The sequence below is a fragment of the Brachyistius frenatus genome, unplaced genomic scaffold (assembly GCF_029030835.1).
Source record: "Brachyistius frenatus isolate BFR_SWC_R1_liver_20210118 unplaced genomic scaffold, ASM2903083v1 Contig_1, whole genome shotgun sequence".
NCBI lineage: Eukaryota > Metazoa > Chordata > Actinopteri > Embiotocidae > Brachyistius > Brachyistius frenatus.
In genome coordinates this window covers 5,963,890-6,035,978 of record NW_027210600.1, presented here as the reverse complement: position 1 = coordinate 6,035,978, position 72,089 = coordinate 5,963,890, and the positions used below count along the sequence as shown (strand labels likewise).

General features: G+C 40.8%; 1 protein-coding gene across 1 annotated transcript; it reads right to left on the bottom strand.

Moving 5' to 3' along the window:
* Positions 1-44,476: 44,476 nt before the first annotated feature.
* smtla (somatolactin alpha) lies at positions 44,477-48,996 on the bottom strand. The gene is made up of 5 exons (XM_069691220.1): positions 48,981-48,996; positions 48,584-48,774; positions 47,391-47,504; positions 46,284-46,463; positions 44,477-45,500 (listed from the first exon to the last, which is right to left on the bottom strand). Exons 1-5 carry the CDS (start codon positions 48,994-48,996, stop codon positions 45,306-45,308), a joined length of 696 nt encoding a protein of 231 aa, XP_069547321.1. The 3' UTR covers positions 44,477-45,305.
* Between the last annotated feature and the right edge of the window lie 23,093 nt (positions 48,997-72,089).

Sequence of the window (72,089 nt, the reverse complement as noted above, 5' to 3'; positions counted from 1 at the left end):
GACCAAGAGGATAGACTACTGATTTGACAATCTCTATTTTCTGTTTAGCTGAAACTGCTCTCCTCAATAATTCTCTTTCTTTCGCTTTCTCACACGCACACACACACACACACACACACACACACACACACACACACACACACGCACACACACTCTCGCTAACAGAAGCATATGCAGGAAACCACCTTTTATCAGAAACTCCACCCCAGAGTTTTTTTTTTTTTTGCTGCAACCGCAATGCAGAGTACCTTCAACCAACTTGAACTGAAATATCAGCACTCTGACGGCCCTGCACCACAATCTTTCTCTAAACAACACAAGCCTTTGTTTTGATTGAACTTATCTGACTGGCATACGTTGTCTTATTTCAAGTTGGTCATGTGTTGAAGAAAAGGGTTCTAATTTGGGAGCACTAAAGTTTAAAGAGCTAAATATACTCATTGAGTTCAACTGCCTGGTACTTTGCTCACTACGTGTCTGAAGAGGTTGGTTCACACCGACAGGTCCTTCATCAGCAGTGACAGCTTGGTCCCAGTGACAACACTGAGGGTATTTATTAAGTCATAATGTTACTGTTTACTTTGATCAAGACGGTCGAGAAGCAGTGCGGGGCAAGTTACCGAAAAAACGTACTACAAATTTAAAATAGTAATTAACATACAATACGTATTACATTACTTTTCTTTTCTCAGCTGAGTGGTGTCATACGGAACTTACAAATCCAGACTCTCCATCGCCGCATGTCACATTTTCTCTACTTTCAGTCTGATCTCGGAGAAATAATATTAACTGATTTGAATTGGCAAATTTGCACTGGGGATTATTTTCATGTTCTGCAAACACGTTGTGTTTTTGTGCTGCTCAGAAGTCCTGTGAGGACTTCAACAGCGGAGACGGGTTTTTATCCCCCAGCCTCTGGAGTTAAAATACTCTGGTTGAGGTTCGGCAAAGATTTTAGTTCTGTCTTAACATGTTGAAAAAGTAAACTTGTTCAGTATCAGGTCATCTTTTAGTTTTTCCGTGTTGAAAATATAACAATATATACATATATATATATATATATATACTCTATATAACAGTAAAAATACAATATGGTTTAGTTTCTATGAGCACATACTGTATCAAAACAGATAAAATACCTTGTGAACATTTTCGGACTTACAAATACTTTATTTCACCACATATCTTTATTATTTTAATACACCATTAATGCCGGAGGCATTCATTCCAATTTTACTGCACGCCAGGAGAGATCTGTTCTGCAAAGCTGCAGGGTTTATACAATACTGTTTACGTGAAGAATAGCTATGCACATGTACCGCTTTATTGTTGTTAGTTGTTGTAGTTGTAGTAGTAGTAGTAGTAGTAGTAGTAGTAGTAGTAGTAGTAGTTGTTGTTGTTGTTGTTGTTGTTGTTGTTGTTGTTGTTGTTGATGACATTGTTGATAAAGCAGGATAAACACATGCCGAGTGATTTAACATAGAATGGGATTACGTGACATCACACACATACTGTAAATTATACGATACTACAGTGGGACAATATTCTTCTACTCCACTACATTTCTGAGGTTTTATTACGCTACATTTATTGAATATCTTAAATCTGTAGTTACTTTTCAGATTAAGATCAACAATGAAAATATAAATTAAAAAAACCTAAACCAAACACGATGTTGCATTATGTTAAGATATAATTTGACTTTCAGAGGGGAAATTGCAAGTTAGCCTTCAGTATATAAAACATTTAAAATGATCTTCCTCTACCAGCCGGGTTGATCAAGTAAATAGATGAATAGATATATATAATATAGATTTTTCTAATGTGGGAGTTTCTGTATAAAAAGTATTTTTATTTTGGTGATGAGTCAGCTTTAAGGCTCAAGACAACTTTGGAGTTATCAGAAGTCATATTTCTATAAAGCTAGCTGCCTCCCCCCCTCGAAGCTAACCCATCCAGACCAGCCTCTTCACAGAGTTCACAGAAATTACATTTATATAAACATCCCACCCGACTTCTGGTAAGACAGCAAAAACAAGTCAGGCTTCCAAAATGTACAAGTAGCAAGAAAACGTCAAATTGTTTCTATTGGATAACATGATACGGAATACAAATTATAACATGAGGACCGAACATTGAAAATGAGACGAAACCACCTTGTCAGGCAACTATGTCCAGTTTACATAAATTCCTGTTCAGTGTGTGTGCATGTGTACATATTTGTGTGAGAGAATGAGGAGAGAGCAGCATTTCTCGAAAGGAAACTTAAAAACCCCACCTGGGGTTTTTAAGTGAACTGACACAACACGGTTCTCACATTGTTGCATATTTCATACCTTGTTAAAATAATTAGAACAACGTTTACAGGAAGAAAACTGCACAAAACACATTCATTACACTCAAAGTTAATGTTTACAAAAAGGTGATGACTAATAATTACAGTGTTGACGGGAGATGTGAAAAAGAGTTTTAGTGTTGGAGAGAGTGTGGAGCTTGTGCAGCTGGGTCTGGAGCTGTGTGAGCACTCCAAAAAGTTTAGTTTTAAACATGATTAGATGTCAACAGATTGGATTTGGCACATAGAGTACTACATCTATGTCAATGTTAGTGTTGAGACAGACCTTTGTTGCACGGGGGAGGATGTAGATGAAAGACAAATATGTGTTTTAAATCCGAGAGATATAATATTCCTATTGCTTTTAAGTAGGAGTAAATATATCTGATGATTGTCTAAGAATAATATCCGACTCTGTAGAGCTGTGTGGTCGCGTACCAAATCATTTATACGAATCACAACTGTTTTAGAATTAGATGATGGTCTTGGTGCATATGCAGGCAATCCTCGGAACAGCGAGACACGTGCAGCAGCGGCAGAGCTAAGAGTCATCCCTGGGGTCTTCATGTAGAAGCAGTTTATAAATTATTGTGTTACACTGAGGCCAGGAAGACATTAATGCAGAGCATCTGTGGATGTCAGGGGGGTAGATCTATGTTTTTCTGAGCACAGTCATGTTTTTTTATTTACCTATGGATGAATAAAGCGATGATTTATCAATTCACCTCTTGTGTTCCCCACTCTCTCATGCCGCTCCTCTCCTCTGGAGAATTAATCATTCGTCTGACACATGCATCGAGGTAGACAGGGAGGCAGACACAGCCAGGGAGTTAGGAAGAAAGATGATGGGGGGGGGAGATAAGGGTGGCACGAGTCAAATTGGAAACATATCCTTTCAACATGTCCTATCTGAGCATTTTATCTGTGAAAAGAGGCACAAGGGGGTTGACCCCATTGGTTCAAAGGCCTAACTTAATTCAGCGATGAAACCATGGCCAACTCCTCACCAGCCGACAAAACGAAACAGCTGCTGAGAAATTGGAGGGCGGCACATAACTCCTCTTCCAACACCTGCAGGCCATCCAATAATGAACATAGATCTTATTGAAATTAAGAGAAGGGTGTGGGTTAGTATCAAGGACATACATGGACCCACATATCACTCCTCCCCCTTTGAAGAAAAAGGGCTGGTGAGCCCATGGCCCATCACCCGACAGCTATTTTTATCTGGGCCCAGGTGGGATTGGATCCAGATGGGGCACCTGATCACCTCTCCCTCTCTCTCTCTCTCTCTCTCTCTCTCTCTCTCTCTCTCTCTCTCTCTCTCTCTCTCTCTCTCTCTCTCTCTCTACTCTGAGATGGAGTTTTCTGTGCTCACATCTAACCCTCTCACTGCCAGCCACACTTCATCCCTTAGAAATGCGTCGAGGCCGAGCCGAGAATTGAATCAAGCAGTGAAAAAGTGTTTGCATGTGTGCATCTGAACAAGCCTAATACCTATAACGATATGGAAATCCAATAACTGGGTGACAAGTGTGATTTCGGGATCCTTCTTTATCATGCAAACAAAATGTTCACTGTTAACACAACCTCATACATCATCTGCTCTTTATGTTTGACAACAGTGGTAAACACAACGTTAAAATTGCTTGGGCCCTGGTGGCTTATGTTTCCATAAAAGTCTTAAAATACATTGTTGTACAAAAATAACTTGTGACCGTGCAGCTTGACTGCATTATGGACCTATTCACTTTAAGTGTTAGGGCAACAGGGGGTCATGTCTTATGATCCACTGGTAGGTTAGAATACCCCAGACCCAATGGGTTAACCTAACAGGAAACCTGGAGGATACACCCTATTAGGCCTCTACTTCCTGCTACTTTGAGGCATGTACAATTTATGAGCCCAGAGGTACGGTGCACCGCTGCAGATCTGATGGATTTCCTCTTTCGTTCTCCAAAAACGACCGAGCCAGAGCATTTTTATGAAAGAAAAATGAGAAAAAAATAGAAAAAAAAAGAAAAGCCAGATAAGGTGAATAAAAGAACCATCTGCAGGGCACTCGGCAAAGCCATGTGCCAAACAGTCTGGAAAGAATCATACAGCTTGGCAATACACCCTATAAATAAGCTCTGATCCTTATAATTCAAATGAAATGTTGGAGGATATTAAATAGATCCTACTGCCTGAAAGCTAGTGTATATCAGTGCCAATGATGTGAGTACAGTAACACACCAGGAATAGTTGCTTACCGGAAATAACTCAAAATTGATTACAGATTGACATAAAGGGTTTCAGAATGGCTAGATTTTCTTTGCCACATTAATACAGTAGATTATCTCATATTGAACTGACAGACAATTTTGTTCATACAGGACACCTCTATTTGTTGTTGAGGGTCACATTTCTCTGGAAATAGTTTTAAATGAACAAGCAGGAAAAAAAAATTATGTAACGTCAGCATCACGGATGCAATAATGAAAAACAGCAGCAGAACAATAAAACTTTTGTCACAGTGGATTCTTACTATAAAAATCCTTCGCATGAATCGGCTGAGTGTTGTATCCCAGCAAGAGGACAACTAGCCATCATTCGTCTCTTTAAGTTCTTCTTTTAAAGATTGTATAATCTACAGTGGGAACACTTGGCATCAAGCAATGTCTCTGCAATCTGTCTGCAGGCTTCAGACACTTTGATGATGTATTATTTGCTTCTTCTTTTGAGACAACTTGTGCTGTGATCCAATAGAGGTTCAGTAGAGTTATATTTCAGTTATAGAAGTGAAGTGCATGCTGTTTTACCTGAAAACGCACCATGGTTCAAGGAATGTGTGAAGAGTTGTATGGTTAAATAACCTGCAAGGAAATTCTAATAATAATAGTATGTATTTAATAAAACGATTAGTATAAATCTTAAATAATAAACTTAATTACAGCATATTCCATTGCTACACCAGTGTTGGTTTAGGGAAGATGAGGATGAGAACAGACAGAGAAAAGAGGCATGAAGGGAAATAGGAAGTAGAGGAGGAATGACGTTAGGATGACTTCGAGGGGGATTTTACAGGGAGGACGGCTGGCTTGAGAGTTGTGAGAAGAAGTATATCAGGAAGAGGAGTATGAGACTTGAGATAGAGGCATGAAGTCTCCACTGCTGTCAAAGATGATAGAGCAACTCAGCGTCTTGTAAGAGTCTGTCTCCGACTATTACCTCGCCGCAGTAAAGCACTGATCCCTGCATTGCTCAGATACAAGCCCTGTAGATTTTGTTCCCTCTTGTTACTGAAGTGAAATATCAGAGCCTGGGTCAGTCCATGGGGACACTTTAAACAGTAACTAATTCACCATTTATAGTGAGATACTGTAGAGTGGAGATACAACGACCAATTTGTCCTTGAGCAATGCTGGGCATTCAAATAATAATTAATACATGAAAATGTAATGGTAAACCATGAAGTCAGCCACTAATAATAGTAGAACCTGAAGTAAACAAGCTTACTGCATGAGTGAAAGTGTTGGATGTTTTTATTACAAAAGCTATGCAATTTATAAAATGTGTGAAATATGGTTCAGATTCTTGGCTTGATTAGGTGAAGAAGCTGCTCATTTAGAAGGCAACAGTTTGTTCAAAGCCAAACTACTTTTATTTTAAGCAAAACTACTCTCAACATATTTTGTAATTCTTTTTGGTTATAAGGCCATTTGAATAAAAATAGAAATTATCTATTTTTCCATAAACTACGTAGCAAAATAGTTATATTAAATGTATGGTTATAGTTGCAGCTCTCACGCACCTGTTTTTACTTGCAAATGATCATTATAATTAACACCTGAAGACCGGAGGCATTAAAACTGCTGCATTCTTAGGGTGTACTGAAGGAAAAATATGTTCGACAAGCCACCTCTCATGCACAAAATTATTTGACATTAGGTTATCACCTGGTAAATGTAAGAACAACATATATTGTCCTCATAGCTTTGTTTTTGGTCTCCACCAAGTCTTAAGAAAAATAACTGGAAAGATACATTACATTTTCCACTGTGTTCACTGTAGTTGCTAATTCTGTCTTTGTCGTGATGGTATGAGTCAACCAAAACGGTAACGGTACGGTTTGTAAAACCAAAACGATGAGCTGAAAAAAAAAACCTCAAAGGTCCATTTAGAGCAGGCGGGCTGCTGCAGGTCTTTGTGATAACTCCCTACAACTCATAATCTTCACAAATGCAGATTTTTAGCTGCCTTAACAAGTACCTTTACAAATGTATTCATTTTTTTTCTATTTATAATTAGTTGGCCACGTCCACTTCCTCTCCAACCACCACTCAAAATACTTCATTGAATCACAATTAACAAGGCTGTGTACGTGTCTAGCCTCTATAGTGTTTATCACATATTACATAAGATATAACAGTATAATGATGAGGTCATTTTCCATGTTTCAGTCTGGATTTGCACTTAGAAGAAAGGTGACTTTGGCTGTCATCCAAACTATCTCTTAAACAAAGCAAAGGACAATATTAGTCACTGAAAAAGGGAGTGAATGAAGTCACGTAGGCCTGCATGACTAAACTGCAGTTGGTTGATTATCACCTTTGATTGACTATTTTAGCTGCACCTAAATACAGCAGATACATACAGTACAAATACATAATGTCCTTTGGATAAGAAAGTTGTCATTTAGAAATCCTCCCATTTTCACCTTTCGAAGGCCAAAGCACTTGCCCTGTATCAAAAAATAACTCGCCTCTCCCAGTAACAGATGATGACATTTGGAGTACGATTTAGCCTTGTCGCCAAATTACTATCAGCGCGGGGCCTTAGGTAAACACATTTGATGGGACCCAAAGGTCTAGCACCAGCACTAGGCTGGGAGGACAGGCAAGTGCGCAGGCCCTTGGCCCTGCTAAGAATCAGCAGAAGCCAAGCAGGAAACATCTGGAAGACCCAGTCCAAACAGATGTCGGAATGAGATAAGAGCCCATGAGTTAGAGTTCAGCCTCCCATCTCTGTATGATGAGGCTTTGTAAGATCCAGGTGGGCCGTAGCCGAGGCTCCGACAGCTCTAAAGGTCCAAATAATCAAACTGCAGGTTTTTTTTTCTCACACTAGCATCTGGTGGAGGCTGTGAATGTTGTCAATAACTTCTATTCCATTGTTCCTCGTTTCATTTTGATCCATTGTCAGCCAGACTCTCAAGAGACTCCCTTCATACAATGTTTTTGCCTCTCCAGGTCACCATTTACATCATTTCCTGCCATAGTTTGAACATCGGCTGGGCAACAAAGTGAAGTATGCATGAATAGTTAGCCATTCACTTGTAATGCCCACACTTCAGCTCATTGTTGTGCTGGAGATTGTTTGATACTGAGTTGCAGTGTCAACTGTATTGTTGATTTTCAATTGCTCATCTAAACACTCCAGGCCATAGTTTGTGCAGACAAAAAAACTGGCACCCAACTGGCAGAGCCGTGCGATTGTAAAATGGAGTTTAAGATGTAATGTATCATCGTGTTCCAGTTTTTAACCCTTTGCCTCACCATCCCCACAAAAATATACTCCCTCCTCTCTTATGACTGGTGATTACTTTGCGTGAGGAACATAAAACAGAAAGGAGAAAACAACAGAGATAAATTATGAAGAAAACTATGTCATTCGCACAGATGAGTAGAAGCCACAGGGGACGGTTGGTTCCTGTTAAACTATAAAAAGGTCTCTCTTGGGACATGAGATCTGAAGTGGAACTCACAGATTGTTCTGCAATCAGAGGCGACTGCACACCACCAGCCTGGATCTTCATAAACTGATAAATAATGGGTCCTTGGTGGCTGGAAAAGTTCTAGAAAAGTAACTCAGAGAAAAAAAATGTGAGCAGATAATTTCATATGGATGGTGATTAAAAAGTTAGCATCAATCTTTTTCAAAATGCCAAACAACACTGATAAAGTTAAAGCTAAAAGTATTAAAAAAAAAGAGAGAAGGTAATATTGCAAAACTGAGTTTGAGTTTTCCAAATGACCATTTATTAATAGATAAAAACTTAAAGTTAATGGAGAGATGGGCTGATGTCAATGGTAGATTAACTTGGACACATGTACGAGCTGTGTGGAAATGCAAAAATATGTTAATTGAACTTCTTTGGATTTCATTGAAGAGATTATAAAATGTTGACTTCCATTTCTTGTAATATGTATTGCTTTTTTGACTTATTGGTGAATTGTGTATAAGGAAATCAACCTCCAGTAAAACCTTGTTTTCTAGGATTTTGTTAAAATGATCACGTTAATTGTCAATTTGTGGGCTATTAAGGGTGAGTTTAAACTTCTTATTGCATATGTCATTTTTAGATTAGATTTCTACCAACAGATGCAGCTCAGTTGTTACCTTCATTTTTCACTTATGATGATTTGTGGTTTGATCCTGAGCTAATATTGGCCAGATCCACGATCCCTTCAGCAAGACACTGAATCCCAAATTGTTACCTATACACGGTATATGACAAGTCAAAGGCACATTGGACAAAAGCACCTTCCAAATTAATGAAATCTAATGTCCATTCAGGCCTGATGGGACCATATAGGACACAGACATGACTCAGATTTTCTCCCCTCTGTGCTGCCTCAAACACACCCTTACAGCCGCAGTGATTAAGACGATTTACTAAACTACCCCTGGGATGACCACTGGTCCGCCGCACAAACAGGAAGTAGAGAAGAGGTCAGTGAATGAAAGGAGGAAGTGATGGCAAACAGCAACAATACAAGAGGAGGAAACCCCCCCCATTATAAATAGGAACAGACCCCTGCAGTGTGTTGTTCGGGGTCACGACTAGAGGGATGGGAGACAATGGGGGAACAAGGCCGCTGGCTGACCAGTGTAGGTGTGATGTGTCTGTGTGGCTGAGATAGTAGAGACTGGGAGTCATGAGACACGCAAGCAAACGGTGGCAAAACAAGACCGAAGTGCAGTATGATTACACCTCGAGGACAAACAGTCAGGGGTCAGAAGTGGCCTTATCAAAAGTATCCAGTGCTTGTGTTGTATCTGAAACCCACCGTCTGCGAGAAGGAATATCTTTTTTTTTTTGCAAGTGTGCATATGAAAACATGAAAAATATACAGCGTATTAAAAAAATAAAAAATAGTTGATGAATTTACACCCAGTTTGATCAGTTTATCAGTTTGTTGATTAGGCGGTTATCATCACACATAGGTACCACATGTACAGGCTAATAGGGGCAGACTTTTGCAAAAAACAAAAACAGACAGACATAAATCAACGTATAAAACATAAATAGACATATATACAGCTAAGAAACAATTATATACATATATACACCTAAACAATGGTGCAATTGCACCTAGTGTGCTGATGTGGTTGGGTGTAGTGCAAAACATCCAGTGATGTTGAAGATGTTAAGCAGAGTTAAGCAGTGATTAGCAGAGTGACGGCCTGCGGGTAAAAACTGTTCTCGTTCCTGGTGGTTACCTGGTGGTTAACCCTTCCAGAGGGGAGGAGCTGAAACAGAGGGTGTCCAGGGTGGGATGAATCTGCAGAGATGCTACCGGCCCGTTTCCTGACTCTCTATGTGTATAAGTCCCGAATGGAGGGAAGGTCGGCACCGATGATTTTCTCTGCAGTCCCGACTGTCCGTTGTGGTCTCTTCCTGTCCTGTTTGGTGGCCGAGCCAAACCAGACGGTGATGGAGGTCCAGAGAACAGACTGGATTATGATGCTGTAGAAGTGGACCAGCAGCTCCTGGGGCAGGTTGAGTTTCCTTAGCTGCCGCCGGAAGTACATTCTCTGCTGGGCTTTCTTGATGATGGAGTTGATGTTGGACTCCCACTTCAGGTTCTGGGAGATTGTGCATCCCAGAAACCTGAAGGTTTCCGCAGCAGACACGGTGTTGTTGAGGATGGTGATAGGGGGCAGTGTTGTGGGGGGCCCCTCCTGAAGTCCACTGTCATCACAGTCTTGAACGGGTTCAGCTCCGTTTGTTCTGACTACACCAGAGAACCAGCTGTTCAACCTCCTGTTTGAGATTAGATCAATGAAATACACAACAGCTTCCTCAAGCTACTGGTAGGTTTAGTAGGACCCAACTAGTGCATACATTTGGGCCCTTTGTGTGATAATAAGCACCTTTTCATAAGACTGATAACGATCAAATCAAGGTGGTACAGTAGTTAAAATGAAGACAAGAGTTTAGACATGGACTTAGTAAAACACATTAGAAGGATCACTGGTCAAATGTACAGGACAATACATCCTGCGCTTGAATAACAGTTGCACACATGAGGGGATATCAGTCACCCAGTTGGCTCCTCACTCTGTTTGTGTGTATGTGTGTGTGTGTGTGTGTGTGTGTGTGTGTGTGTGTGTGTGTGTGTGTGTGTGTGTGTGTGTGTGTGTGTGTGTGTGTGTGTGTGTGTGTGTGTGTGTGTGTGTGTGTGTGTGTGTGTGTGTGTGTGTGTGTGTGTGTGTGTGTGTGTGTGTGTGTGTGTGTGTGTGTGTTTGTGTTTGTGTGTGCGCGCCACTTGTGTATGTCTCAAAGGGAAGAGGGTCATTCTGCTCTTCACCTAAAGCAGCCTGTTAAGCTGTTAAGCGGTGGACCTCCACCCAGTTTCAATGAAGCATCATCACGACTGCAGCCAGACACTTCCCAGAGGAAATCCTCTGCCAGGCCAGACACAACAGGATCATTATTATCACGATGTAACATCTGCCTGGGTTTTTTTTTGTACAGGTTGAGTCAGACTGAGTCTTTATTGAGAAGAAGAAAAAAAACAACAGAATTTTGTGGTCATACTTGTGACATCAATGAGAGCAATTTGTAACTTCTAGCTTTGCTGACTACAGGCTCTGTCAGCTCAACCATGTCTACATTTTCCTTGCTGACAAGTCAACATGAAAGTGATTGTAATTCTGTTTGCTTCTTAACTTTCTATTTGACTAAACACACTCAGTTATTGGTCAGGATAATGGATGTTAATCTCCTCTTTCTTTCAACTTTGAAACAGTGATTTGGACAAGTGCAAAGTGGTTTTAGGCACTTTAGATGTTAAGACTCTCCACTATCCATCAGGGAAGTCTCTTTTTGTTAAGACTTGGTCTCATTCACAAATCTTAGGTTATCGATACCTTGTCTGTAATACCGTTTTCTGAATGAGAGAAAGAAAATGACATTACACATGATAAGAAAATCTTTACTTTTCATGCAGTTTATGGTGCGATTGCTCACCCAGGTTGTTTTCAGTCCCCTAAACATCTCACATGTAAGTTATCACTGGACGCTACAATTTACTGATGTTCCCTAAACACTTTACATGCCATACATCACACCAGAAAGTAGAAGCTTGTAAATCTTGTGGCTCACTCATGCTGATGAGATTAATCTTGTCTAAATGGAGCAAACGTTTTAAAATGAACATGCATTAATATGCATATACTCTCGGTATAGAAATTTGGAATCGAATGACAAGATGTTTTTTTTGTTTTTTTTTGCTCAATACCTGCTGTGCCATAAAAGTATCAAAGTTTGGTAGCCAGCCCTACTGATTGGTCCCAAATCCATTCTGCAGCATGACAATGACCCAGGGTGGTCACATCAATTTATAAATAAAACTATTTAAAGCATTATATTTGAGCGCATCCTCACTTGCTCTTAATGCTTAACTGTGAGGCACAGTACTGTAAGTAAATGCAACACTTTGTTTAAAACAAGTGTAATTAACAGAGGGGGAGCTGAAGAGTCAAATGGAACTGACAGAGCAGACAAATCACACCTGTGGGAGAAGAACAACTGTTATCATGAGAGGCAAGTCCTCAGATAGAAAATGACAAGTGTAATTTTGACAAAAAGAGCAGAGGTTCTTAAGGCCTGCAATGGATCACACATCAATTACCACGTTTGGATTGATTTTGACAGGTTTAAATTTGGTACACAAGCAGATAATGGTTTGAGAGATAATGGAAATTTCCCCGAGCCAAACACTGCCACACTGTCAAAAAGATAAATTGTCAGGTCAGGTAAAGGGCTTAAACAAAAGCTAATATTTAGATGAAAAGGATGCATGTATTAGAATTATTAAAAGCACACTTTCGCAACTGCAATCCATCATTTTGGGAGTAGGCTGGGGGACAATATTGATGGTTTTCAAGCGACTTACTTGACTTTAGAAGATCATTCAAACACTGCTGATGGCTCCCGTCAGACTGACAGGTGACTGTTAATTATCAGTAACATAACATTTTGCATTATCTATGCATTCAAGTGCACTTTTGAAAAATTCAATTATAAGTTGACAGAAAAGACAAGCAGCAGTTTTACAATGTGCACAAACAATAACGTGATAACACGACATCTGTAAAGCGAGGCACAAACTAGACCTTGCACCCCAACAAGAGAAGCATGGAGGAGGCTGAGGTCTCTGAGGAGTCGGCTAAGCCGGGGGAGTATGTAACATGGAGGGCTTAGGGCAGCATCCGAGGCCTTTCACCTTGGAGCTGTTAACAGTCGGGCCTGTGATCCCAAGGCCCCAGTTAAAGACCCCCTTGGGTTTTAGGACTGTAACCAGAGAGTTGGAATAACAGAGGAGGAAAGCACCACACGGCGGAGCCTCATGTGGTGCAGTGGGCTCCAACCCACCACTCCCTGCTCGGGGCCTGGAGAGAGGTCACAGGGCAAGAGAACTTTTTTTTTTTTTCTTCCCCCCACTCTTTCTCGTCATTTCTAACTCTTTCTACCTCTGTCTCACTCTCAGCCACGGATCAGGCAGGCAGGAGGTCAGAGAAAGGTGGGCTCCCTGGGGCCTGTGGTGGGTGGACATGGTGGCTAAGGTCAAAATACCCCCCTCCCTGTGAGACATTTATCACTAAATGCTTAGATTTGTAAAGGAGCCAGCAAGAGTGAGGTACATTTAGGTGTATCCATGTGGAGATGTACAAGTGTGTGTCTTTGTCAGCCTTCAGTGCACAAGGAGGATAATACCCAAAACAGCACCCGGGCTGTGTGGTAAAAGCCACAGCATGAGTCTATTTGCTGCCTGTGTTTAACCAAAAGTTAAAATTGCTGTTTGTTGGTTGAATAATCTGGTACGACCTTGTTAATATCAGAATATTTCATATTATTGTAGTTAGCACTTAGCAATGTGGAGCCACATGTAGACAGAGCTGTGGCAGACGTTCTGCCTCACTGCAGGCTGCAGTTGCCCTCCGTGCGGACAGCTGAAACGCTGAGCTGTGCAAAACCCATTAGCTTCTCTTCCAAACAGCTATTAGGGCTACTGATCCATTACAGTAAAAAAAAAAAAAATATTTGTATGTGTGTCATTATCAGACTTGATAGGAAGGAATGTGCAGGATATCCTGGAAGACTATAAACCCAGTAGGTCCCTTAGATCCTTTTAAAGAAGTCAGCTGCTAGTGCCTGAAGTCAGAGCCAAACATTACTAGGAGCTCGTCTGCTGCATACAGATGGGACAGACTCCCTGCACATTTACCCACCTTTAACTTTTAATTAAAAACTCTTTGGTGCCTTTGATTGATACATTTTTCAATTGGAAGTTGTTGTTTTTTTAACTTTATTGGTATGAGGCAATTTTCTTATGATTGCTGGATTGCAACACTGCATTAACTGCACTCCTGGTTTGTTACATTGTCCATTTGGATTATAGTTGGATTTTATCTTCATTTTATTCTCGTTAAGATGTTTGATTCCATTTCATGATATTGCTCCAATGCATTTCTTCACCTTGTGAAAAGACACTGAAATACAGCTACACAAATACTGTAAACTTGTCTTTATTATTGAGCCTTGTTCAATGGTTTAAGTCTGAAAAACAACATGCAGTACAGCATCTTGATTTTAAATCAGTCCTTCACTGACCCAGTGAGATATATCAAACTTAATTTATAGGACAAAACAATATACAGGTACAGAAAGGATAACAGAACTATTTACTTTAAATCTACCATTTGGCCCAGGTGATTAAACCTCTGTGTCGGCTCAACCAAGTCTGCGAGACAAACATTCAGCATGTAGTCTGTAACTCTCTGGAGTGTCAAGTGTCAGTTTTATTTCAAAACAAGATGTTGACTTTTGGATTGTGGAGAGCCTGCAAAGTTTGTATCTTGAGAGCATTGATGTCTTAACTCTTGCCATTAAAATTCATGGTAAGCATGGACTGCTTTCGGTTTCATGTCACAGCCCGGTGTTTGTGAAGTCTGATCACTTCGTATCTGCTTCTGCTACCCGTCAGCTCAAACCCTTATGTATCAGCTGAGTTAAACAGAGCAATGGAAACACTGAAAGGTCAAGTCGACTGGCGGTTGATTCAGTGCACGCAACACTTTGGTAACCTGATTTTTTTGTTCTCTCTCTCTCTCTACCTGATTTGCTTGTGTGAGCCAAAGAGAGGTTTAAATAACCTTTTTTTTTTTTTTTTTTTTTTTTCATTTTTACATTTCACACCTTCAAGAAGGTTGGTAAACAAATGCTAAGCATCCCATGGGTGTGGAGCTCGGCGAACCGCAGAGCCTTATTTGCTCCTGCTTGTCTCAGCTTGCGGCTGTGTATTTCTGTCCCTCTGTAGATGCAAAGGTAGCATGGTAGGACACACATCAGCACACCGACTGCTGTGCATACACCCTCTGCAAAAACACACACACACACACACACACACACACACACACACACACACACACACACACACACACACACACACACACACACACACACACACACACACACACACACACACACACACACACACACACACACACACACACGCACACACAAAGATGCTTAAACATACAGCACCCTGCAACAAAGCAACCAAAAATAACAGGCACCTGTTGCTCAAACCACAGTGTCTACAATGTAGCCAAATTAGAGCGTTTCCCTAGCAACAGTAATTTCAATCACAAGCTGCTGCAGCGGCCTAGAAAACAACTACACTTTAACAATGCAACTATGTGAGTCAACAGTAAACAATTAATTCATGTGTGTGTGTGTGTGTGTGTGTGTGTGTGTGTGTGTGTGTGTGTGTGTGTGTGTGTGTGTGTGTGTGTGTGTGTGTGTGTGTGTGTGTGTGTGTGTGTGTGTGTGTGTGTGTATGAGCATCATTTTCCCATAACTGATTTTATAAAAGGGGATATTCGGTGTAATATTGAAAATGATGGAAAACCCCCAAGCTGTTGAAAGCTTAAAGGACACCACATGAACCATTATTGGTTGAAAGCTGATTGCAAGGATTTCACTAAAGTGTTAAAATAACAAGGTTCCCTGTCACATACCTTTGTGCAGGGAACTAGTTTGACTGTCACTGAGAAGCTGTTGTGTTCATGTGTTGTAGGGGCTCCTCTAGTGGTCACAGCCAGAACTTCACAGACATGATGAGTGTCTTTACATCTCCATTGTGACTCCTCGAGACCAGTACAATAACAGCACCTAAGAGACAAACAACAGTGACTTCTATAAACATGCAATTAATTATTTGCCTTGTGAGGTTAGGCTCTTTTCTGTGGTGTCATGTTAAATAAATGGTAAAGTGCATGTCAAAACAAACATTTTTGTGACAGTGTATTCATAATACTATTCTTTATTTCCTCTGCATTTACATCTGATAGCATTTTCTGAGAAATGCAGTAAGGGTAAATGCATCTGCACAAAGGCAACCATTATTAAATATTGAATGAAAGAAAGACGATTTCTTTTTTTTCTTCTTTTTTTTTTTATCAGATTATGTGGCCAGTGCCAAATGTAATGACTGTTTTGTACACATATGTCAACAAAAGCGGGGGTGTGTGAATCCAAAAAGGAGGCGGTGGTCTGAGGAGCCTCACTTTTTTTTTTTTTTACAAAAGAAAACCTAATTGGAAGCATATGTGTTGCACTGTGCAGCAGTTTAGGATGGTTGGGCGGGAGGTGGGGGGTGGGGGGGCATGGTGCTATTGTGAATGAGGGTGTTACTGATGGGTCGAGAAAGAGTGTGGGGGGAGTAGTGTTTGTGTGTGTGTGTGTGTGTGTGTGTGTGTGGGGGGGGAGGGGTTGGAGTGAGGGCCCTGGTGGTTATGGAGGGCATGAGAATGTAAACCTCGATGCAAGTGAGGCAATTTACTCAAGCCTGGGAATTCAAAGTGGGGGGTGGTGGGTTAGTGTGAGTATCCTCAATTTAAACCATATTGTCCAATAAACAAGGTGCTATCATAAATAAGAGATTTCCTCTTTCCGTGTTTTTCTTTCTCTCTGCCTTGTCACCGACAGTGATGTGATGCATGGTATCTGTCACTCCAAGCAGTCTGACATCCGTCAATACACAGATGGATCAAATATCGCCGATACACCTTTACACACCAGTCATGCTGTCGTTTAAAAACTTTTTTTTAAATTTATTTTTTGTATTAACAGTCCCACAGCATTAAAGGCTATGAAGGAACATAATTCAAAGATGAAGGGATAACATGGATGTATGCCGTAATTTCGAGTCATCTTGTAACTCCCATTATTCTCCTTAATAAATCGAGCCCTAATGCTCAGACATGCATGAAGTCCCCATTTTTGGATGATGCATGAAGCTACTGGACCATAGGCTCTTCATCCGAACAATTTTATTTCAGCCCTTAACCCCCCACTGCTGCAATAAGAGACCAACATGAGAACAAAAGGCCATGGGACGGAGCATATATATCTCTCCTCTGCGGCTCGCTCAGATTTATACTTTCATAAAAATGGGCCCAAAACGTCTGGCTCGGGGCCCGAAATCCCATCCCTGTGTTTGGACTGCAGCCAGGAAAATAATGTCTGGCTTAAAAAAAGAGGACAACACATTTTTTTCAAACTGTATTACTATAAATTACAAAGGGGCAGGCAGGTGAAAGAAGAAGAGCATATGGCAGAGTGATGTGAACATGGAGAGTGGAAGCAGGAAGAAGATGAGAATAAAAAAGAAGGAAGTGAAAACGAGGATGGGGAGGAGGAGGATTGGATCAAGAGGAGAAAATCAGATAAAGGTCTTGGGAGGTTCAGATGGAAACCTTATATGGCCCGAACACTCCTACCTCCACACGGTTGCCCCCCTCTCCCGCCCTCCCCACCCACACACACTCAGTTCTGGCAGCACCTGAATGCTGGGTCTCATCAGAGCTACCTGCCAGGGATTAACCAGAACCTGTTACCCCTCAGTGTCAGATGACTGAGCCTGCTCTCGCTGTGTTTCTCTCACCCACACCCACCCACCCAGCCACACACACACACACACACACACACACACACACACACACACACACACACACACACACACACACACACACACACACACACACACACACACACACACATGTACACACACACACACACACGTACACACACACGCGCGCATTGTGAGAGCCTGTAATAGGAACCAGCTGGGCTTTCAAGGCCGTGCAGCGGGCCAGACAGGCCCATTCATAACCCTCTAGTGAGTTTTAATGAAGGTGGGTTCTGGGGCTGCAGCAGCAGCAGCATGGAGGGAGGTGGGGAGATGATGAAAGAGGGGGAAACGGTTGACTCCTTCTTCCTCACTCGCTCTATACCCACCAGTCAACAAATGCACTGTACCCAAGCTTTATATAGGTGAGAAGTTCACCTTCAATCCATTCATTAAGAGTTAGCCTATGTGCTGTTATCTAGCTCTCTCAGCTGCTCCTCTTCGCACAGAGTGAATGGACACCATTCTGTCCAGTATGTTGGATAGGAACTGAGATGTGAGGGTATTTGCTACTTCAAGTGCAGATGAATGACACTTTAAAAGACATACATACTCCCCACACATAGGTTTCCATGTCTTAGATGTCATTTGATGCTAAAGGACATAAAAGGAGGCTATTGTTGTAGATAGGATGTACAGTGCTTCAGTAGCTTGTGTTAATCTTTGAAGAGCCACTTTTCAGTCAATGAAGAGGGCTGCCATGGTAAGGTTCACAAAACAAACCCATAAATAGTGAGTAATATAGGTGTCAGTAGTATTCAAACACCTGCAAAGGCTAACAATATTCATTACTGAGCTGAAACCCACACTATAGGATATATCGCTGACACCTGCACTATTGGGGACTGTATAGATTCTCACAAAGACACATTTATAACCTTTATTTCAGTGTGTATTAACTACTAAATCGTGATTACCCACATTTCCATGTGGTGATAACAAAGCAGGGGTCAAACGTGAGCTGACGAAGATCAATTGAAGATATTGGTTTCCTCTGTCTGCGTGAAAAGGAGTGACGGGTGCATTTGGGATCCATTTGAACTTTTTATTTGCACGTACATAACAATCCGTAATGGATGCCAAATGCTGTGTGGTGTTGTGGAGATTTGACACATTTCTTAATTTGCATGTGAGAGAGAGCGAGAGCTGTTCCAGAGAGCGGTCACCTCCGTCTTGCTTTCTCTGCTCTCCGGGTTGGATGGCTGGTGTGTAACCTGAGCTGGTGAAGTAACGGTGAAGAAAACAACCTTTTACACCCTGAGGTCAGACTGGATGTGAACACCAATAAACCAGGCACTGGCACGCATTCCTTTTTCTCAAATGCAGACAAACAAACGAGCTACGCCAAAAATCAAAGCCTCAAAATGTTAATCTGAAGTGATTTTATCCAGAAATTCACTGATTTAATTATTTTGTCATTATTGAGCCAGAAAGTTACCCAGATTTCCTCGTATTTCGATCTCTATGAAACAAAAGGGATGTATAGCCCACTTTGAAATACAGAGTTTGTGTGACCGTGCTGAGAGTTTCCCTTAGGAGGTGTTTGGCTGAGGGTGTGACGAAGCCTCATTGAAATTAGGTTGGAAGTGAATTGCAAAATAGGCAAACAACCTGATTAGAATCAGCATGGCTCCCCTCTCCTGGCCAAATACACACACGTACATTCAAACTGTACTCACACACGCACACACAAATGCAGTACGCTCATGTTTTCGGTGGGCAGATGGAGCGAAATCGGGGGGTATGTCACAAACCTCCCACGCTCTTCACTTCAGCACTGGTGGCCGCACAGCCTTTGATATTTCCCACATAATAACTCGGTGGTTTTTCAGCTAACCTCAGGAATGTTCATATGAAACAAATAGCACAACGCATGACTTCACTGTGCAGTGTCTTGCCGGTGTATGATAATGATGCAGGAAATATTTCAGTCATGGAGAAGCTTTATTTAATCGTGCTTTCACCTCCGTCGACCATTGCAGGATTAAACCACAGTTTGTGTAAGCATTAGCCTGCCTCATTATGAGCAACAGTTAAATAAGCTTTACTGATGCTTGCAGTCATGGACGTAAGCATGACTGGCCGAGCATGATGGGTAGAGCTGCCCATATTTCCACCTGTCACATTACGGTGACGCCTACAGACTAAATATGAAAAGAAAAGGAAAACAGATTGATTCCAAATCAAAGAGAACTCTGAGCAAGAGTTATGAGCTGAACACCATTGTACCCTGATGGGTTTTTTTTCTCTTTTCTGCTGTAATGGGGTCACAAATTATGAATACACACTTGTACAAAAGATTAAATAACAGCATCAAATCTAGGTTTGTTTGACCAATTGTACAAGGTGTGAAAAACGGTTTAGAAGCTGCACTCAGAATGAGCAAGAACCGGAACTGATTTAAATATGGATGCCATCCCCTTTTTAAAATAGTCCCCTCATGCAGCGATACGCCACTCCTAGCACTCCCGCCATGCTTGGAACGCTCTCTGAAAGTCCCATTTAGTAAACATGTCAAGCACCATCTGTGGTTCACGCTGGATCTCCTTCACAGTGTCCAACAGGCGACATTTAAATTCCTTTTAGTGAAAAGAAAGACATCGCAAGGAGCTGAATCCAGCGATGATGATTGGGAGCAACGATTGTGTCGTTCCAGGCAAGGCACTTGTGGTGTGAGGGTGTGTTGTTATTTTACAGAACCCAATAGCCATTATACCACAGTTCAGGTCATCTGCACTGGATATTTTCTCTCACACACCTCACAACATCCCAGTACAAGTCGGCGATGAGTCTGAAAGTGGAAAATAAATTCCCACACAACCTTGTGAATATCGAAGAAAACAACCAAAACTATCAGCGTGCTCTTTGTTGTGCTCCTGACCAGACGCACCTTCTTCACGTTAAGTTCGTGACGTTCTGCCCCTCAAAAGCCCCCCGCCAGGCTCATTGCGTCATTGTTGTCGTCTTTCTGAAACATCTGAATTGTCTCTGTTGCAGAGTTGTGGGAGTTTGACAAATTTGATGTGCTCTGCTCAAGTTTCGGGCCCATGGTGAAATCACAAATGTGCACGTACCAGTGGACCCAAAAACATGTAATTCAGGTGGTGATGTTGATGAAGCAACCTAATTTGGAATACTTACTCACCGAAGCGCTTTTCCCTGCTCCAATAGCATTGTGTGTGTGCGCTCAAGTTTCTGTTCTTGCATAACAGTAACTTTTCGCTTGCACCTCATGTTAACATCAAGTGCGTGCGCGTGCGTGCGTGCGTGCGTGTGTGCGTGAGGTCATCCGCAGTTGAAAAGAAGATGACTCTCCTGTTCTGTTGGGCTTTCCTCTCTCATCTGCATGCTGAAGCACCGACCAGCATTCAAGTCACTCGGGCCGAGGGCCAAGAATGCGGGAGCTGCGAGGTGGCGTGCTGGGTGATTTCCTGTCTGACGGGTCTTCTCCTAGTCGTAACGCGATCCGCCCTCAGTCCAAAAATAACCAATGTCCCTGCAGGAGATGGTGGTGCAAAGCTTGTGGGGCACTAAAGCAGCGCTGCCCTGCTTCCTTCCTTCCTCAGAGGATCCTGAGAATATGGAGTTGATAGTTAGCTGAACGTTAGTCAGCAGCTGGGACAGACGAGGCCATTCCTTTTGTGTGAAACACGGGCGATTCTCTTCAAAGATATCAGTCATGTTCAAGTAATGACCCAAACCGTTGTTTGTTTTTCTCGAATGTTGCTTTCATGACTTACTGCTATTATCTAAATGTTCTGCAGCGAAGTTTAAAAAAGGATTGGGAGTAATAATCACAATCACAATCTCTCAAGACTGACACTGAAAAAACTGACACAGCTCCATGTTTATTTTTATGAGAATTTGGGTGCTGTGGTTTCACAGCTTCTCTGCTCTATGACCTCAACGTGCAGCAGCGCTGCAAAGTCAAGTCTGATAACAAATCAACACTTTTATCCACGTGCAGAGACAGAGACGGAGGATTAGTGAAGGATGGGTTTTTATCATAACTGCTTAGGGACGGGGTGTGGGAATTGTATCAAAGATCATAAATGAGGGTAAAGAGGGAAAACAGATAGCACACTTTGAAATATCTGACCCTAATAGGCCGATTATTTCCACGAGGGCTTTGCCTCCATAAACAGAGCAGCGTATTTGTGCAGGTTTGTCTGTGTTGTTTCAGAGCGCCTGGGCTCTCCTGGTGGGGGACATTTCTCTGGGTCATTATGCAGCAATTTGGGCGGCTGGGCCAGCATTTTTCACAGCACCTTACAAACCAAAGCACCAGAGATAGCAAAGAGGTGGAGACGCAAAACCCAAATACATGGGTTCCCTTTGAAGAGGATCCACCAGAGAAGCACAGCTGAGGCCCACAGCTCTGCAAGGAGCCAAAAGGAATGAGGTGGAGGATTACCTTAGAGTTAAATTGCGGTACAAGAGGGTGTGTGTGTGTGTGTGTGTGTGTGTGGGAGGAGGGCAGGGAGAGGGGGGGGTAGAAGGTATAAGGGGAAAAACTAAAATGAGCGAGTCCCAATAATGAAATAAATCTGCCCACAGCTTTTTTTGTTTAATGAATATGGAGCTGATTTATTTTCCGTATGGCTCGGCAGATTTTTTTGGGCACAGAACAAGGCGTGCTCTGTTCAGTGCCACGCTCAGCGACCAGGTGTGGGACAGACGGCCTGAAACAGTTAAAAGTAAACCAAGTGCAGTGGAAATGGTTGAGGTTCAAAAAATTTTTTTTTTTTTTTTTTCTATAGGTTTGCCAGGGGGAATACATTTGGTGCTGCAATCGCAAACAATCTGGTTTCTGTCGCTGCTCAGTTCATAGTCAAAACACCCAGCTATGTTTTTGTTGAATATCTGAACTCCTGTCAAAACAAGAAACACATCAATTTGATTTTCAGTCATATTTTCCATACAAACTTCTCCTCTGTGAATTTAAATGGATACAAAAAAATACATATCTAGGTGATGCGTATCATGTGCAGTGCAGCTTAATGAGAGAGAACAATGAAGAAACGTTTTTAGACAATGAATTTTAGCAACCTACCAGTCAGGATATGACACAGAGAGATAAAAACAGAGCAAAAGAAGGAGGGGAGATGGAGGAGAGGGGGCCTTAGCTGAGAAGAAAGAACTACAAACAAACAATGAGGGGGAGATATCATAAACAGATCTACTGAGACTATCAGGCAATGTAAATATGAAAAATGCCAAGCTCAAGTACATGAACCCTTGCAGGAATGAAACCCCCCCCTTTGTGCCTGAGCAACCTCTGTTTATGAAGACAAGCGAGTGCGGCTCTCGAAGGGGGGCCTTGGTGGACGCCAACAAGTACGGTCAGTTCTCTGAGTATTTTAATGTCCTGCCCTCCCTCTGTCTTCCCCAAACGCCAGCACAGTATTCGTCTTAATCACAACCATTATGAGTCACTTACAGCAAGTCAGCGAGGACACTGGTCCTCAGAGGACTCTGATTTTAATATTGATAAATCGCAATTTTCCGCTATAGGCCACACCATGACACATACCATCGTAGGGTGCCACTATAGTGTGATCTTAATCTTTTTCAGATTTTCACAAAAACTGACACCACTGTAAGATAATTTTCCATCCAGTTCAATCACATGCAAAAGCTCTCCCGTATCTGCCCCAGCTGGCAGTAATAACGAAACTGTTCAAGTTTGTGTGGCAAAGCCTTAAACTTGCGGCAGCGATTTGAATCAACACCACACATCCGATGAACTTAAGCTCAGGCTGTGCGTAAAAAATATACTTTGACAAGCTACAGACAATGAGAGTAACTTCAGACTGTCTTATAGGCTGTGACAGAGGAACAGATTGGGCCTTTGGGGTGGTGTAAACTCTTAAAGGACTCTTATAAGGACTATGAGATTCTCTTATTTGGAAGACTGAAGTAATAAAGAGTTCTAAAGAAGCCAGAGTAACAATCCCAGAGATTTGAGAGGAAAACTTTCATGACAAAAGGTTGATGGTGTCTTTTAACCCCCGATACTCCCCTTGTCATCCACTTTTTGTTGCACAACATGAAGATGGGCTTGCCAGCATTTTTGCTTGTTGCTCAAATTAAGTCATGATCCAAACTGACATATTGTTTCAATGCAGTAATGTGCATGCAACCCCAAATATGGCTGGCAGGCTTTCAACTATGCTTTGGACATGGAGCAAATGGTGGTTTGGCTCTCCTCAGACAGACAGTTTTCAACCAATGAATCAAACAAGTTTAAATTGGACAAATTAGGAGGAGTGTGATCAACTTAAGTTCATGGCTTGTGTTCGGCATGTGGCTCTGGTCTGAGACCAAAAGCTGAAAACGTTTGTTTTTTTAATGGCTTACTGCTGCCCCCTGTCACAAAGTGATGGTTACTGCAGCAAGACATGAAAAAAGAGCCACAGTAGCAAAGCTTCCCAACTCCTCTAAAACACATAAAACTATAACAATAAAATATCCATCAAATAATTCCCGGAATACCGTTTCAGCCGTGACAGTCATCCCCTCTTTGTCAGCCCGTGAGTCTGCTTCCAGGAATGCAACTGCAGACACAGCACTTCTGTGTCCCAATGTGCGTTGCATTTGGTCTTTCTGTCTCAAACACACATGTGGCTCAAATATGTGGCCCAGCGCTCCAACAGCAACAGACTGGGATCCAGCGAGGTGCACATTCGGGCCTCGCTGGAACGTGCCATACACTGACACCAAACGAAGTCAGACAGGGCCACGTGTTCGAAAATTCAACACACGTTCTTCAGAAGCTCTGTCACAGCCCTCTGTAGATGAGGCTACGCTGAATCACGGGTGTCTGACAAAAATAACAAGTCTAATTAACAAAGGGGAAATGTTAACAGCTCAAGAATGCAAATATTTCAATGTCCCTTTCGGATCTGTGACGTAAAAGTGGAATCAAAGATTGACTAAAAGTGAAACTGAACAGCCCACACTGACCTATACATGTGGGCCGTCTCATATAATAGATGATGCGGTTAAATAACCGTGGACAGATGTGTTTGGTAAAATATTCATCACTCTCTTTATTTTCCTGATCGGTTGGAATGGGACATAAATATCTATGAAAGAATGCATATAGTCTGCTAACAATCTGTCAATATTAGCATAACGCACACACACACACACACACACACACACACACACACACACACACACACACACACACACACACACACACACACACACACACACACACACACACACACACACACACACACACACACACACACACACACACACACACACTTTCTGATAAGCCCTGATATGGGTGATGTAAGTAATTTTCGGCTATAATATGTAAATAGATTGTTTCTGTTAGATGTGTCACTGTCTGAGACTCCTCTGTAATTGTTTCATACAGAAGACCTAACGGAGGGAGTGGCATCACGCTGATCTGGGTGTAGCGTGACTTTCGGAGGATTCGGATAAATACTCTTGGCCAGATCCACTAGACAGTCAGACTGTAAATATTACACCAATTTAGTGTGGTGTGTTTGGTGTGTTGACAACGGAGGATAGCCCGGCTGTGTAAAGTGACATGCAAAAATAGATCTTATTTACATTTGTGGACTCTAAACTAAAGTATGTTTGTGTATCCGTGTGTGTGAGTGAGTGATATACAACCCCCTGGAAAGCATGCGTGTTTGTCTTACCTTTACTTTGTTTATAGCTGCCGGGATGAAGACATCGTGTACAAATCAAAGGTGGTACAAATCCACCCGAACACGATTATTAACCAGATAAAGCAAAGTTACAGACAAATCTTTGATATCTTCAATAAACTATGACCGAATCCACAAACACAGCATGGCATTGAAACAGCCATGACGGGAAACATCAGCCCTGCAGAAAGGACACCAGATAAGATCCAGGGTGACGGTTCTGTGGCTGGTCTTGGACCCTGTTTCAACGAAGTTAAGGAAAAAGACACTTTACTAGACTTGTTTCAAGAGATAATATTGATGACAACAGGCAAATTTAATCAACTAAAATCTTAATTCTTTGTGGGTGAGTGTGTGTGTGTGTGTGTGGGGGGGGGGGTGATTACCCAGATTAAAAGAGGCAAAAACAGCAGTTTTAGGAATTTTGAAACATTTATATACCCTTCTTACTGTAAATATTAATATTGAGTGTATTGCTCCTATTCACGTCTGAAGGAATCTTGTAACACAACATCAGAAACCCCTAAATTAGACCATGTCACCCTAAACCTTGACATGAGCTGAAGGTTTAGTCTTCCAGCCTCACTCCCTTCATCGCAGTGAATCGCGCTCTCTTTAAAATCTGCACTTGCGTGCGTCAGGAAAGCCAGTAGAGAAACTGCAGGTTAAGAAGAAGCTGGCTATCGAGCTTGTTTAATACACATCACCTTCTTACCTTCAGAGCTCCTGAATTAGATTGTGTCAAGTGTCCAAGGATGAACGCGAATGGTAGCAAGTTTCTACATTTTCCTGAAATTACTTACCAACATTAGCAAGTTAAAGCTAATGTTTGCACACCTACTATTAGTAAACTGAATGATAGTACTTTTAGTTCCAGTGTTGGCTTTGCATTTTATTACAAATATAATATGTCACGTATTATCTAATGTTAGCTAACATTGATGCTCAGTCCTGGGCAGCAAGACAATGGAGGTTTAGTTATTGTACAGATGAGTTTTGACATCAATATAGAGTTCATTGCTTCGTTATAGTCGTTGTGTGGCTGCGGTGGTTTAGTTTTAGTCTTTTGCCTTTATAATATGAACCTTTTCAATTGGCATCCTGTTTCGTTTTCACCCAGGAATCCAGGAGTTTTACCTGGTTGGGTAATTGAATAATATTAAAAAGCATGTGTTGCTGAAGGCAAAATAACTGTATTAGTTCAAATGTGTGACTAATGAACTCAGATTAGATTTCATTTGCAGAGTCAATGCGAGCAAGAGGAGACATCCGGCACTTTCTTGGCGCTACAAAAACTGTACGTTGAAACTTTTAGGAATTAGGATGTTGATAATACAGCCTGGATTTTTTGTGGTTGTCATAACTCATCTGTCTACCTTTTTGCATGTTGATATTGTGTTTGGTTTTGGCACAGCATTGTGAGGGTCTGTGTTTGAGTGGAAATAGTTGTCTGCTGTTGTTGTGGATCTGACTTGCTGGCAGTTTTGCACGAGAATATTTTGTTGGTGATCTCTGACTCCAAAAGTTGTTGAAATGGATCTGATTTCTCATCATTTACAGACTGAAGACATGGCGTTAAACAAACGAGATACTGTGAGGATTATAAGACCTGAAGTCTTCACTGAAGCACGCACCTGCTCTGTGCTGGGCTCTTTTTATGCCCTGGAGGAAAAGTTGAACCCCGATTGTCACTGTATATTTCACACTCTGAATGACTTCCAATCAGAGTTACAGATCCTTTTTTGTCTGCGTCTGTGAGAGCCATTTTCATATCTGCGGTTGAAGGTTGAATCTCCTACCACAGCTAAAACGTGTGGGGATTCTACTTTTGCATGGGATTTCGCTTTAAGGAACAGTATTCCATAAAAATGTGACAGAGAGCCAGATGAGAGTCTCCACACCGAGTCTCAAACTGGCTGTATAATTTACAACCCGGACATTATTAGTATTGTAAATGGCTCTTTGTCTCTGCTCTTGTGACAGGACATAAACAAAGGATCTAGTATATATTCTCAACATGTTCTTATGGGAGTAAATCTGATCTATGAGCTAAAGAACAGATCATAACTTAACCTTTAAACCACATTTATAGAAAGATTGGACTGTGGTACATTTAATTGGAAAGGTTACACAGTATAATCAGTTTGTCTAATTAAATTCACATCACTGTAATAAAGCATCTCATGCAGCACATAAAGGGTCCTACTGCATTAACAGGGCTAGTTGCTGGTCATTTATGGATAGACTGCAGTCCAGCGACTTCTTTCCCTCATAAAGCTACTATACTATTACTGCTATATATTATCCAACTGAGATTACAAGCACCGGCATAGTCTTTGCCAAAACTGTACCTTGTTTCCAGGTTACATTCAGTGAAAAGTCTTCTGTGAGACAATACAGAATATAGAGACATGACTAGATCCAGAGCTGGGAGAGGGAGAGAGAGAGAGAGAGAGAGAGAGAGCGATAGGCTTCCAAGGTAGAGCCGGCTGCTTGCCAGATGCACTCTCGGCAGCTGGATAACAGATACAATGAAATTTTAGATCAGTCTATAAATACCACTACCAGCTGCTTCCATTTAATGTCAGATGATTATTAAAAAAAATGCCATAGATTAACTGTTTGTTATCAGATATTGAGCAACAGTGTCACTTTTCTCTGGACGAACCGGTCTCGACGAGCAAGAATCGGGAGGTAAAATGTGACAGAAAGGGCTCTGAAGTAATATATGAGCGCCTTAAACTAATGTGACAAGAAATGGATCGTAAAGTATTTTGCCCGGTTGGTTCAGTGGAGGGGTTCCCCTGCGATTTGAGCTTTTGTTTTTTTGTGTTGTCGTTATTGTTGCATTAGCTTATGTGGAGTTTTACAAGGAATAATATGTGGAGGTCCTGAATGTGGGGGACTGACAGCGTCTTTCACTGGTCTCCCCACCAGCTCCCTTCATAGTCCCAGGGGGTTCTCCTGTTACCTGCTAATGCCTCCCAGTCTCCCAGCCTTTAGGTTAAACATTAATTGAAAAGTTTGGAGTTTCACATTTTCTGCTATTTGGCCTCTCACTTTCTAAACTCACAACTTGTCCAAAAATGTTGAACATGCAAACAAGCACAAGCATTTGTCCTTCAATCAAGGAGCCACAAAGTCAGTGTCGCGCGTCGAGCTGGCAGACACAGTAACAGCAACCTTAGTACCATAAAATGAGAAAAATATAATATATGTTATAATATAATAAGATAATATCCAGATTTTGAGACAGTCAGAGAGGTGTTTTTTGGAGCCTCAATTTAGGGTATTGTAAATGACTGCAATACATTTTAAAGCGGCCATATTATATCCATGTCTGTTTTAAAATTTTACAGCAGGTCTTGGTGCGATATAAAAACTGTGAAGGTGTCAAAATGCTCAGTCCACGGAGAAATGCACACAGCCCATATTCAGCAACAGTTACGTTTTGACTTCCTTAAGTTTGTGATGTCGCAAACCCACGTTCGTGTCATATGTCCAACAGACAGATCGGTTAATCTGTTGCATAGCAACCAGACTGAAGAAAACCTGTGTCTGGTGTGAGCGCTCATCACTCAATCAGCCAATCAGAAGACAGTCATTCATATAAATGTGCCTTAAAGAAAGACACAGAAAAGCCTGTTCTTGGTAAAGCTCCAGAAAAAGCTTCAAAGAAGAGATGTAAACTCATATTGAGATGGTTGCTGGTACTTGAAACCAGGAGAATATCCTCCTGTGGATATTAAGACTGCTAATATAACACAGAAAAAGTGTGAAATATGGGAACTTTAATATGTTTCAGTCATTTTGTCCAACTTCTCTACATAAAAAGATGAGCAAAGCTTTGACGAGAAAAAAAAAACACACACTGAGAATTCAAACAGCACACTGGTGCATCACTAATCCCTTGAGCTTTAATATCTCTCTCAAATCATCTAATCATTCTAAGTCAAATTCACATTGCACCGAGCCGGCAGAGCCAACTTTGATTATTTTGTTACTGGGTCCTTTGTGAATGCTTGAGTTGCCCACAGGCTGGATACAAGTGTCACATTTCCCCTTTACTTGACAGAGCTGACAGCCAGCTCCCCGGGTCTTGCATACCCAAAATGCCACTGTTTTGGCAGGTACTGGCTACCGGTAGAAAATGTGGGGAAAACATGGGAATACAAATGAAATTTGTTTCAAGCTGCGAGCGTCTGTGTCCATTTTTTTTTCCTCTCTCTCTTTTTTTTTATTTTTTTATTTTTTATAAATACCAGCCCTGCTGACATCCTGTATGTTCACATGTGCACACACTGCAATCCAGTTTGCAGTATTAAGGTCTTAGTTACTGGAAGACATGTTAGCTGTCAGGACCAAAAATCCACAAAGAAACCACCCACTTGATTGTGGTGATGTGGCCGTGCCGGGCGAGGGGTGTGACTGATTTACCCAGAAAGTGACACGTCCTCATCGCAAGCTCAAAAAATATTCCAGGGACTCTGTCATCGTTTCACGCAAGCCCCCATTCATCTTCATTTACTCTGGTTCCTCATTCAAGCCACTTTCATCTTGAAAACAAACATAAATCAATTCATAAAGCTGGAGTTGCCAGATTTTCACTCACTGAGATGAAAACACCTCGAGAACACATGAATTCACAGGATCCACCTTCATCACAGTGGCCACGTATATTCCAGCTTTACTGACAGCGTGCTGGAGCCCGTGTCTGTGCGAATGTGCTAACATGATGTGGTTTTCTAGCTCGGCAAAAGCTCAGTTTCGTGCAGTTTGATTGATATTGGCCGACAGCGCGCTGTAACCCTCAAACGGCTGTGTGCAGACTTTTACCTCTGCCCCACTCTCCACAGCTGTTTCCTGCCCCAAACTGCTGAAACAGTGGTGTAGCAGTACCAGAGGTGGGCCAACACAAACCAAAAACCTCTCTGCCACGCGCACGCGCGCACGCACACGCGCACACGCACACACACACACACACACACACACACACACACACACACACACACACACACACACACACACACACACACACACACACACACACACACACACACACACACACACACACATAAGAGCCTACCATCCCCACCTCCCTGTAGACTGCTACTGGTCACCTTGCAGCACTTCCTCTTGTAGTTGGGTCATTTCCTCTTTCGTTCTGCTGAGGGAGGGTTCAGTCTTCACCGAGGTTGAAACTCGTGAGGGATGAGGAGCAAACAAGGTCATAGCTTCCTCCCTTTAATCGCCTTCAACCTGTCTCTCAGTCACGCATATGCACGCACACAAAACACGAAGAAAGACATGTTGAAAGCTTTTTCTTCCCTATTTTTTTTTTTTTTTTTTTTTTAACATCTACCTCATGAATCTGTGTACCAGTAGTGACTTATAAAACCGCATACAAGTCCCGTGTAGCACACTTGCTTAAATTCACATCTGCGAAGAACGAGGCCTTGTGAAACTGTGGGACTCGTATAATTCTAAATAGGGGATCATGGCAGTATAAAGTGCTGAAAAACAGGCCTGTGACAGGAAGGTTGTTGGTTTAGCCTGAGAGTAGGAAAAATTCTTGAGTAATGGCAACATACCCTTAAGCAAGGAACTTACCTGATCGAGGAGGGTAAGAACTTAGTGTGTGTTAGACTGTGGTTTCACCGGGAAGCTCCCAGATGTGCAGTCATTCATTCAAATGTTGTAATGCAAGGCAAAGTGTTGCTAAAGTCCTGCTTGGATGTGCAAAATGTACGAATGACAGTGGCTAGAAAACAAAAGTCAAAAGAGGAATTTGCTCACAGAACCCTGAGAAAACAACATCAAACATTACATTTTGTGTCATACTCGCTGAATATTTTTCCTTCAATCTCTTGATGAAGAATCAAAACATCTCTAAATTGGAGGCTGTTTATCGCCAGAGACCAAAACAACCGTTAGGAGACAATCCCAAAACGCAGACTGTGGAGGAGAGGCAAATTTTCTTGAGAAACACTAGAGAGCACTTCAAAGTGGTCCCAAATGAGAGGACTCATAAATGGGTTTGCCTCTCAAGTGTGCTCAGCGCAATCACTCTTTAGCAGCGAAGGGCAAAGAAATGAGGCAAATTGTTTGCGACAATTAAGGCAGATGCCAGATACTGCCCACTATGGCCTGCACAATCACTTGTCCCCATCAGCCAACTCCTGTTTATCAGTAATTGCAATTTGGAAAGAACTCTGTGGCGATTAGGCCCAGGGAGTGGTCAGACAGAGAGCTCGCCCAGCCCTAAACAAGGGAGCAGTGTTTGGGCAGAGTCTGCACGAGGTCCCACTGAGGGAGAGAGCACAGGGTTAAGAGAAAGTGTGAAATGAAGGGAAGAAGGGAAGAAGGGAAGGAAGGAAGGAAGGAAGGAAGGAAGGAAGGAAGGAAGGAAGGAAGGAAGGAAGGAAGGAAGGAAGGAAGGAAGGAAGGAAGGAAGGAAGGAAGGAAGGAAGAAGAATATGCAGTAACAACAACCTCGTCTGCTTTGCTAAATACTATGTGATATTTAACCCATCCTGTCTGATAAGGACTATTTGTTAGAAGAAATAAACTTTTTTTTAAGGAAAACTTTTCACTCGATTGCTTATTGTCATTCTGAACAACTATTATTATACAGAAAATGAAAGTTTATTTCCCTGTATTACATAGAGTAATGTGCCCAATTACATATTTTAAGTTTTGGTTAAATTCAGTAGGTTTGTATTTGTGCTGCTTAAGGACCTCAGAGCTTCTCTAACATGTCCCTCCCTACTACATTCAGTCTGGCACACTCCTCCAAGCCAGAAGTACAGACACAAATAAGACTGACAATATCATACGCAAAACAAGACGTGTAATGCACACTGTTCATTATAGTCTTTATCTAATCTTTCCTTTTTTGTTCATACTTTGTTCCATCACAGCTCAGTCTCATATACGAGTTGGTCTTTGATATTGTTGAGTGGAACATGACATAAATACTGTAATCTGACAGAAACACACTGAGAGAAGGAATGAAAGTAGCATCTGCTAAAATGATTGAACGACCATGTTGCAGGCAACATACAAGCACCACCGCTTCATCTGCATACTACATCAAAGACAGCCAAAGTGAAATGGAGTATAGTGTTACCCAAAGTGTCCCAATGAAATGCACTCATTTCATTTTTCTGCTCATCCTTCATGTCCATTTTACTGTGAAGTGGAGAACATTTAAGGAGCTTGACTGACATCTAGTGGATATATGTGGTAGCTACAAGCTTGGCTGATAGTCCTGTTCTTCTTTCTGCGTGGTGAGAGATGTTGCAGTGCATTAACACAACAGATGGTGGGAAAGTGCTGGATGTGAGGGCTCACTGTCACAACCTTATTCTGTTATACGAGTCTTAAACCCATCATCACCCCCGTCATCTCTCTCCCCTCTTTTCTATCTGATTACAATACAATGCATACACTCAAGACTATTGTATTCAGGGATGTTTTCTCAACTGGAGTCACACATGCAATTGTGGTTTCTAACATCATTGCTACATCATTGGTGCAAGAGAGGATTTGGTGATAGCTAGATGTGTGAATCCCATTAAATGAATATGTTGCATCAATCTTTTCTTATGGCGATAAGACAATTCCTTATTCTTTCATCTGCAGCTTCAGCGCTGTCAGACTGGGGCGCAAAAAAATAATTAATATTAAAACATAATTAGAAGCGGTAGGTAGGCTTACTTTTAAATCCCAGTATAACCAGTAAAAGGCTTTAGTGCTTCAATAAGTCTGTGATCTCTCATCATATCGGTGTACAAGGGCACCATTTAATGGAATATATCACTAATACTAAAGTTGTCAGGGAAAGCCAAAGAAGTATGCTGGTCTCTGGACACACTTCTCCCAAGAGACCTTCTCGCTATCTGTACACTGAGCTCCAAACGAGCTTCTATAATTGGTGATGTCATTTTCCAAGAGAATTAATTGGTCAGTTGTATGTGCTTTTATAAGTTTCGATCTGTTATCTCAAACTCTCACCTGCTTCGGAGCAGGTTAAGTGTGCAGCGTAAGTTACCATGGCAATGCGTCCCGGTAAGAAGGTGTCGTAACTCTGAAAGCCCAGGGTTAAAATTGAAGGTACCTTGCTCAGTCCAAATCCTGCGTTATAGGACAGGACTTGGGTGGCATGTCAGATGTAATAGGTAATCATCGAATGACAGACATGCAGAAGACCTGAAGACGCAAGGGAAAGAAAAACAAAAAAATACCATAGGGAATGCGGGATAGTTAATTGGTTCCAAGTGTCCCAGATTCATTAATAATTCCCTTCGCTTGCCCGTGTCTTTCATCTCTCTCCAAAGAAAACAACAAAATATGGTGCTCATGTTGTTTCATTTTCATTTCTATTATTACGAAAACATTTCCTGAGGATGTGGTCCATGTCAGTGTGGGCAGGTGATCATAAGGGATTTGAATCAGACCGAGGCTGATGTGATGGGGGAAACATGGGGGATACTTAAGGCCTTTTCATGGACTTCCTGCCCTTGATGTTCATATACAATAAGCTCAGTAAAGGGATATCAGTGACTGAGCCTGTGGAGCCTTTACTGTAGCAATACCACTGCATTATGCTGTGCCTCATTCTTACAGTATTCAGCGAAAAAAGGACCACATGCATCATGTCTGCAGTCAGAACTCAATCCAAGATCTATTATCATTCTCATACAAGATGATGCGTTCGATGGTGCGGCCAAGTTACTGCAGGTCATAATGTTTATATGTTTGTGTGTTACAATGAGGAGTTTCACCCTAGATCAGGAATCTGGATTGGTTTTAGTTATAACTTTTAAAATCCTTTTGATTATAAAGAATTGATATGTTCCAGTGCAAAGTGAGTATTAGAATTTCCTATCTTAGTGCCGCCTCAAACGAGGAGCTTATGCCACCAAATAGCAATGCTTTTATATATATATATATATACATATATATATATATATATATTTCAATTTAGAGCAATAAGCCAGGGAGTAGTTTGCAGCAAACAATTTGCTTTGATTTCACAGGAAGGTACTCGAGAAATCACTTTGCACAACACAACAAAGCAAAACCAAAGTCTGTAATTCCGTGAGGTGCGTCGCGTAATTTCAGATAGTTTCAGTTTTTCTAAAAGAAATGATGTAATCAGCATGGAAATTTAATCGATATAATTTCATATGAAGCATGATGCTGGTTCACTGTATTTACAACACGGAGAACTCTTAAAAGAACAAATCATAAACACGAAGCACATTTTATAGATGGCTCACGCATTTCATCCTTGAGCCTAAACCCAGGGGCTCAGGATGCTGCAGGCTATAGCTGGTTCTCGACTCTAGCTGTGCCAGCTCTCTGTGATTTTGACTTTTTGTCTCCAAAACCTCAGAAAAAAACACAAAACAAAAAAAACTCAACATGTGTGCGCACACAAACACACACACACACACACACACACACACACACACACACACACACACACACACACACACACACACACACACACACACACACACACACACACACACACACACACACCCACGCACACATTTCCAGTTGATCAATTCAAAGTTTGAGCTCGAGCAAAACGGTGAACTTTCAATGTTGTTCACACCTAAAAATCAATTTAATGTCAAGTTATGCTTCAGCGGCAAAGCAAACCAAAACAAACAACAGAAAGACATCAGCAGAGAATTGGAAAAGTCAAATAAATCACCCTTATCAGTTTTAAACAGAGGGAACCACTGAATCATCCGACTGCCAAACAAGAGCTTGTTTTTGTACCTTTAATTAGACATTTGCCTTTTAAAAGTCACCAGTTGGCAGCCATGTGGCCTTGAAACTGCCAAACCGAAAACAAAAACAGAGGAATGATGCCCTCAGATCTGTCCACTACAGCTGACAGAGAATATGTGTGATTTTCACTCGCTGATCATGTCAAAGAAAATAGAGACAATGCAGAATCCCAAGGACAACTGGATGGCCAGCGACTTACAATACTGTATGTTTCAAAGGATAGACTGCCCCGTCCCCTGTCCACTCTTTTTGCCAATATATTTTGTTCACCTTCCCGAGCACTGTGGTAGATGAATATGAAATCTGATGTCGGCCACTCATCTCAATTTGCTTGGATTGTTTACTCGTTGAAAACACCAGGGGCAGCGATGGACGTGAGTTGAGGACTTGCCTACAAACAAAGTCTGACATGTTGTTTTTTTTATTTTATGAAGAAATAAATCAAAACAATATCACCAATTAATCCAACTCAGAGCTCCAGTGTACAACACTTCTTCACCAATGTATCTCCCTCCAAGGCCTTTCTTGTAGTTTTCCGTTCTCCCCCAACCGGCCCTCCACCTCCGCCCCACCTCCGCCCCACCTCACCCTCACGCCTCCATCCTGTCTGCAGGCTGCCAGGCACAGATAAGGTGTCTTGGCAGCGAGTTGGAATGCTGTCCTTCGCCTCGCTGAGTGGGAATCCAGGAACCTGTGTTCACACTGTGTCGCTGGAACAATAGGACAGGGAGGAGAAGCAATTGGGTAGAAGAGGAAAGAGGAAAAAGGAGTGAGGGACTATCAAAAGCCTCGCCTGGTCAGAAGTGGATGCCAAGTTAGCATGCCTTAAGATGGAAAGCAGCAATATTTTCTTCTCTGATTTAATTGTTTTAAGATGTCTTTTTTTTTTTTTTTTCTTGAAGTCTCACAGCCATAAGGGAAAATCATCAACAGTTACGCCACAATAGTTGGATACAGTTTGATTTTCTTGCATCTGTGAAGTGCCCAAGTAGAGGCTAAATGCTCTGACTCGATGCTGATGATGCTTACTCATGTGTAAATGTAGCAAAAGTTTAAAACCCAAAATGTATTAGTGTCGCTGGCTGTTAGAATTAGGTAGAGAATGACGAGGCATTTTTTGATGGTAGTTAGTAATAAAGCGATTTGGTCGGGGCCATAAAGCATGGAAGATCCTGCCCGAGTGGCAATTTGCCAGTAAACAAAATAGGCGTCCTTGCCTCTTTTAAGACAGAATTTCTCCTTGTGTGACTGTTGAATATTGGTTTAAAATAGCAGTTTTCTGAAGAAACCTTTGTTAGCTCATGCTGAGGGACTTGTATCACAATCTGAACTCTGCTGTTGATCTTTAAATTGCTCAGAGTTCTATTGTTAGCAAGATATTTTGACTTCTGATTATTAAGCAGTGTAGGATGAAGTAATGTACATCCAGAGCCGTGATGACAATTTAAAATGCTCTGACCCTGTGTCCCTGTGCGTGTCTGTCTGTTTTTCAGCTACTGTGTCAAGCAGCTGCTGAGCTGTGTGTGTGTGTGTGTGTGTGTGTGTGTGTGTGTGTGTGTGTGTGTGTGTGTGTGTGTGTGTGTGTGTGTGTGTGTGTGTGTGTGTGTGTGTGTGTGTGTGTGGCTCCACAAACTGCCATCACCAGTTCTGTTCCTCTGTCTGATTTACAGTCAGACGTTAATCAGGCACATGGACGCAAACACACTGCGGTGTACCTCTTTCGCGCCCTATCCGTGTGCGCACACAAACACTTTCACAATCTTAAACCTTCACCTTTCTGCAACCATACCCTCTCCTCTCAGCTCCTATCACTCCAGCCAGATAACCAACAGATATATTATAAGTTCGCACTACTGGCCTACAATGGGGCCATGCCCGGTTTGAATACTAGCTCAAAGTACGATTTCTATCATTAATTATACAATATGTGCTTGTTAACCAGATGACTCTTGTGAAATTTCATCCGGCTGACAAATATGTCACTCTTTCTCTCAGAGGTGTCGTCTCCTTTTATTATTTATATAATATATTTATATATATATATATTATCATGACCACCAGTGTAGCTGACACAAACAAGATCGTTAATGACAGGGATACACTGTGTGGGGAACGAGTTCATTCACAGCGTCGCTGCACTGTATGTGATGCGCAACTGTGGCTTCAGCTTTTTTTAGTTATCACAAGAAACCTTGCAACTTTTTGAATAGATTGTTGACCAAGCCTTGAAATTAAGCAAGTACTGACCTGCCAAGCTCTTGAACCTCGTGTCAGTCAGGGAATGATGCATCTTGGAATGAAGTTTAGCCAAACAATGGAGAAGAATTAACAAGCAAAAGCAACAACAGTCATCTTTGGGACTCGATGTGATTAAGTGAAAAACTGGCTTCAAGATAGGCTTGTCAGTAGCCTTTAAAAGTTTATTTATTGTTTTCTGTAGCTGCTATTTTTGCAGGAACTAAAAACTAATGCTTTCAAGAATATTTTAGGGTTCTTGCTCTTTGTTCACCACCAGGACTGTCTGATAACTCTTAACATTTGCTTCACCGTGTCCATCTGCTGCTGCTGTCAGGCCAAATGCTATACATCATTCTTCTTCTCTTATTGTCCAATAGCGTATGACCTCAGTCTGCCACATGGAAATTGAAGCACCCTTATGGTGTGTGCGAAGTGGTTAGAAGCTACAAAAACAGTTGGTCAGCTGCAGAGGGTATGGGAGGAAGCCACAAATTTGGGGGTATGGTATGGGGGGGACCACAGCAAGTAAACATTGTAATTCAAAAGAATCATTGAAAGGTTGGAGTCAGATGGGTCAAAGCTCTGCACAAAGCTTGTTGCATGTAGATCACGGTTAAATGTTGGGTGAACTTCCAAATTTTACGAGCTGCCAAAATGCAGCTCATATCCATTAAACAATGGAAATCATATCATTAGCAAAGTCATATCCTTCATTATTAGTACAGCTTTCAAACAATACAGTACGTTTCATGGCTTTTGCAAAGTTTGAGCTGTTGCTGATTAAATTGTTAACACCTTTCATTTTTGATATAATGTAGTCGTAGTCTATTGTTCTGGCAGGGCCTGAAGTCAAGAGAATTGTGAGCAGAAAAGATAAGTGGCAAAGATGCCTCATTTGAAGATTGCATCTTGAACTGATTGTAGTATCCAAATTTGTGTAAAAATGTAAAAACAGACCTACTATGTCAAGTCATCGTCTTACCACTACAACATCCAAGCTTATTATGTTGAATGAAAATAAATAAACAAACCTTTATATCATCTAAGAATACTGTGAAACCTCCGTTAACCTCGTTCATTTGCCAACCTCATTTCAACTTTTACATGTCTAACAGTCTTAATGGCACAACATTCTGGTAAAAGATATTTAATTGAATAACCGACTGAGTCATAATGACAATTTTAACTTTTACTTTGTTTGAGTGTTGAAGGCAAACAAATGTTCCCCGGTAATTGGTTCTTCTCTTCAAAATGAAATCTCTCATATTGTCATCAATACACTTCAGTTCATTTGAAATTGCGACACACTCATCCCACTTCAGTCTTTCCTCTTTACAGTGCCATATGTCAGAGGAGGGAGGGATATCCTTCTGCATACCTTTTATATGCAGTATTGGTGTCATCAAGGGAGGGCAAAACAAACAAGAAAATAGGCAGAGGATGCGAGTGCCGCTTTCCTGGAGCCAAACCAGAGAGGCAGTAAATCATAATCCCTGAGCTGAAGCTGAATTCACCACACCTATCAAAACCCATTTAGGATCAGAGGCCAGAGGTCCCCCCATTTACTATCTCTGAGCTCCCCCTTTTTTCTCCAATCCTTTTCTTTCAGGGTAAGAAAACAGATAAATGAAAGCCAAATACACATGGATAATCCTCGGCGTCTTTCCAAAAAGGAAATTATTATATTTGAAGTTATGAAAGTACTTCCTGAAGTGAAGGAAATGCACAAGATTTTTAGGCCCTGTGTCTTGATCTAAGAAAAACATAAGCAGACGCACACTGGCAGAAAGACAAATATATGCCCTTCCTTTCTCCTACTAGCTCAGCCCCTCCATATGCATTGTGATTTACAGTACATCTCAAAGCAGAATGATTTTTTTTTCTTGCAAGAAAAAAAAAAGAAAAGCAAAAGTCGTGGAAAACTCCAAAAGGGCCTTCTGGCCAGAGACGTGAAGGGAGGAAATTGCAGTGATTTAAGCTCAGCTTCTTTTGGCATCTGTCCGCCTTCTTCGTTGTTCTTTCCCAAAGTGAGGGCGTTTGTTCCACAGCCGCTGGTCTAGATACAGTCATCTAAGATGTTTCTCTTCGCCTCTTATTATGTCCACTGTAAGCTGATGAGTGGAAGGCACTGGGAGCATCTCCATGCTTTATAACAGAAACTTCAACTGCAATCAGCTTTCTTTGGAGCCAGAAAAGATTTACAAACTGCTGACCCCATTCTTAAAAGTAAACATACCAAGGCGTGCGTATTGCAGATGAAGAACTTAGTTAAACCATGAAAACGGGATTACCTGAATGTAGGTGTGATGTTATGATATCTTTAAAATCCACTGTACACTATCTGCTCCACTCTAAACACCAGACAATCACGATTAGCTGGTGAAACGCGGTGGAGCATTTAGTATCTAAAGAGACAGAGATTTCCCTCGGGATTTGGTAGAGACCAAACGTAAAGCCAAAGAGAGTCAATATTGGACTCATGCTTGCGATGTGGAAGGAAACAAGACTCTTAATAATTCAATGTCCCTCCATAACTGCTGGATGTGTAAATATGTGTTTGCTAACTAGGTGTCACTGTATGTCATTAATGCGTTCACAACTTGTCTTCTGCAGCCTCCAAGCAGCCAAACAAATCCAGTTAGTGCAGGTTTATATAAACACATCAAAACCCCAACAGCTTGCTGGTGTTTGGTTCGTCCAATTTTGTCGACTTCCTGATTTGCTCATTTTTGCTTGAGTTTTTGTTGTTGTTGCTTTTCCTAGCATGGGAAGGTAGGCTTGGTTGTTAAATGTTTTTATTTTTTTTAATTTCCATTTTGTGTTTATGTTGTTATGTCCTACTCTGTTGTTCTGTAGCCTACAAACATAGTTAATAGAGTTTGCTTTTTGTTTTGTTTTTAAAGAACCTTAATTCTAAATAATTCTCTTAACTATATTTCACATGCACTGCCTGTTAGCAGAGGAGAATGGTTTTCTTCTCTTACTTGAAAGACCAAGGTGGATGATGTAGTGACGTGATATGACTTGGAGTGTTTTATTTTGAAAACTGACTGGGTTCTCTATGCTGTTCCCGTTTATGACTTTTTTTCTGGGGCAGCTTAATGAAAAAATGACTCTGCGGCTATTTTTAGCGAAGTGGAGAACTGTTTTTCTGGGATGCTTCTGAAACACATTGCGGCATGTCTGGTGAATGCTCAGAATCTCGAGTATTGTCCGGAGTGGCAGCGGTTAGTTTGGTGGCCGCGTCGCAGGCAGAACGCAACGCAGCTGGTGGATACAGCCATTTGTTTTTAAGAGAGTAAAATATGCAAACAGATTAAATATGCCGAAGAAAAACTTTTTAATTATGAAAAAAGATGATGTACAGGACGTATACTTTATACACACTTATACATATACATACATATATGAAATACCATGAGCACATTTGAAGCCAGAGTATTTTCCAGCGTGAAATAAAATGATTTACAAATTCACAAAAATGCTTTTCTGCAACTGAAGGACAACGTGGACTTTGTAATTAGCGACATGAAGGAAGAAGCTATAATGGGATAGGAGCTGCAACGCAGCAGAATTTAAAAGTGCATGTGTAGCTGCTCGTCTGCAGCTTTTTATTTATAACTTTTCTCCATGCCTTCACATCTCTGGAATGCTCTGTAGGACAACAGATCCGTGATTCCCTTCCACAGCAAAGGGTTTCGGTTTGGGACGATTGATGGCCGCTTCCCCACTGAGTTCACATAGCTTCAGCCCGTTTCCCCGCTGTCTCCCGAGGTAATCTCTTAATTTCCTTGAGATGTAAATCCTGCCATTCGCAGTGCTCAATCGGCACAAACCAAGAGAGGTACAATAGGGATTCCACGACAGGCCTATTTCCCTATTAATCAGAGCTGCACGTTGAGCCTCTCCTTTAGTGTCTGCACCACATGCAGGTTACATAATGGCAACAACTGTGAAAACCACTGTACCGGAAGCTTTCAGATAGCAGTGCGTTGATTTAACGGTTGGGCGAACAAAGACATCACACTAAAGAGTGGTTTTACTTGAGGAAAATTCTGTTCTCTTATCTCTGAGCTCTCTCTAAAGACTGTAATGCAATCATCTATCAGAAAAATAAAATATTAAGGAACTCCAAAACCAAACCCGTCTCTGTACTCTGGGAAGGTTTCCTTTTAATGAGGAATGTTTTCAGGCCTTCTCTTTCACCTTTTCACTTTAACATTGTCTTTCCTGGGTGAAACATGAGTCTGCTGCTGTTGCAAGCTGACATCTTTCTAACATATTGGAACAGTTAGGAAAGCCCTGATCCTCATGACCTCTTGACCCTCACTCACGTCTCCATTGAAGAGACGCCTCGCCTGGGGATCCAGAGTGTGAGGCAAAGTTGGACATCCAGAGGTTTCGATGTGTCACGGGTTCACCAGACATGCTGGCATTTAAGATTAACATTCATAAATGCACACAGAGGCAGCCGTGCGTGATATAGCTCCAGGTGAGCTCAGGATTGGTTGGCTAGCTGTGTTTGATTCTTTGATGGTGCAAACAAATTTGCTCTTGTTTGCAGGGATGTGATAGAAATGTCTGTATCTTGAAAGCAGCAGCCCAGGCTGTCAGAAGTGCAATGGGAAGGCCTTCCTCCCCCTCTCACCTCTGCTCATTCCCTATTTTCTGCCTCTGCAGAAGCCAACATACAAACCCTTTGAGTGACAAGTTCTTTTTTTACAGCTTAAATATGTCATTAAAGCACAGAAAATGAGGAGGATGGAAAAGCACAGAGCCGTTGCTCATGGTTTTCAGTGTGGGAGATCACACAGGGGCTGTGAGACTGTTTTAGGTCTCTCCAAGCTGTCGTTTTTGAGCCATAAATGAAAGCAGAACAACAGTGTGGGAGCCAGCCGAGCCAGTGGAGGCTCAAGGACTTCATACTTTGAGTCTGGGTTTCATATCAAGCCAACACCATTTCCCAGCCTAACTCCTCGAGCTGTGTACCTGCCTTCCAGCCATCCATTTTCTCTCAAGATCCAACCTACTTCCCTGCATGTCACACTGCTCAGAGCTGTGCTCAGATCCCAGTCTTTTCGGTTATATCTTTTCCCTCACATTTCTGCTGTCTTGTCCCCTTCTATGTGATTGATGAATTTTACCTCACCGCAGGAGAAAAAAAAAAGAAACAACTGCCCTTTTTTTTTTTTTTTTTTTTTTTTTTTTTTTTTTTTACCTATCGTTGCCTCCTTCTCTCTCCCATTATCTTTACATTTCCTGCTTCTCCCTCTCTTTTTCCGACTGTCTCCTCTGCTCCACTTATGCATCCCAGCAGTCTAGATTTCCTTTCCTCGGGTTATAATAGTTAGACTGTGAAATCACCCCGGCCCCACACCCCTCCCCTCATCCCTATGTCCTTCTTTCCCCTTCCCCAACATCTTTCTCTCCTCCTTCCTCTGATCCTCTACCTCCTATTACTACTTATAGCCAACCTTAAATATTTATGGCCTCAAAGCTTGAGAGAAGTAGGTGGGGGCACAAGGCCTTACCTCACCTGTGATTACTTGGGTGTTGTCGGGAACCAAACGAGGTGAGGCTCGCACTACAAGGGTACAGCTGCATCGCTGCAGCCCTTCACAGCTGAAATGGGGCTAACCAGTCTCCTCCGAGCCATCATGCTGAAGTGATTAGGCCACAGGAAGCTGAACCTGACATTGCTGACACCAGGCCCCCTTACCACATCCTGCCCCAACATCCACCCGCACCACATGACACCACCTCGCTACACTGACACCTGACTCACCACGGCAAACCTCTGGCTGATTTACATCTTCTGATATGGTCGCAGAGGATGTAGCTGGACACTCGAGGGCAAAAAAAATGCTAAGACGAAACCTGAGATGGGTAAAAGAAAGACAAAATGAGGTGCTTGCAGAAAAAGTGCTTGTGGCAATCGCGTCCTTTATTATTTATCTGTTTCCGATGTAAACAGGAACAAGCAATACAGCCTGCCAATTCCATATAGGATAAGTACTGCAGGTGTAGGCGCAGGGAGGATTTATGTAAGGCACATGTACTCCATTATCCAGAGACAACAGGTTTCTTATCAATACAAAGAGAAATAATTTGGAGGAATTGACATTATTGAAGTAAAAGTTGTTTTCGTGGTTACCTCCTCCCCAAAAGAGAGAAAACATGCACCTATTTCATTTTGTCCTTGTCAATTCGGTGGCTTTTAGCTTAGCATTTGGAAATATAAGATGCAATGTCTTAAATACATGATTGTTCAAGCAGACAATTCAATAAGTAAGATCATGTACACGACAGAGCAACACTGCCCTCTTGTGTTTTGGGGTGGAAACGGCAGACTCACGAACATGGAAATTGCAGTTGATTTAATCTCAACTCTGAAGAAACTACCCTGCTTATGTAATCATGGAAGGATGTAGGATGCATTTTTCATTGTTCAGTCCATAATAGTTTTAAAACGTGTATGAAGACAAATCATTTTTAGACGGGAGAGAGCAGTTACTTGAAATCGTTTTCCTCCCTGGAGCTACTGGTCATCACTACACTGACGCTCGTACAGCGTCAGCTGGTCCACACGCTGACACAACAGCTGGCCTCCCTGCCAAGGTTTCAATGAAGTCCAGTTAATAATCTCAGCTAAAGGAGCATGCAAACAGCTAATTGACCTACTTACCTTTGCCAAGGCGACTGATATTTAGCCATTTGTCAGTAAATTTGCTATTAAATATATATAGTATTAAATTAATATGCTACCTTACATTTTACGATTAAAGCTATGCCATCATGTTAAACCCGACCAGACACAATTGTACAAACCACGAGCTGCGCTACATGTCTGTTTTCACGATTTTCATTCTGTCTGTAAAATAAAAAAGGAATATCTTCAGATAAATTGCAAAATTCAGCTCTCTTCATTAAAAACCTTTTAATCAAAAAATAAATGTCAAGGACATATGTGTAAATAAAAGCTAAAAAAAATAATAATAATAATAAAAAAAATCAATATTTTCAAGTGAAAATTAAAAGAATATTTTTGTTAATTCAAAATTATGTACTAAACAGAATGCACATTAATTACTTGCTCATTTACTCAATAACACAGTCAGTCACATTAAAACCATTGTTTTTCTGTTTTCTTTCTTGCTTTATTAGTTTCTTAAATCAACAACATTGACTAAAGGTTTTCACAGTACAATGGGCGTTTTCTATTTACACCAGAAAAGTATTGTTTATATTATGCATCACATATTTATAACATCTAAAAATATGAATTTAACTTGTTTATTTCCCTGAACATTTTGAGTGAATAAAGCATATTCTTTTTTTATATTCATGTTAAATTAGGCACGTTAAGGCATCGAATAATTCCTGCTTCCTTCAACATCACTGGCTCTCATTTTAGCTATCACTTATTTTGTCTCTGTCCCTCTCACACTCTGTTTCACCAATCAAAATGTGTCCCCATTTTTAAATAGTGATTGCTCCCTGTTTGACTCCGTCTCCGGTGAAAGTGTTTCATTTCACTAATCCAGATGTGAAACCAACTCCATTTAACAAGTCTCCCTCAATCCTCTAGGGACCGTGGGAATAATCAAAACACTGCAAGAGCCAGCGAGGAATACAAACTCCAGTTAAGAACAAAGGAAATGGAAATCAATGGCAGGATATGCAGATTTTTTTTGACAGCTTGACACGCAAATAATCTTTTGGGAGTTTGCCCTCTGTTGCCTTTGCCAGGTTAAGATAACAACTAAGCAGGAAAAAAAATATAAAATGCAGTATGTTGAAGAAAGGGCACAGCATTACACCTACTTAGTTCTGTGTGAAGGTGTTCCAAAACAATCAATAAAGAATGTACTGCATTACAAGCAAGGCTGAATCACCCAAGGCATGGTCATATATTTAAGTGCATGCTTCCTACCTCAGGAATTAATTTCAAGCTTAACATTATATTATTTAAAAGCTGCAGTTTATGTTTTATGCACAGTTGTATTTGTCAGTTTGACGACACTTGAGAAGCTTGAGGAAAGTTTCCATCTTATGGGCGTCTTTCTTGAAGCAGCTGAGTAAAGTATAGTCTCTCATAACAGACTCAAGCATTTCTGGCAGCACATCATACTGGAACAGGCCTTGTTCACCATAGGTTGTGGCCGACGTCCCTTCATCCAGCATCTGCATTGGAACAATAGGAAACACAATGGAGTTCAAATATCCAGTAATAATTTTGAAATTTTCATTGTCAAAATAGGTAGAAGGAACTCTAAACATGATAGATTATGTTTTTGTATTTATTATTTACAAGCAGTAAAATGTAATTGTCCTGATTTTTTTTTTACCCTGTCTTTGGTTGTACACAGTAGATGGAACTGTAGGTGTTCTGCTGCTATAGCACAATATATATATATATATATATATATATATACAGTATATATATATATATATATATATAGAACAATGCTCCTCCTCCTTTTCTCCAAGTAAGAAAACAAAATGTTCACAGTTCTCTTGATCCAGTTGAAATGTATTTACATTTTTCGGTGCTAGCAAATCCAATCCTCTCTAAAGCATTTGTCATGAAAGAGAGCCAATAAAAACAAATGAAATAGTCAACGTTGCCATATTGATATTTAAGGTGTATCAATTGATTCATGCCGTCAATGAAACCTTGTTTTGAATATCCGACGGAAAATCGAATTTCGAATAGTAGTTTTGCCTGAAATTCCCATCCCTAATACAAACTCAACACTTTAATACAGCTAACACAGCTGTATCTGTTTCAAATTAAAAGCCATGTAGCCCTGATTCAGTAGAAAGAAATCCTACAAGGAGTGTGTCATGACTGAAATCGGACAATCACACTCGAGATGAATAATCTAGATTTACGGCTGAAAATAGCAGGATTCTCTAGTAGATTTTACTCTCCTGGTTGTAATGCAGAATCATATCTCAACCCACCTTCTTGATGAGGACCACCACCCCTTGCTCCAGACTGACCAGTTTCTCGGACACCCACTTGGTCTTGTTGAGCAGCACGTCAGGCGCGTGATCGTAGCGATCCAGTGTGGTCTGCAGGTAGACCAAAGGCTCGATCCATGACTGGACCAGCATCAGCACAGAGTGGAGCAACCATTTGTCCTGCAGGGCACAGTATGAATGAATGAATAAATGAAAACATAATGACAAAAAGTTGCTCATAAACAGTATAAAACTACACCACTTAAACAATGCACAACTACAGCTTGAACTGACTTTGTCCAATGTAAAACAAATAGCAATCATTTGACCACAAAACATTTGGAAATAAAGTGGTTTGAAATGCTGTGGATAAAGCAGTTGAGCCTCCTTGAATTCCTCTGAGCAGAGTAGACTCTGAAGCAAGTGCAAATGACCACCATACAAATGGCCATTAAACTGCAGAGCAGGCAATATTCCAACAGAAAGGGCAGAGGATAAATTACTAAAATAAAGAAGGACCTTGCAGTATATGCAGTTTCAAAGATCACATTTACCATTATGTCATGACATAACTTTTAACCAGCAGTTTCAATAGAGCTGGAAAGGAGCCCTTAAAAGAAACTGCTGCTGTATACTATGGCCTTTGTTAGAGAAAGGTGGATTATTGTAGAGCAGCCAAATCACTCTTCATAAAACCTTGAGTAAGTGGCTCAAAGGAGTTCCTATTCAACAGACCAAGCTGACCTTTGTCCTGTAAGTCTCTAAGCCCTGTTGGATAGTCATAACCTTTTTCAGAGGTGTGCATGCAACCTGTAGGCTAATGTATTAACACCACCTTATTGTCATGTACACAGGAATTGTTAACTCCACTCAAATCCACAAATGCAGGCATACACACAAACACAATTCTGCGTACTCGCATGACCACACACAGCCTGTACTTGTATTTGGTTTGCTTGCACACAAGGAAACTGTTTCTGTAAACACTGCATATGCATTGATGTATAAAAGCAAAGGTACGCACACACATACAGTAAATTACATTCTTAATCGATGAAGATCAAAGAGTAATACAAATGATTATGCGATTAGCAGCCACATGCTTACAGATATCTGTTGGATTTCACTTTTGGAGCTGGGGATGGGTAAGGCTTTGGTGATGCATGCATAGCCAGCCTGGTTACTCTGGAGCCGCAAAGGGAACGGGATGAACATGTCCTCCTGTAGCGTATTCACGAATAGCGGGAAAAGTAAAAGCATAGATTTTTCTCCATATTTAAAATTGAATGTCACAAGTTGCAGTATCCCATCTGTATTTCACTTTGAAAAGCTGTTGTTATGTTGCACTGAAAAATACTGTCCTCAGAATCGGGAAGCAAGATCATGGTAGACTTTTCTAACTGAACTGAAAACCTTTATACAAACAGAGTGATTCGGAAAACAATTACAAAAGCTTCACCCGTCTTTACCACTGCAGACACAGCAGAGACACATTTTGTTCTCCAGTATATTCACATCTATGGACCCCATGCAGCTTATTCTCAGTAACAAGCTCCTCATCATCTCACTTCAAACACCATTTTGACTCTCGAGCCACAAACTAAAGGGGATTCAACAGGCTGCAAAACCTCCAATTTCACTGTTCTGGTATATCACGATCACATCCGTATTACCCCCACTGGTAGGCCTGTTTCCTCAATGAAACATCTTTGGCTCAGAGGAGACAGAGAAGATTACTTTGAAGCCTGTCAGTGAGGTGATTATCATGTCAGAATCAAAAGCAAATAACACTGAGTATCTAACAGATAGTGTCAGTGCTTCTGGTCCAGAGTAATGGCCAACACAAATCATTTCTCTCTTTTGTTCTTGTATCATTTGGAAATGTGGATTTTACCAGCAAGCCCAAGTCTTTCATGCATTAACATGTAGCAGAGCAGAGATTCATAGCTCTCTGGATTACTCAGTTTTATTTGATAAAAAGGCATTTTGAATCGATAATAAATAATATTTGATTTCTGAAACTGAAAATATAGCATTTCTGCTGCTGTAGCCTTTGCCTAAGGCCATGCTTCACTCCAGTTGAATGCTATCTTTCTAGTCACTGTTTTCTATTGTCAGGTGATGCTCAGAGCGAAAAGTGATTTAGTTTCTACCAAGGCTATACACACACAATCTATGCCCTTGCAGTGCTCTTTAAGAGCCTGTGGACAATGGGTCTGCTGAACACTTAAACCATTTTTGCTTTTACAGTGCACACAGTGTGACCATTTCATTTTGGGGTAATGGTCAGTGTTACTCACAAACAAAGAGCACGATTCTTCTGAGACACGGTAGATGAGCTCAGCGTGATGGATGACTCGGTCAAGAAGTTTCTCTTGGGAGATGGACGGGCAGCGGGAGAGGCTGCCCTGCTCTTCTTTACAGTCAAGCGGGATGCTTACAGTAAGAAGATAGGGCCAGAGCAATAGAGCCCACACACTCCGCTGCATGACTGAAGACACACACACACAGATGTAACACATGTTCACAAGAAAATACCAAACTACAAACGCACACAAACCACAACATGATCATCCTCTGTCTATTTCGTAAGCCTTAGTACGATCTAATTTAAATCGCTGCTTTACTCGTGTAATTTACACATTATATTAATACAAGAATACAACGAATCCATGTCTTCTCTCTGTGCTACATTACCTGTCATTGTGTGCATTCTGTTCGTATTCTTCAAGGTTTGCTTGCTGTTCTGACATGTTGTCTTCTTTATAAAGCCCGACTAGGCCATGAATAAAGAAAAAAGTCCTTTCGGTCTTGCGTAGGTCTTTGTAAACAGATACTGCTCTTCCCAAACCAACACACATGTTTCCTCATGCATAATACCAAGAAGGGGATGGTCAGACATGCTACACCCAAATATCCTTTATTCCTGATTTAAATATGCAATTCTTTTTGTCGAAATATACTATATCACGCGAAATGCAATCTGCAAGAACTGGCCTAAATTAAAAAAAAGAAAAGAAAAGAAATCCAAATCAAGGTTTTGTGCATTTGTAGTCCATCCAGCATACTTAATCTATCAAACAATAATCCAAGAGTGAACACTGAGACTGATTAGATTTATCAAACAAAAGCTCTAAAAGGGAAAGGACTGAAAAATCCTTCTTTTCAGCCGAGGTAAGTATGTAATGTAGATTTAAACACGCATGACAGAGAAGGCTGCAGAAAAGACAGCGTAGAACTGTAATAGACACAACAAAAAGGAGCTGAGTGAATTGAGAGTCGGAAATCACTGGGATCTAACAAAACCTCTCACGTCCTCTTTTTTTATTTTGACATTTATATTCCATTCTGCTCAGAAAACCATGCGTGTGTGAGAAGAGCTCTCCCCAGAAGCTACGGTTTCCCAATTGTAATGACTGTTTAACTGTCACACAAGGAAGCACATAAATTTGTAGTAACCCATGTCTGCTCGAGACGGTTCCAGCCTAGGTTGGCGTACAGAGCTCCATTAAATGCTCCATTTTGGTGTTTTCTTTTATTGCCTGGAGCATTTGACGCACTACTTACTTCATCTGTTCTTTAAATTACTTCTATTATGACTGTAATCAAATTGGAAGATTACTGAGGATGAGTTGTCTGACAATTTATGGTAATAAATCCATCCATGTATTTTAGATGCAAATTACAGAACATTTTTGCTCTTGTTCACAGAGGGAATAAAATTGTCTATTATTCTTCAATATAAACCATAATTATTTAATCAAACAAGTAGAATCAATAAGGATACTAAATATAAGTGCTTGCTCAAATGAGGATTTGTTTTTACATAAACCAAACCATGAACAGAGAGATGACATTCAAGACATTTGACTTCACATGTTTATTTCTTCAGCAACTAAAGATAGTCAGGGGATCAGGAAGTAGCAGCCGATGGGTGTCGTGTTACTGGACTCGACGTCACCGAGATAGTTGCTATTCAAGATACTTGAAGCCTCCTTCCACATATGTCAACCTATTTCATATGAATCACTTCTTGTCACCTTTCTTTGACTCATCCATTTTTTCCGTCCACATTTTAACTGAAGAGATTTAAAAATTTAAACACACCTCTCCAAGAAACATGTTGTTTTCTTCCGCCTGCTTATGTTAAATCCTGTTAAATGTGGAGGGAATTTAAGAGAACACTTTTGGTGAATGTACAAAACATCACAACACAGTTGTGATTACAACTCCGTCGTTTGAGGGTATTTTTGCTCAATCTAATCTGATTTGGATTTGGGCCAAAAGGTCTTCGTAGCTTATTTGTAGCACCACCTCATTCAAGTTTGACCTCATTTTTTTGTTTATGTTGGAGTCTATAAATTCACATTTGAGGTAATTATCTAAGATGCAAGCCGTGTTTATGCATCTACACTTTTTGGTTTACATGTCTTCAATCACCAGTATTCCGATGTGTTGGTAACAAAAGACTAACTGATAACAAGACTGGGTCAAAACCAAGTATATGTTTGAGATGTGTGAAACACCAGTGGGCTTTTCTTTAGAAATAAGGGCTTTTCATTTCATTCGGCTGAGAGAAGCGGCAGCAGCAATGTCTCTGTACTGGATTGTGGTCGTGGAGAGGGAGCTGAGCCATGAGGCAAAGCTCTCGATTTACCAGCCGGTTTGTGTCCTTACCGTCAAGTATTGTCATGAACTTTGGATAATAACTGAAAGAAAAAGATCACAGTTTGGTTCGGGAGGAAGTTGCTGGAAACAATGACATTTGGGCTTCTCTGCTTTTGTTATTTCCACCAAGATGAGCTTTTTATTTGAAACAAATAATCATGCCATTAGGCCCACTGATGTTATCACCTGCCTCGGCTGACCAGTGGTGTCACTTGAATCAGTTCTGTGGCATTTGGCTGACCATCGACTTAACTTGTGTCACATGGCATTGGGCTGACCAGTAGTGACTTTGGTCAGTGTCAGACCTTCGTGTTTGTATGGCCGGCCCCGCTGCAGCCAATCCTTCCATGGAAACACAATTTCTTGTAAATTAGTTTTTAGATGTTAAAAGTGAAACTGATTAAAATTTCTCTTCCATTTTGAATAATGGTTGTAACATACTAATTTGACATATTCTATCCATATCATATCCATATAGTCCATATTACCATGTGTACAGAATATAATCATAAATCAATCCTAAATGGTATCAGTCATACAGGCATTTTATGAGTGGAGAAATCTTGTATATAACATCTGTAATGCGCAGCATTGGTATCTGAATAGGTGAATGGGAGGCAAAAATTGGAAAGGACTTTGGAAACTTCTAAGGTGAAAAGATATACAGTAATACAAGTGCAGACCATTTACCATTTTAAATACATACATTTTTAGATTTGCATGTAGTTTAGTCTTATTCTTGTGCCTACTAAATCCTGGGAATTTCACCACAGGTAACTGCACAGATCAAATGATCCAGTTTAACCGGTGGGTCCCATCATCCACCGCTGGGATTACTGAGACATTTCTTTGTTTTCAACAATGAGTGAATTCACTTGGTTTTAACATTGAGCTGTTTCTTCATGTGGAACTCCCAACAGATTGCATTCTTGAATTAAACCAATTATGTTTCTCTGCTCTTCAGTACTGGGACCAAGTATCAGTTTTTATTAATGATGAATTATATAAACTCATACCGACCTCAACCTTGACCAGAAATGAGTTTCTAAGTCATTGGGAGCTTTTAAATCTTACAGTTCATCATTACTTAGCAGATCAAATTGGATTGATTTGTGCTGCCTGCAAACATGTTTTAGGATTTCTGTCACACTAATAGATACTCACCCCCACAAAATCAAGGGTTTGAACGCTGTAAATCTGACACCACACCAGGGTTTTTTTTTTGATAAAAAGTTTTGCAACTGCCTTTTGTACAAAGGTTGTATGAAGTCACTCATTAGGCTTTGACTGTGAAGGTGTTGCAACATGGTGAGCAGTTTTTTTTTTCTTTTTCTTCACCATCTGACTGATTTCTGGGCTTACAGGCTCTTTTAATGAGATTCCTTTTTCCCTATGAGGTCGTCCACTCATTTCTCCAAAATTGTATTTTCTTCCAGACTCTGTCCCTCTTTGCCAACTGGTGTCACTGCCATGCTTCGGACAGTGTTGCCCTTTCTGGCCTCTTGAAATCCTTACCAGCTGAGTTACCATCAGCAGGTGTATCTCCCAATGGATAATTTCCACAAGTGGCTAATATTTGGTGTGTAAACTCACTCATTGTTGTTATACTTTGTTTTATTTTCGTTGAAAGTGTGTTTAATTTTCCGTTTGCCAGCTTTGACTCTGCTTAAATTTGCCAAATGGTCATTTTCATTCTCACTTTTTTTTTTTTTTTATCACTGAATTCAGAATTGGTTTGTGAGAGATATTTTTTGGAGCTTTTACCTCCAATTTCATTGAAAGTAGCAGTTTTACTGTTCACATCTTGCAGGTACACTCTCATCTCATATTGTCATTTGATGAATTCGTCATAATGTACTGGAAATCTTGACTTCAAACTGTCCCGCTATTATATTTCATGATGGTTGGGTATGTTCAGATGCAAACAAGTGCTCTACCAGCTCACTACATGCTCTCTGTGAGGTTTTCCATCTGCTAAAAGTCAAAGTGTTGAATTTGTCTCAGTTTAAGCTTTTATTCTGAAGTATTTTCAGAAACCACTGACAGAGACACAGTAGCCATTTATTATAGAGTCTCTCCTTCTGTGCTGTGTTTTTCTGTACTGTTGCTGAGCTGCACATTACCCCAGTGGCAGGAGAGGCTGTTCACTACCTCCCCGAGGCCCTTATGTCGTCTTAGCCTCCTCCTCCTCGTTGATGGCAGTGATCGAGAACATGGCACTACACCGATTTTTTATCATGTAAGATGTCATGTATCGTTTAGCTCCAAAATCACCAACAAACATTTGGCTTCTCTATGCAACAAGCTGTCACTCTCACAAAACGTAATGTTTACAGTACAAACATCTTGGTGCGATTGCTTCAGCATTAGTCTGGGCAACTGTATTTTTTAAGGCAACTTTGACAGCTAAGAACTTAATACCCCACAACATTTTAACTACACAGCTGTTGTATGAGCTGCACTGCTGCTCACCTAAAGATAACCCCTAATTTATTTAGAGATTATATATACTGTACATTTACTCTGGTTTGTATGTTATTTTAATTTAATAATCAATACTGATTAATGATATTTGAACAATTTCGAATTAAATTGATAGACAGTTACTATTTTTCCCACACTACTTTATGACGCTAATTCCATAAGGTAGAAATTAGCAACGGTCGATAAAATTCAGTGTGAACCTTAATGTGTGTTTCATTTGCACATACCGAGAGTATGCACCCATGGGTACAGTCGCCTTTCTGTTTTGGAGCCTCATCTGATTTCTAAAGCAGCTTCTGGTCTTGAATACTATCTAAAGTGAGAATTGCATTTGCCAAAGTGACCTGCAAAGATATTCATTAATCAAAATGCATGAAGTGGGGAAAGTGTTAGATTGGGCATTTGCACCAAACATTTGTTTCTATTTTTGCGAAAACAACTGCCTCTGTGGTATCATGTCTGGAACCTACAGTATGTAGTGTGTCATCTTAATTTCAGAGTAGTACATCTGGGAACAACAGGGAGCTGGTGCATGAATCGAGATGAATATATTGATATAGAAAACATTTATTTTCTGTATCAAATCGGAAATAACAACAGGGATTGTTTCATTTTTCTTTCCAACACAAGTGATTGCTATTGCATTAAATGGCATCCTAGATCCAGAGACTATAAAGTGCTGCAATGTATAAATGGCTCTCCATATTATTTCAAATAGCTCACCACACATCTTACCTTCCCATGAGATACCATGCATACACTCATTTTATGGCAAGGGATATGTTGGTGTCCACTATACAGTTTCTCTGGAGCATCTACAAAGTCAGGTCCCAAAACCTTGAAGCTGCTACTGCTTGCATTCCTTGTGCGATAGGACTCCTGCTCTGCAGGGATCACATAGTGATACGACAAGAGGTGCGCCTTGCACGCAATACACAACCCATTGTGTTTCTGACCACAACACCATTACCATTGTAAAAACAAACTATTAGATTGTGAACCCCTTTCATGATGCCTATCTCTAGCTGTTGCCATGCAGTAGTAAACTCTGCAGTTGTGAAACAAAACTAAATGTCCTGGAAATATTCCCCCCCATTAGCCCTTTGACTATCAGTCTGGTGCTTTCAAGCACCCTAATGCTTTCCACAGAGGACCATATGGAACAGACCCAAACCATTTGCTAAATATAACAATAGCATATGCTTATCTCCTCGTTTCCACTTTGTTGAAAGAATTTGATGCCAGATCATTCGTATGCTCCAAGCATAAAGGAACATTTGAGGTCCGGATCATCTAATTCCTCTTTAGATAACAAGACAACCTCTTTGCCACATCTCTAAAGAAAAGAAAATCCTATTTTGTACATTGACAGGTCAGGACGGTCTAAAGTGTTCTACAGAAAAAAGATATTTCTCCTTATAAAATAAAGATCTCTTCTGCCCTCTGGGAACTAGCTGCTTCCCCCATGCTGCCCTAATAAGCCTCCACAACATATCTGGAGTTCCATTTTTATTCCTGTGTGCAGCCTATGAGGCACAACAGCAGCTGAGGCTGACCTTGTTCAACTAACTAACATTTCCAAAATGGGAGGTTTAACATCCATTTGGAGATCTATTTTAGCCTTGTTTCACCAGAACATTATTCACTCCATAAAAATAAGGGTCTGATATGATACATAGTGAATAGTTTCCAGTTGTTGTAGACCTTGGGCTTATTTTGAAGTATTTGAACCATTCTGCATTGAACACAACATTTTCATTGATGGACATGCCCCAACATCATCACTCTTGACCAGCCCCACTGGTCGCTGATTGGTCCAACCTTCAGAGTGGCTGAGCAAACTTTAATGCAAACAGGGTTTCCAGACTGTAATCACGGTGAAGTCTGAAACTGTAAGCACTAGTTGGGCAGAGCCAGGCTAGCATATTGATGCCCACTTTCTAACAATTTGTTTCTTTCCTCTACTGCTCCCTGCTTGGATGAGCCTATCCATGTCCTGCAGCTTTCTTACCCAAAACTACCCTTTTTCTATATTCCTATATACCTAAAGCCTAATTGTCCCAAATCTCCCATCTTCTCTTAACTTCTTCTCAACGGTCCCTTTCAGTCTTTCCAGCGCAACACTTGCATCTGAATCAACGGTTGCCCAAATCCCCTTTTCACTTGCCCCAGGGCAGTTCAGTAGCTACAGGTGTTTGCCTATCATTCCTCTCTCTACTGAGCTGTCCTCTCTCACCACTTCCCTGGCCCTGCCTTTGATGTTATCTTGTGCTTTCTCCTCATTGACAGGGATGCTGATATCACCTTCTTCTAGCAACAAGGGCATATGTGCTCCACCTTTCCCTCTGATACTTAGGCCTCCACTGAGGTACTCTTCCTATCAATTCCGTTCCAAGGTCAATAGCCAGGTGTCATTTTACCCATGCTGGCCTCACTACCTCTTGGGAGACACAGTGACATTATTTCATATTCATACTATAACATGGATTATTGTTCTTAAGTAATTACATTATTCTACATACTTAGGTCTCAGCAGGACTTTGTGTCAAAATTATTCTTTGCCTATATCTCTGTCTGTATATCATACAGTATAACAGGTTTCATAGGGGCACTTGGTGGCATAACGGGTAGTAGTTTTTCAACTCTTTAATATTCATGTGTGTCCCTCGTATTTTTATATCCGTGTGCAACAGTCTATATAACAGTGGGTATCAATGATAATATCGAGGGCATCATTCAGTTTTTAAAACTGACAGGATGAGCGGATTAAAGCAACATGACCTACAGGTAAGGTTGTCTTTTCTTGCCAGCTCTCTTGTTTTCCATGTGCAGTGATATAACCACTATAGTGGTATAAAGCGCACGGTGTTTTTAAAAAAACAAAACATTTTCAGACTTCAAAGGAGCGAAGTTATTTGTTCAGTCAGCTCTCACACTCACTGTAGCTACCAGCTGGTCTGTCCTTATTTGTCTGGGTTGATAAACTATTATCATTATCATTTTATATGAGCAACATCGTAAAAAAAACTGCTGGATTATTAGCCTCCGGTCTGTTCCATGGCTATCTTATTCGTTCATGAGACCAGTGAAATGGAGAAAACTGGCTGTGAGCTTTTTTAATGAGAACTTTGAGATATAAAGAAATACCCAATTTTGTAGTGCAATACCAGGAGTCCTCAGGCAACTCAACAAACTACACAATTGTTTTATTTTGTGTGTCTTTATAACTTTGTTGACAGTGCAATCAGCTCACTGTGTGCACTTGTGCTGATTGTGTGCATGAATTTTTTGTATCCTCTGCACAGAGAAAGTGTGAGAAAAAAAACAACATCATTTCCTTTCATTTTTAATCACATATTAGTAAGACAGAAGAAATGTACAGTCTTTACTTGATGAACTTTACTCACAACATTTGATTTGATGTGGTTCATCAATAATATTCATCACAAAAAGCAGGCAAAGTAAAGTACTTGTTAAATGAACTGTTCATTTAATGTAAGAGTGTAAAAGGCAATCATCATGTCTTTTTATTTGCAACATCTATGAAAATATTTTTTTTTATTGAGCTATAAACAAACAAACAAAAAAAAAGCTTTTACTTGCAGTGAAGAGTTGAAGAATGCACAGCCAGCATCCTGAAAATAGTACAGCAGATAAGGCAGAGATAATCTTTTGAATGCTTTAGAATGCAAATTTTCTAGTTTATACCGATTTAGTTTTTAATTAGTGTGAAATTGTGTGTGTGTGTGTGTGTGTGTGTGTGTGTGTGTGTGTGTGTGTGTGTGTGTGTGTGTGTGTGTGTGTGTGTGTGTGTGTGTGTGTGCGTGTGTGCGTGTTTGAATTTGATTGAGCCTTAAGGCATACTGAAACCACTTTTGAGCAGTAAAAGATGATGAAATTGACAAATTGCTGTATTTCTCTTGTTTTCTAAACCGTGATCAGTTGTAATACAAAGCAACATTAAAAGCCACATGTTCAAAACATTATTGACAACATTTGCGATATTTACTTGCCGCCATTTATAGTGTAAAATGTGGTATTATATGCTCAGATGATTTAAGCTTTGGTGTACAGACCTAATTGGAATACTGACCAAATTTTTTAAAATGTCTTTGCGACAGTAGGTTTTTCTCCCTTCTTATAATCTTGCACCACACCAGATGCCATTTGACTCAAGCCAAACTAACAGATGATGTTCTCATTCATTTCTCCCTCTTTGATTTCTGCGGGTTGACAGAAAACTGCCTGTTCGTCAGAGGCAGGGCACTGGAGAGTTGCGGATGACAGTTCTGGGCTGATCCATTACCACTGTGCCCCAGGCCTAATTACCATCTCCCTCCAGTAACATGCAACACTCTGCGTTTCGGATGCAATCTCGCTTTAACTTCTCAAGCTGGTTGCAGCAAGAGCAACACCTCTCTTGTTTCTCGTTTCCAGTGCCCGACCCGTGGGTTCTCTGGTGGCGCACACCTGCATGCAAAATAAAGCAGCAATTAAAGAGCGACTATGATGATCACTTGTGATGAATTCAGCTCCTGAGTTTGTTATTTCCCGATGGGATTTGGCGGCAGTGCAGAAACAGCAGCAGCAGCAGCGGCAGCGGCGGAAGCATGACTGTCTAGCCATGATGCCACGTGTCATTTCTGTCAAGTCTCGGGGATAAGGGAAGCAGGCATAAAGCTTTAAATCAAATTGGTCACACAGCCTTGCCAATCACTGTGGACAACATATGCAGGCTCACAACCAAGGTGAGGCTGCTCTTACGTGTCAAGGCGATGAGCAATCTCTCTGCGCTCCAAAATGGAAATGAAACTGTTACACACCCACAGCTATTGAGAAAGGGATTTTGTGTGGGCTGAGGTACAACTATACTCGATCGCCACTGTGGGAGAAGCTTTAGCTTTGCCCTTCTTTAAAGTGAGATTTACAAAAAGGAAATGCTTGGGTTGGTTTATTCAAAAGAAGCTCCTGATCGTGGGAAGACAAAAGGTACTTCACACTATTCTCCCTGGGGTGCATGTACTCCAAAGCTCCACTTCTCTGCTTTACTCCTGATTCTAAGTATGTGCCCCTCCCTCCCCACTCCCCCCAAGTGCACTGCACTCTCTCCGGCTCTTGTCTCTGCAGCTCAGTTTTTTTACTTTTTTTTTTTTTTTTTTTTCTATAGTCACTCTCTACTCATATTTCTCTCACTTAATTTCATCTGTCTTCTCCCGCCCTGCTGTCTCTCATGCTCTGCTTTTGCCCCCCCCCCCCACCCTCCCACCACCCTCCCACTCCCCCCACCACCACCACCACGGCCACCATCCCTCTCCTTCTCATTCCCACTCTCACCTTTAAGTTTCTTTTTCTTACCTCCTGCTTTCTCCTCTCTCTGCATCCACTCTCCTCCTTCTCTCCCTCTCTGGTTGCCTGCAGCCACGTGTTGGCTAGCTCTGAGCAAAACCCTCTATTAACAGAAGCCGAGGCCAGATGGCGGCTCAGAGATGGATCATATAAACTCTGAAGGTCTCTGTGAGTTCCAGACGGGCTTTTTTTTTTTTCTTATATTTCCTGGGTATCTCAAAAATAACTTGAACTTTGCCATTTCACCTACAAACCCAGTGTGGGACTTGTTACTTAAATTACCATTTGTATAAGCTCTGTGAAGATCAGCGAAACAAAATGTACTTGCATCTGAAGTTGCCGTCCTGCTTCGTATCGACGGAGAAAACTTTGTTGAGAAAATATTTTTGGACGTTTTTAATGTCATCTGGCGTAGTGAGCCAAAAACAATTGGAGGAATGAGAGTGCTTTCTGTAGATTTTGGACATCTCTTTTCATTACACACTCGTTACAATATAAATTCCTTTGTGTACCCTCACTAAAGGCTGTCAAACTGTGATGGGTCTTGTTAACACACAGACTTAAAATCCCTCGGTGAAACAATTTATCCCCAAAGGGAACTTGTGGCTGTGGAAGAGAAATGCAATATGTCTATGAATCCCAAAAGAAGAGAAACAGGGACTATATATATCCACGGGGAGAAAAATCCTGCAGTTTGTCTAATGAGGCATAGCCAGACAATACACTTTGGTCAGTTCAGGAGATGAGCGTGAAATTCTCTGTTAAATAATGTGAATGTCACATTAAGAGGCCCTACTGAGGCAAAACTGTCTGTAGTAGGGATGACTAACTCAATTAATTCTCCTCCGAAAGTTTCTTTCCAAATCAAGGACTTGTTTTAAGGTTGTTTGTCCTGTCTGTGTTGTCACTGTGTGCACTCGTTTCGGTGGGAATCAGAAACGAGTGCGCACACAGCTTTGAGGTGGACTGACTGCGAACCGGTGGCCTGGCCTCAACACCAAAACAAGTCATCCACTTCCTGTTTTGTGAATCCACGTCTTCGCATGCTGCACAGTCGTGATTGTCAGGTAACATCCAGAAAGACCCCACCCCATCTCGTTCTATCTGTTTGCCGCGCTAAAGCTTCACTCTTGCCATTTTTTTTCTCCTCCTCCTCCGTCCTTTTCTTGCTGCAGAAAAACAAGTTCATTGTGATTCAGAATGCAGTTCCACGGCTCAATGGGTTCTGTTTGAAATGAGATTTGAGGGAGTGAGCATGAGAGAGAAAGACGGAGAACCACCAGCTGCCGTGCTTCTTGATGAATAAAAGATGGAGGCACCAGCATCTTATAAACAACAACAAAGCATAATTAGTTCAGTTCTTTTTTATTTTTGGAACACTTTATGTGACATTTCCTTTGTGTGGCTGCTTTCATCACACACTTCCTGCCTGCTTTACATGTGCGGGCTTCCCATCTCTCTTCCCAGTCAACAATAAAACTGGAATAATATTTACATTGTATGTAAATGCTGACATACATTTCGGTGTATTCTCACTGTCTGAGATTATGGCTGTAATATGGCCTGCCTATATGTATACAGAACACAGCTAATTTATTACTACAAACCAACTCTAATTCAATTTAACCCAACTCTAATATAGAATAAATTGTGATAAGGATTATTCATGTTTTTGTTTAGCATATACCATTGCTGAAACATGCATTTTATATTTAATTATATTTACAAACCAGGACTGAATCGTATTATGGATTGCTAATAATCAATTTTGGTGTGCTTAAATAATAGACAACATAAATAACAACATAAATATGAAATGGAAAACTACATTACATTCATACCACGTGACTAACAATACTACAAGGCAAAGATATTATAAAATTATTATATTTGTGTTTACACAGTTTATGTGTGTTTCTCAAGACGTCCAAATATGAAAGGCTGCTCTTTGCAGCTTTTAATAGTCATGCTGCTTTTATTTCTTCCCTCAAATGTACCAATAATTTGATTGTAAATTATTAGTGCTCTCTGGATCTTAAATGGCTGTCTCATCTTTCCTTAACAAGTCACATTAATGAGCTATTGGTCACGTTTCCTTTTGTGCACTGCTAATTGGCTTTTAATGTAATAAGAGCTGCCTTTTAGCTGTATTTGTGATTGCAGTTAGGCTATATTGGAGTTGTTTTCCATGAGGTTTTCATGTAATTTTTCTCAGCATATGTACGTGTCGCTGATAGACAGCTTACCTGACGTTATGAAAAGTTTAGCGAGACAGCGAGGTCCCACATATTTTGAACACCGGGGAACGTGAAACAAATGCTAAAGCTGACAAATCAGTTTGACTCAGGTCTGCTTCGCTTTCTTTTGATGCTCTTTCTGCAGTCTCTCCACACATCGTCTGCTCTGCTGCATGTGGCCTCGTCTAATGGCATCTGTAATATCCCTGGAGCACCCTAAGAGGGGCTGATGACAGCATGTGTTTGTCTTTCCCTCTTAAACTACCTCCCCCATACACACACATATGCATGCTGAATTAGACAAACAGACACATGTTGCACCTTCTTATTCCTCAATTTGCCTGCCCTGCCCAGTGTTGATGCTTCGGAGTCAGCGTTGTCGAGTTTTTAGCCCCAGGTATAGCCTCAGGGTCTGAGCAGCGGTGAGGGCAGGCTCCGGGGAGCAGAATCAAAGAATGATTGTGGTGAACATATGTGGATTTATGTGTGTTTGTTCGGAGTGTTTTTCAGATGCCGTCTTGCCATTCTCACCTTGCAATGCCTGAGATCTGCTCTTTAAATATGCCAACCTTTCAGCCCCCTGTTCTTGCTCATCAGACACCCAAAGAGTGCACTGAGTGGATTCCATTAGCACAGTAGTTGAAGCGAACACGCTGGTCTGCACCACACAGCTCTCGACTTGACGCTCAACACAAATGGATAACCCAGCATACCGATGTAGACCAAATTACCCTCAGACACCTCCTCACAACAAAGGTTATCATGGAAGTAAAAGTCTTGCATTCAGTGTGAGTCTGCAGTCAGATAAAAATGCAAATGTTTAACTGAGGGGAGAACTTTAATGCCTTTATCACATCTTTTTCCTAAACTTAAAATACCAATAGCCAACTGATTGAGATAACGACCTACTTTTTCTGATGTCACGGTAAAAGGAATAGTTTTAAGCACAATTATCAATTCAAATTTAAACTGTTTCAACACTGAGATCATTCAAATAACATTACATTCACTGCATAACAGAGGAAGGCATGCTGCTTGGTACCGGTATGCCATATCATATCTTTCACAATAATACCAGAAATTATAGGCTCTTCACGGAGCTCCACCCACACAGAGCAAAGGGAGGCTCAGGTGAACGATTCAGCTTGTGTTGTTACTATAAGTGAGATAAAAGTGCAACAGAAGCCCAAAATATATGTATTAATTGACAAACATCAACCACAAACTTCAGAAATCAGGCCAAAACATCGTTGAATCTGATGACAGATCCCCATTCTCTCTAAATCTCACTGAGTTAGGATTGTTGTTTAAAAACTAAAGAGATTGTCAAAAGAGTTTTCTGGATTTTTAATGGCAAACGTTTGCTGTATGTCAACATATAAAACCATTACATTTATTTTATTGAAATTGTATGTTATCAAAATTAATAAACTAATATTTTTCAGTATTTTGTCATATTGTCAAGAATATCATTAAAGCAAAAATACCCAGATATATCGTGATATTATTTACCCTAATAATATGGTAACTGCTTGGTGATTGTTAGTGATCAGAGAAATGATGAAATGGAAACTTCACATGTTGTTCTATTGTAAATTGTACAATAACTTTTGATCTCTAATTACATATTAATTAGAAACTCTGTTGTTGCTAAAATGACATGCCCTAAAATCAAAATTCAGACAAACAAATAAGACTCAATTGTAAAAACGGAAACTGATACAATCACACCTCCTAACTTTTAACAGATAAAGAGTCTAGTACAAGGTATTGTACTAAATAAGATGAGTCCACAGAAATATCATCATTGTGCTATTTAAAACAGTTCTCAAAGGATTTCTTATTTCACACTCTACATATTGGAGAATGAAGGGCGAGAATGTGTCTTACTCCCCACTGAGCAAACGCAAAATGAGAAACCAAAAATAACCTGAAAATCAACTTGGAAAATAACAGAAAGGAATATCTCAGACATTTTATAGAACAGAGGAATTCGGTGTAAACCGGCTAAAACAGGGTAAATCAAAGAAAGCCTCAGGGCATTCATAGATTCATAACATCGGAGAAAGACCCAGGCAAATGCAGCAGCATGAGGACGAAAGGAACCTTAAATTGATCAAAAGTTGCGTTGCAAATCCAAATCTAATAACATACATAAAATAATTGTTTTTTGGGGGATAACAGAAGTTAGAAAAAATTATAAGTGGAGGAAAATTAGAATTTTTTTATCACTACCTGATAAAGAGTATTATGTAAACACGTCCTTTGATAATAAGCATGCTGCACATCACAGAAATATTTTAGTTCTAATCTTTTTTAATGTAATTATTTTTTTGGATTTAGAGAGCCATGGGGCTCAAAGTTTCAAAAAACTTCCAAAAGTGACATAGCTTGCCAGAAAAGGTAATCTGTGACTGTAATGTAGAATAAAAAGGCCACATCTGCAGTCAAAATAAGAGCTTTAGATGCTGTTTATTAATTATTTATATTATTTCGACACAGGCCTATTGTATGCACAAAAAAGTGCCACCTCTTACAAATTGAAGTGTGTATGTAACTAATTTCACATACAGTTTTTTCTTATTTTAACGTGAAAACCTCACCACTTCCGTTTCCTCCGCCTGTTCCGGGGTTTCCTGGTGCACAGAGTTTGTGTTGTGAATAACAGGACAGGGAGTAAATGAGCAGTTATTTTTGTTAATAAAGCGAGTCTTGTTTGGAAAGACTACTTCATGCCGTCATACTTTCAGCAGAGCTTCTGTTCACAACATTTTTTGCAGAAAAATCCCAGGAATTTTGCAAAATTGCAAGCTACTGCAAATTCTGTGGCGATTGCTTGCATTTGCATGAATTATTGCAGTCGCACTAACAGAGGGTCTGGATACAAGTCGGAGGGGTTGTATGTCTCTGAAGAATGGGGTGCTCCTTCTTGGATAGAGTTGATTTGCTTTTGGTGTGCCAGACTTGAATATTGCCACCACCAGGTTTTATTGTCCTGGCCGTCTCCTTACGTACACCCTTACATCATAAATCTTGAATTTGGATTCATCAGTAAGTAGGACTTTTTTTTTCCATTATCCACTAACGCTGGTATGTCTGAGCCCATCCCAAGCATTTCACCATGTTTCCCCCTCCTGAGAAGCTGTCCTCTGTGACCACTACCAGAGAGCCTTTTTTTTTTTACATACTTTTTCTGATTGGAGTCTTGCATTCTTTATTTAGCAAACTCTGTATCTGCGATGACGTTTCTTTGTTGTCTCTCAGTGAACAAAGCCTGTGATCGTGTGGTCACTTTTGGTCTGTCTGACTGTACTTTGGATATATCTGAGCCAGTTCCTTGAAAGTGTTTTAGAGTGACATGCGCTGCACCTTACAAACATTTACTCTATGCTTTGACACTGAGAAAGCCCCACTTTGCTGAGAATACCATGACTTCTGACATTTTCACTTTCTTCATATACCTTGTTTCCCACTGTCACAATGGCACAGCCTTATTCATAACACATGAACAATTGCTGCAAGTTGAATTATTTGAACACTGAACTTGAGTAGGTAAAATCCACCCAAGCATCATCTGAACAATATACAACTAAAAATACAATTTGGACTTTTGTACAAAATAAATAAGATTGCCACATTCTACATTTGATTGCTAATTGAGAAAAAGTGTAGAAGTCCTGAGGCATGTCTTAACGTCCTAAAGTTAGTTTCAGATTTTTGGACTCCATACAATGCACATTTCACAAATAACAGCATTTACAGTATAACTACAGATTGAGTGGTTACAAGAATAATCCATGACATTTGTTAGAATGTCATTTGTAATGTTACTGTTATTACAGCATGTTGCAATAATCTCATGAATTTCATAATATGTAGTGTTTTTAAATCTGGTGAGACATTCCTGTAGCTTGGCTCTGCTTACCTATTGGTCACTATAGTCTGGAACCTCTGTTCGCATTAACATTTGCTCAGCCACTGTATAGGGCCGACCAATCATTGACTAATGAGGGTGGCTAGGTACGATTACATTGAAGTCAAGTGTTTGTTTTGAAATGTCATTCTAAGATTGGTTGTGGTGGTAGAGCCAGATGAAGCAATATGAACAGTTGTAGCACAGTCACCAAATATCAAGAAATTCAAGCTGAAGCAAGAGCAATGCCCCCCCCCACAAAATTAAAAAAATTACATTAACAAACATGATATTGCACTCTACCCACCAATAGTCATAGCTTTACCCCTACCCCCAGTGATTGTTTGTCAGAGCTGAAGAGAAAGGGTGGAGCCACAGTTGGTACCCTAGTGATGGGGGAGATGGAGTGGCGAGACCACCTGTAGGCAGACGTCATATGCATGAGCTGTGCACTTTGACAGCGTTTTTGTCGGTGCCAGAGGCGGTCGACAAAAGTTTCATAAGGTTTAACAACAACAACAAAAAACAAGGACAAAAAGCCTGGCATTATCATGCAACTTACCTTTTGGAAAGAACCTAGAGTGACACCTGAAGCACTTGAGGTCTTCCTGAATGGATATATGAGCACATTAGAAGTACAATTATATAGGATCTTCGCCGCCATTGTCTCTGACCTTCTTTCCGGCCTGAGGCGTGCTCACATTTCCACTACCTCCTCAGGGACGAATAAATACAAAAGACACAGAAGGAGGAGAGAAAAAGAGACAAAATCAGGAAGAGAAAAGAGAAGAGAACGATATAATACAAAGACGGTCATTATCAATTGCTAACATTGAGCGTATTCAAAATGAATACACTGTCCTCTCTCAGTACTTCTATCCAGCCTAGCCTTGAGTCTCTGTAAACTACTTTGATTGACATTTGAGGTCCAGGATAGCCATCCATAATCTGGACAGGCTTGTGCGAAGACAGCCGTGTGTGGACAGGCCCATGGACAGCATGACACATGACAACCTTGAAATAGCCAAGGCTTTGTTTGCCTAGAAGAGACACACCCCCTCACCCATCTATCTCACCCTTTTCTCTCGCTCCCTCTCTCCCTCCTTCCCGCTCTCTGTCTCGCCCGGGCATCAACAAGTGATCTTCCTGGAACCGGGCAGTTCGTAATGGTTAGCAGGAGGGATATCACCATCTTCTGAAAGCCTTATTATTTCAGTGAGCGAGAGGCATACCTCAGTGACAAAAGAGGTGGGAGAGACAAAAGAGAGAGACTACCCTTTGGGTGAGGCAGTGGAAGGAGGGGAGGCACTTAGTTGAAAATAGGTGTGGGAGGATACAGAGATCGAGGGCAGATGGTGACAATTTATGAGAGGCTGTATGTGTGCTTGATTAATGTGTGTGTGTGTGTGTGTGTGTGTGTGTGTGTGTGTGTGTGTGTGTGTGTGTGTGTGTGTGTGTGTGTGTGTGTGTGTGTGTGTGTGTGTGTGTGTGTGTGTGTGTGTGTGGCGCGGGGGTTGTCAGTTACGGATAAGGTGGGACAGATCAAGGGAGGGATGGTAAAGGTGAAGAATAGAAGAGTTAACAGGTACGTATATTTATTTTGCAAATGGGGCAACGGCAAGATGTGGCTACTTTTCAAATGTCTGGCCTGGATGCCGGACCATATCATGGCTGAACTTGAATTGGTAACAGGAGGAAAGAGTGTAGACCCTGAATGCGGCACGGGACTTTGTCTGAAACAGGCTACCACTGTCAAAACATATCCTTTAATCTCTTTTCCCTGTGCCCAGCCCCCTTCTTTCTCTGAAAATCTAGGACATTCTTTTTCATCATCAGTGTGCTCCCTGGTCTCTGTGGTATGCTGAGCCTTAATGCCAAAAATGAAACTCCATAGTTAGGGAGTCTCTTTCTTTTCGCCAGTGTCCTCGGTGGCAGGCACTGTCCTGGGGTAGGTGGCGTTTGGATGTGGCTCCCTTCTGCCCTCAGTGCATCTATTCAGAAAAATATATCGGATCGCAGAGATGAAGTGGAATGGAAGAGAAGCTGTTTCCTTCAATGTTATCATTATCATTATACGGTTGTATTTGTTGCAGAGAAATACAAAACACATTCACAAATAGAATTGACAATGCGAAGAGAGAAAAAAAATAACCTGTTTGTGGGTGCACGTGTATGAGAAATGACACTTCATGAGGACTCGCCTGTTCTGGAAGGACTCGTGCTGAAGCAAGCCTTAACCCTCAGTAATGCCATTGGATTAATTTTGTTTGCTTTCAAAGAGAAAATCATTATTATGATTGTACAAAATATCCCACAATTGAAAGAAAAATAAGACGTTATTGGGATGCAACATTTCTGTTTTGATGGAAGAACCCTGGAGAAATATAATACACATCAAGCAACTAAGATGTGATCTTGTCTTGTGTTATCATTTCCATTGCCCAATGGCTTTCCTTGCTCTCATTTCTCTAATGACAGTTTCATACCACACCATTTGGCTTATGAGCCATTGTGCTGTTTCCCTAATGCCTCTGAAAGTAACAAATGGTAATGGCAAAGTAGATCCTCCTCCTTCTTCAACACTGTCAGATTCTCCCTGCTGTTTCTGGATGGTGATCTGTACAGTATGGAGTATTACCTCCCGGTGCATATTTCTAAGCTGACAGCAGGGAATAGGTGCTCGGGTGCAATTTAAGCCGAATCCACAAACACTACCTTGTTTCAGAGGCTGCCACTGGGTGGTGCTGAAATCCTGTCCTCCCTGTTCCACGGACCTCCGTGGGGCTTCCTTAAATGAGGCTGACTCTGTTGTTTGTTGAAAGACTTTGGCTGGCACCAGGCAAGAGTAACTGTCACAGGTTTAATTGTGTTTTGAAGAAACAAAAAAACAACTGTAATGACAGGAAATACAATAAAGCCAATAATAGCCTCCAGAAATTCCATCTTAAACACAAAACAGCAGAACACTTAGCAGCCCTACAGTTTGGTACCAGTGGTAATAAGAAGATAAGAACTGATAGGGAGCTTTTCTGTTCTGTTCGCCCGTTTTCAAATTTAGTCTTGTGATCTATTATTCATTCTGCTGATTCTTCTCATTGCAACTGGTTTGCATAAACCCACAGCATCATTAAATAAAAGAGGCTAATTGATTAGTTCTGCTGTAGCACACATGCGTGGCGCTGTAGAAAATATTTTGAACTTCAGCTTTTTCCATGACCCCTAGTTGTTATTTTCCCCCCATTAGAAGAGATTCTGTCATTAACAAGAGGAGACAAGCTAAATAAGCATTTCAAACCTTGGGACTATTGATATATTGACCTGACAAAAATGGATTCAGATCAATAGTTGAAAGGTGCACCTATTATCTTCTACATTGATCCCACACAACATGGTAAAACTAAGAGATGCAGAACCTTGAAAAGGAAATGTCTCTCAGCTATGTGGGAGAGAGAAAGAAAGACAGATTGCATCTGGCAAGAGGCTATGATCTATAAAAAGGAGCTGAGGAAGGGATACACAAATCTGACTCTGCAATAGCAAACAGATATATTGGTCTCCACCACAATACCTCACCTTAGGCTGGAGTACCAGCAATATTTGTTTGTCCACTGTTTCCCTAGTAATACCACCTATATCATACCGGAACCAGCGATAAGAGATTACCTGGGATGTTTCTCTGTGATCCAATGCACAGTGGCGTATGATTGCTAGTGGAGAATTAATTAGCGAGTGGGACAAGGTTACAGACACATAATGAAAGTTATTGGCCATGTCACTTCATTTCCCTGGCCCGCCTATTACTTTCCATCAGGTTAGTCAGCCATGAAATGGGAGTTTCATATGATGCAAGGAGGAGGGTGCCGCCACACCTTCAGCAACAACACCTCCCACCCTATTTTCCCAGATGGTTTGCACATGGATGATCGAGGCACTTAGACTAATGTGGACAGTGCAGGGTGATGAGGAGGGATCGGGAGTGTTAACCCATCATTTTACATTATTACACCACGTTTAGGGATCAATTTATCAAATGGCAGCTTTCACAATCAGCAATCGCGTTTATTCACCTACTTAACCTACATTCAGCTGGGGCTCCGTGCTAACCTTTTTCACATGTGCTCTGAAAGAAATTTAGGAGTAGAGGTAAACATGTTTAAGCAGCACAGAGTTTGTTAACAAAATATTTATTACATCAATTCTTTATACTGCGCATGTTTGTCTGTTTGTTCATTTTCTCCCTGTGTGCAATTATGATGTGGAAACCAGTGGAGGACAATGGAAGCGGAAGACTGCACTATCAATTAAATATTAGGCATCTTAAAATACTGACAGCTTTTTAAAAACACTGAAACAGAGATTTATTGAAAATTGGACACATTGAAAACAGCTTTTAAAACACTGTCATGTTGAAACAGAGCTTTTTAAATACAATATTACAAGAGATTTTGAAAAAGTTTGAAAGTTTTGCTAAACACTGAAGCATAAAAATACACATGACACTGTATTCTAACAGTTTTGTATTACAAGACAAGGTCAAAACATTGACTTTTAATTTGAAATGAGGGCTTTTAATTTGAAACAATACAGGAAGTTGTGGCAATCGGCTGACCAATGGTGTAACTTTGATCTCCCAGTCAGTGATAGACATTTATGTTCGATGGGCTGCCAGCTGTTGTGGCTTTTATTGTCAAGCAGCTACAGGAAATGCTCTTGTGTTTGCATGTGTGTTGAAACGGGTAGTTTTGGACCGGTGGTCGGAGTATCTGCAAGGCTTGAACTAATGTGACCACTTCACGTTTAGTAGTCAGTTTTCTTATTTCAACTGAAATAACGTTGTTTTTTTTTTTTTTTTTATATATATTCTTGATTCACACACTGTGCTCCTACTTTATTTTTCCAACGTGCACTACTTTGATAAATGCAGATGGGAGTCAAATACACTGCAGAGCCCTGACTCAGATAAGCGTTTGGCCTAAAGTGCAATGCTCTCAACATAGATGGACAGATATTTGAGCCAGTAGTATGTTTGAATTGTTGGTCATATTGCTCCCACAGTGTGAAAAAAAAAATAGATTAAAAGATGAGTGGTTGAGATGGAGTAATTGCTTTTTCTCGTTGGTCCTAAATGACTTGAATGATAAGAGATGTATCTTTTTCCTAAATGGTTCCACAAATGAATTCACGACAAATAGCTCTTGTTTAAACTATTATTCCTCAATTACAGCAAATGGTGCCAAAATTGGGTTATGATAAGAAAACAATACCAGACGATAAACACTGCTGGCAGCTATATGAGGCCGACGTGTGGGGAAATGATACCTCCGATACCAACAAAGCCAGTAACCTCTGTCTTTTATACCAATGGAAAGAAGCGGTGAATGAATACATATACCAAGACAAGAGAGTTTTTTTGTGCAGAGTTCAAGTTTTTTGTCTACGCTGACTGTGTTGAATTGTTTGTTTGCATCGTTGCATGCATCTGTCTCAGTGCTGCCTCAGCTTCTGCTATGCAGCTGCAGTCCAATCCACACAAACATGACTGATGCAGTTAGCCGACACTCACAAACCAGATCATTTGTTCATTTTTCAACTAACATTGTTGGATCTATTTTTTCTGACAGAATACACAATGATAAAATGGAATAATGAGGATCTGCTCGCACCCTCTATTGAACTAAAAAGTCTTATTTTTGTGCTGGGAATACATAAATTTTGTATTTTGCCTTGTGTTTCACCCTTGCTATATTGTAGATGTTTTTTGGGTTTTTTTTTTTTTAATAACTGATTAAGATACACCCTTTAGCAAACGGTAAGTGAGAAAACTAGCTATGAGCACACACAGCTACCTGCTATGTGTGTAGTTTCTGCTGAATGTGAGCACACAGGCACACACATCAATACACAGAATATAGTAAATATGCATATAAAAGACAGTTATTCTGTCTTTGATGATCCTGTGGGGTTGTGGGGAAATGTATTTATTCATTTGCAGCGCACATTGGAGCAGGAAAATCACACAAAGTAGCCTAAAGAAGAAATGAATTAGAAAAGGCTTGCCAAGTGAGGCTTTCCAAGAGTGGACAGCAGCATGACAATAGATTACGATGTACTGTTTGTGCAACACACCTGCAAACATACACACACACACACACACACATTCTGTCATTTATTGTGTATGGCACTTATATAGCTACCTTTGATGTAAAATTTGTTTGAAATCATCAAAAGTGAAGCAGAACTTTTCCTCTTTGTATCAGAAAGGAATCTGCAATAATTTCAGTGAGGACAGATAAAAAAAAAAAAAAGCACCATCAAAGAAAAACATGGGCAAGACAGCACTTACTATGAAATGGCTGTGTGGGCAATTTATAAAGTTTCAGAACTACTATAGCTCATACTTTAACTTGTTTTCGTATTGTTTTTTCTACCCTCTGCTTAAGATGGGGCCCATCCATCACATAGGTGCCTCAGACATCAGCCCGGTTCCCCAAATCAATGGCTCATTGACTGCCCCAGCAGCAGACATGGACACACGTCTGTCTCCCTGACAGTTACAAAAAAGAAACACAAATACAAATTGGGCTTCACTGTCTGACTGAGAGGGCAAGAGAATAGATCATTGACAATCATGACACAATCCATCTCTGATTCTTGAAAACCCCTTTTCTATTGTTCTCCCTGGTTCCTCCCAAGTCCCCTTGCTTAGTGCCCGTCGATATAGACATGCTTGGAATAGTCATTTTGCTCGACTGCCTCTACAGGAGTTTGAACTTTGGTGCTTTAGAGGACATTTTGACAATGGGAGAAGGATTGAGGTGAAAGCCTGTCAGTGGCTTTGCTGTTTATTGATTGTAAATGTGGTGAGAGCTTAATTGATTCAGACTTTGAGATCAACACAATAATCTCTTAGTCGTGGGACTACAGTGGGCCGTGCAGGTACAGGAAACAGACAGCTGGGAAGGGCACAGGCAGTATGAATCAGCTAAAAGTTTGGTTTGGCGTTTGCTGCTGGTCAGTGTGCTCGCAAAGAGCGGAAGCATCAGTGCTGCTTCAGGGTCCACCGGAGGGAATCTTTGAGTCATTTAAAGTGAAGTGAACGGCTGCTCTGCTTGTAAACAGTTTGGCAGTGTGATGACGGATCTTTGACTTTAACCCATT

What these genes read in the sequence shown, in the direction of transcription:
- smtla (XM_069691220.1), bottom strand. An exon ending in AAGAATCGTGCTCTTTGTTT is followed by an intron (nt 47,505 to 48,583) that starts GTGAGTAACACT and finishes AATACGCTACAG; the next exon opens with GAGGACATGTTCATCCCGTT. An exon ending in GTGAAATCCAACAGATATCT is followed by an intron (nt 46,464 to 47,390) that starts GTAAGCATGTGG and finishes TGTGCCCTGCAG; the next exon opens with GACAAATGGTTGCTCCACTC.